Source organism: Phocoena phocoena, chromosome 1 (assembly GCF_963924675.1).
Source record: "Phocoena phocoena chromosome 1, mPhoPho1.1, whole genome shotgun sequence".
Lineage (NCBI taxonomy): Eukaryota > Metazoa > Chordata > Mammalia > Artiodactyla > Phocoenidae > Phocoena > Phocoena phocoena.
Window position 1 is genome coordinate 97,942,446 of NC_089219.1, and position 72,089 is coordinate 98,014,534.

Consider the following 72,089-nt stretch of genomic DNA (forward strand, 5'->3'; position numbering starts at 1 on the left):
CTACCGAATGTAAAATAGTTAGCTAGTGGGAAGCAGCAGCATATAACAGGGAGATCAACTTGGTGCTTTGCCATGACCTAGAGGGGTGAGATAGGGAGGATGGTAGGGAGGCTCAAGAGGGAGCGGATATGGTGACATAAGTACGCATATGGCTGATTCACTGGGACGAAGTGAGAGAGTTGCATGGACATACATACACTAGCAAATGTAAAGTAGATAGCTAATGGGAAGCAGCCACTTAGCACAGGGAGATCAGGTAGGTCCTCTGTGACCACCTAGAGGGGTGGGATATGGAAGGTGGTAGAGAGATGCAGAGGGAGGAGATATGGGGATATATGTATATGTAAATCTGATTCACTTTGTTATAAAGCAGAAACTAACACACCATTGTAAAGCAATTATACTCCAATAAAGCTGTTTAAAAAACAAAAAAAGAACAAAACAGAAAAAACCCACAATGATCTATCACCGCAAGTCTGTTAGGATGTCTATTATCAAGAGACAAAAATATTGATGAAGATGTAGAGAAAAGGGAAACTTTGTGCACTGTTGGTGAGAATGTAGACTGGTAGAGTCATGGTGGAAAACAGTATGGAGGTTCTTCAATAAATTAAAAATAGAGCTATCATATGACTCAGCAATATCTCTTCTGAGTCTATGTGCAAACGGAACAAAACCACTCTCTTGGAAAAGTATCTGTACTCTCATGTTCTTTGCAGCATTATTTACAATAGCAAAAGCATATAAATAACCTAGGTACTAAGTGTTCATTATGAATGAATAGATGAAGAAAATGTGATACACACACACACAGATTGGAATATTACTGGTCTCAAAAGAAGGGAATCCTGTCATTTACAACAAGATGGATTAACCTGGAAGGCATTATGTTAAGCGTAATAAGACAGAAAGAAAAAGATTAATACTGTATGATATCATTTATATGTGAAATCTTCTTTTTTAAATGTCAAACTCATTGAAACACAATATAAAAGTGGTTGCCAGGGTCTGGGAGGCTGGGGAATTAGGAGGAGGTTGGTAAAAGAACACCAACTTTCAGTTATAAGATCAATAAGTTCTGAGGATCTAATGTGTAACATGGTATCTATAGTTGATTAAACTGTATTGTATAATTGAAAACTGCTAAGAAAGTAGACCTTAAATGTTCTCACTAAAAGAGGAAAAAGTAAATATGTGAGGTACTGGATATGATACTTAACTTGATGAGGGTAATTCTTTCAGAATGTATATTAATATCATATCATCATTGTACACTTCAAATATCTTACAATTTTATTTGTCATTTATACCTCAATAAAGGTGAAAAAAGAAATTCTAAAGATGTATTTGCTTAAAGCAAGTACAAAATGGTGCTAGACAGAAGATCTGAGTTGCATAAGTTAATGAGAAAAGAAAGTGGACAAATGTAAGTGAACATATATGAAACAATAATATTAGTGTTTATTGGAATTTTAAAATTTTACTTAAAAGATATACCCAAATTGTCAGACAACAATAACATTTAAATTATGAGAGGTATATATATGAAGTTAAAGTGTTCTGAAATCTGGGAGATGAGTAAATATTTCAATTAAATTAAGACTTTGGTAAATTAAGTTTGCATGTTGTCATTGGTTGGGTTACCACTGAAAGTATGGAAATAACACAAATAGCTGCGAAACTAGTAGAGGTAAAAAATAAAATGTTTAAAAAAGAATACTTATTCAATCCAAAAATATCAAGAAAGGACCTTTCTACTAGTGGAACTAACAGAAAGCACCAAATAAAATGGCAAATATAAGCCCAACTATTTCAATAGAAAAACTAAATGTAAAATCATTAAAGGTCCAATTTTTTTAAAAAAAAATCATTAAATTGGACAAAAACAAAATTAACATAACAATAATAACAACAAAAACTGTCTTTACATCAGGCAGAAAATACTTTAAGGAAAACAACATTATTACAGGTAAATAATCACTTCATTTCACCAGAAAAAAAATTCAATATTTTTATGTACCTAATTACATAGTCCTAAAAGATATAAAAGCAAAAATTGACAGAACCATAGGGAGAAATAGGTAAGTAAATAAGTATAGTTGAAATTTCCTAGAAAACTTCTTTCAGTGGTAGATAAAACATTAAAAAAATCAGTAAAGATTTAGTAAACATGACAAATAAAATTGACCTAACAGACCCATATAGAATGCTATCCAACCAGTCTGAACAATACAGATTGTTTTCAAACACACATAATATTAGTTTACTCTTTCTATTTCACAAATTTAGTGGCTTAAAACAACATAAATTTATTCTCTTACAGTTCTGGATATCCGATGTCTAAAATGGATCTTAAGGGACTAAAGTCAAGATGCCATCAGGTCTGATTCCTTCTGGAGACTCTAGGAGAGAATATGTTCCTCTTTTAACTTCTAGAGCCTATGACATTCCTTTGCTCCTGGCCACATCGCTCCCAACTCTGCTTCCATTGTCACATTGCCTTATTCCCTCTACAGTCAAATCTGCCCCTCCCTCCTTCTTGTGATTACATTGGACCTACAGGGATAATCCAGGATAAATTCTCAACCTCAAGATTCTTATCACATCTGCCAAGTCCCTTTTATTGTTAAGGTAACTTATAGGTACTGGGCATTTAGACATCAACATTTAGGGGGGCATTATTTAGTCTATCACATAAATAAACATTTACCAAATTTGACTATATAAACGATCATAAATCAAGTCTCAAAAATATCAAGTGATTAAAATCATACAGGGTATTCTTTTACCATAATGCAATTTTGCTAGAAATCAATAACAAAAGATAACCAGAAAATCTCCATATATTTGGGAATTAAGAAGTAGACTCCTAAACTGCCATGCATTAGAGAAATAAACAATGACAATTAGAAAACTTTTAACTGAAAATAAAAAATACATACTCTTGATAGTGGTTGAGAATTTTTCAAAATAGATTAAATGTACAAGATGGAGTTAAAACAGTGTTACACTGAGATTTAATTTCTAAATTCATATATTAGAAGATAAAAAAGATTGAACATTTAAGATCTGGGTATTCACCTCGGGAAGTCAAAACAGAACGGAAAAATAACCTGAAAGTAAAGCAAAATAAATAATAAAAAATAAGCAAGAATTAGTTATGCCACAATATGTAGTAGGTAGGATCAATAGTACTAGAAATATTCTTTTTAAAAATCTGGTATAAATCGGGACTTCCCTGACAGTTCAGTATTTAAGACTCAGTGCTTCCACTGCAGGAGGTATGGGCTCATTCCTGGCCAGGAAACTAAGATCCCACATGCTGCATGGTGCAGGGCCCCTGCCCCCCAAAAGAAAAAATCTAGTATAAACGAAAAACTTCTGGTAAGACTGTACTGGGAAAAAAAAGAAAAAGGAATAAATGAAAAATATGAAGAATGAGAAGAGCTATCCCTAGAAATTCCAGAGAGATTAAGAGGAAGTAAAAGTATTGTGAATAACTTATGATGATACATTAAAAACACTAGTTGAACTGGGAAAAGTCTTAGACACTTTTTTTTTTTGCCACACTACTCGGTTCATTGGATCTTAGTTCCCCCACTAGGGATTGAACCCAGGCCCACAGCAGTGAAAGTGCCAAGTCCTAACCACTGGACCACCAGGGAATTCCCTGGGAAAAGTCTTAAGAAAATAATTTATCAAAACAATTTCAAGTAGAAAACATGAAGAGTCAATAACTGTTTATAAAATTGAATCAATAGTCAAAAATATTCTCATAAAGAAAATCTAGGCCAAGATGGCTTCACTGGTGAGTTTTACCAAATATTTAAGTAAGAAATTATTTTAATCTTCCAAAAAACAAAAACAAAAAACAAAAAAATACCAGAGTATAGAAAAAGATTGAATACTCCTCAAGGTAAACTTGATACCAAAACCTAAAAGAACAATATGAGAAAGGAAATTAATAAACATTCTTAGTCATAAATTTACATGCAAAAATCTTAAAATATTAACAGAATTAATTTTGGAATAAATTTCTGGATAAAACATCATTATCATGTTAGGTTTATTTTAGGAATGATACAATCAATGTAACTCACCATGCTGACCAAGTAAAGGAGAAAAACATTATCCCCTCAATAGATGTAGAAAAATCATTTCATAAAATTTAACTATATCACTAAGTATTAAAACAAAAATGAAATACCTTGTAGTAAACTAGTAATTAGAAGGGAATTTTTGTAACCTATTTTGATGGATGATGTTATGTGGCCTTTGGTAGGTCACAGCACCCAGGTATTTGGTAAAGCACTATTCTAGATGTTTCTGTGAAGGCGTTTTTGCATGAAATTAAGATTTAAATTAGCATATTTTGAGTAAAGCAGAATGCCCTAGGTAATGTGGATCGGCCTCACTCAATTAGTTGAAGGTCTTAAGAAAACTGACCTCCTTCAAAGAAGAGGGAATTCTGCCAGCCGACTGCCTTCAGACTTAAATGGAAAACCTCCCCTAGGTCTCTCACTTGCCAACTTACTCTGTGGATTTTCCAACCTCCTCAGTTGCATGAGCCAATTTCTTAAAAGAAATCTCTTTCTCTCTCTCTCTCTCTCTCTCTCTGTCCCTCTTTTTCCTTTCTGTCTCTTCAGTCCTCCCTTTGTATCTGCAGGGGATTGGTTCCAGGAGCCACTATGTACACAAAAATACCCAGACATTCAAGTCTCATAGTTGACCCTCAGTATCTGAAGGTTATGCATCTGCAGGTTCAAGAACTAGAGATGGAAATTTCAATCTGTGGTTGGTTGAATCTATGGATGTGAGACTGGTAAATATAGAGGGTGAATATATATTTATTGGATAAAATCCACTCATAAGTGGGCCCTTGCAGTTCAAACCCATGTCTTCAAGGGTCAGCTGTATATATATATATATATATATATATATATATATATATATATATATATATATAGACATATATGTATATGTACACATATACACACCCTATTGATTTCTCTTAAGACCCCTGACTGATATACCTACAAAAGAGTATTTACCAAAAAAAAACCAAAAAACAAACAAACAAAAACCAAAAACAAACATTATTCTGCATGGGGAAATTTTGAATTTCTTCTCTTTTATATGGAGAAAAAATAATTATTTCATATTAAACCAGAGATTCTGGAGCAAGAGAATAAGGCAAAGAAAATAAATGGATGAGAAAGAAAGAAATAAAACCACCATTATTTGCATATGATATGTGACTGTGTATGTAGCAAATCTAAAGCATCTACTTATAAACTATTAGAAATAATAAGATATACCATCAATATAAAAAATGTATCTTGATATACCAATAGTGTCTAGTAGAAAATGAAATTTTAATCAGATATAAAACTTTTTTTTAATTAAGTAAATCAAATGACAAATCTAATAATAGATGTGAAGAATTATATGGAGAAAATCACAAAACTTTATTGAGAGAAATTAAGGTAGGTTTAAATAAATGGATATCCCATCTCATGGATTGAAAAGACTGACAAAAATGTCATTTCCCCCAAAATTGATTTATAATTTAAATATTATCAAATATTATCAAAAATACAATCAAAAGCACAATAATGTATGAGTATGAGTAAGACAAAAGCTGACAATGATTCTAAAATTTAAATGGAAGTTGGTAGAACTGGAAATAGTCAAGATACTCTTGAAGAACTATTGATATAAGGTAGGAGACTTGATCTATGAAATATACACATTATTAAGCTAAGGTAATGAAGATAATATTGGCATAGGGATAGATAGTTCAACCAATGGAATAGAAGACAAAATATAGAAACACACTCATGCATATATGAAAACTTGATATATGACAGATGTGGCACTAGAGAGCACTGGAGAAGTGATGGATTTCTTAATATATGGTGCTGTGACATTTGTGTACGAATATGGAAATAAATAATTGTACTCCTACAAAACTCAGTTCCAGAATCAGTGCTGTTTAAATGACCATACCACTCAAGGCAATCTACAGATTCCAAGCAATATCAAATCACCAATGGCATTTTTCACAGAACTATAACAAAAACATCTTAAATTTGTATGAAACCACAAAAGACCCCACACAGCCAAAATAATCTTAAGAAAGAGGAATGGAGGTGCAGGAATTATACTCCCTGACTTCAGACTATACTACAAAGCTACAGTAATCAAAACAGTATAGTTCTGGCACAAAAACATACACATACATCAATGGAACAGGATAGAAAGCCCAGAAATAAACCCACGCACTTATGATCAGTTAATCTGTGACAAAGGAGACAAGAATATACAATGGAGAAAAGAAAGCCTCTTCAATAAGCAGTGCTGGGAAAACTGGACAGGTACATGTAAAAGAATGAAATTAGAACATTCTCTAAAACAATATACAAAAATAAACTCAAAATGTATTAAAGACCTAAATGTAAGACTGGATATTCTAAAACTCCTAGAGGAAAAGATAGGCAGAACACTCTTTGACATAAATTGCAGCAATAGTTTTTTGGATCTGTCTCCTAGAGTAATGGAAATAAAGATGAAAATAAACAAATGGGACCTAATTAAACTTAAAAGCTTTTGCACAGCAAGGGAAACCACAAACAAAACGAAAATACAACCTACAAACTGGGAGAAAATATTAGCAAAGAATGCTACCAACAAGGGATTAATTTCCAAAATATAAAAACAGCTCATACAGTTTAAAATCCAAAAAAACAAAAAACCCAATCAAAAAATGGGCAGAAGCCCTAAAGAGAAATTTCTCCAAAGAAGATATAGAGATGGCCAACAGGTACATGAAAAGATGCTCGATATTGAGCAAATATCGAGCAAATCAAACTACAATGAGGTATCACCTCACACCAAATCAAAACTACAATGAGGTATCACCTCACACCAAATCAAAACTACAATGAGGTATCACCTCACACCAGTCAGAATGGCCATCATGAAAATGTCTACAAATAATAAGTTCTGCAGAAGGTGTGGAGAAAAAGGAACCCTCCTACAATGTTGGCAGGAATGTAAATTGGTGCAGCCACTATGGAGAACAGTATGGAGGTTCCTTAAAAGATTGAAAATGGAGTTACCTTATGATCCTACAATTCCACTACTGGGCATATATACAGAGAAAACTCTAATTCAAAAAGCTACATGCACCCCGGTGTTCATTGCAGCACTATTGACAATAGTCAAGACATGGAAGCAAGCTAAATGTCCATTGACAGATTAATGGATAAAGAATATGTGGTGTATATATACAATGGAATTTAGTCATAAAAAAGAATGAAATAATGTCTTTTGCAGCAACATGCATGGACCTAGAAATTATAATATTATAATATCAGATAAAGATAAACATCATATGATATCACTTATATGTGGAATCTAAAAAATGATACAAATGAACATATTTACAAAAGAGAAATAGACACTTCGACATGGAAAACAAACTTATGGTTACCAAAGAGGATAGCAGGGGTGGTGGGGGGAGATAAATTAGGAATTTTGATTAACATATACACACTACTATATATAAAATAGATAAACAACAAGGACCTACCGTAGAGTACAGGGAACTATATTTAATATCTTGTAGTAACCTCTAAGGGGAAAGAATCTGAAGAAAAAATATATATATATATAACTGAATCACTTGGCTGTACTCTTGAAACCAATACAACATTGCAAATTACACGTCAATAAAAAATGGTTTAAAAATAAAAAGATAAATGAGCACACAATAATACATAAATAAACATTATACTAACTTTTTAAAATTATTTTTAAAAAATCAATTCCAGGTGAAATAAATACCTAACTATGAAATAAAAAGAAATATAAAGTTTTTAGAAGATAATATAGGAAAATTTCTTCTTGATCTTGGGGTAGATAAGGAATTTTCCAAAAACATGACAATAATCACAGAAAGAAAAGACTGATGAATTTGATTACTTTCCACATATCAAAAAACATCCCCAAATAATGAACACACAAACCACAGAGTAGGAGAAAATATCTACATCACAGATAATCAACAAAAGTGTTCTATTCAGAATGGATAAAGAATTCCTACAAATGGACAAGAAAAGTACAATATAGAGAAAATGGACAAAAGACTTGAAATGACACTTCACAAAAGAGGAAATTCAAATGACTGGTAAACATGATAAATTACTCAGACTCATTAGGAATCAGGGAAATAAGATAGCACTGCATACATATCATTTTGGCTAAGTAAATAAATAAATAATAGAGCTGACTAATTCCTGTGTTAGATAGGATATGGAATATTGGGAACTCATATGCTGCTGATGAGTACATAAATTAATACAACCCCTTGTACAACAGTGTGACACTTTCTGTGATGCAGTAATTCGACTGTTAGATAAGCATCCTACAGAAATGCGTAGTTACATGCACAGGGAAATAGTATAAATTTTTGTTTTATAGAAGCATTGTCTATAACAGTTAAACACTGGGAAAATTCCTAATGTCTATCAACAATAGAATGGATAAATTGTGACTATTCATGCAATGAAATAATACATGGCAATGAAAATAAATGAACTAAAGGATGATTCTTTAAAACGTAATATTGGATGAAAAAAACAGCACTCTGATAAATATATACAGTATATTTCTATTAAGCACCTATAGAGTTATATGTTATATTTTACACCAAAGTTTTTTAATTACCATTTCTAATATATCAAAAATATAAGTATCTAGAAATAAATTTCTAAAAAGTTATGCAAGAGCTTCTTGAAAAATATATTAAAACTCAATTGAAAGCCATTACAGAAGACTTAAATAAATGGAGAAATGTACCATGCTTAGAGATTGTATCTATTAACATTGTATACATGTTAATTATCTCCATTTTATTGATTTAATTCAACCTGAATACATGTCCAACAGATTACATTATGGAATTTGACAAGATATTTCTAAAATTTATATAAAAATGCAAAGGATCAAAAATGCCAAGATACTCTCGATGAAGAAGAGTAAGATAGGGTAATTACCAAGATTTATATTAAAGCTATTATAACTAAGACACAAGTACTCACTAGGACATAGATATCCCCTCACTTAAACTTAGTTACAGCTTATAGATATACTAAGATATGTACATAAGTATACTAAGAGAAAGACCAGAAGATAAACCCATACATATATGGACACTTGCTATATGATGAAGTTGGTATTACATGTTAGTCAAGAAAAAATGAACTTTTCAATTAAGAATCTTGAAACAATTGGTTAATCCCTTGGAAAGAAATGGAATTGAACTCCTTGTTCACACTATACATACACGAAAATCAATATGAAGTGAATTAAAGACCAGTCTTTGAAAGGAAAAATTCTAAAACTCTTAACAGAGATTATTAGAGAATTTTTAAAATAAATTCAGTGTAGTGTATAAGTCTGAGTTCAGTCAGAGAAGCAGAACCACTAGAATGTGGAATATGTGTGTGTGTGTTTGTGTATGTGTAAAAGGATTTGTTCCAGGAATCTAACTTTCTTGCCTCCTTGTGAGGAGCTATTGTCTCCCTATCTGATCCTGAATCTTCAAGTCCACAGGGCAGGAAATCAGGAAGAAAAGATGAATGTGGCATGAGGGAGAGGAATAACAATCTGGAACACCCAGGGCCAAGCTGAGGGACACAGGATAGATTGAAACCTGTGTCAGTTCTTGTTGTCTGTGACCTTGATGCTACACATGTCCTCTTTGTCACAGAGCTAAACACAATTACTTGGCCAACAAATAAGAGAAGCTGAAGAGAAATCCAGGGGAAGATGAAGTAGTTCCAGATCGGGCCACACCTCATGTCAATGAGATGCACCAGTAGATCAGAGACAATGTGTGTGAGCTACAAAGTGGTTGCTGCTTCTCTTTTGCCCTCCAAGTCTCCTACAGGAGTCTGTCTCTCTTGTAGTCGACCCTAACTAGAAATACTATATACAAAAGGGAATTCTGGGAAATGTAGTTTAGCCCAGCCAAGCTGACATAGTACAAAGCCACCAGAGGTGGAAATATTTTTCTTAAGACACAATGAGCAGGGAATTCCCTGGCGGTCCAGTGGTTAGGACCCTGTGCTTCCAATGCAGGGGGCCTGGGATCGACCCCCCTGGTCAGGAAACTAAGATCTTGCAAGCTGTGGGACCAAAAAAAAGACAAAATAAGCTGTAATAGCACATGTTAAAGTAGTTTTATTCAAGAAGAAAAGATGAGAAGTATATTTTCTGGGCTCCTGAATATTTGAGAATATCTTTTTCTTGATATCATATTTCATTCAGAACTTAGGTACGTAGAAAATTCTTCATTTACGATTTTTTCCCTCAGAACTGTAAAATTTGTGCTGTTTTTATTTTTCCCTTACTATTCCTGAAACAAAAGCAGAAATTTATGAAAGTTTTTGGCTACCTTTTAAGCAATATTTTTTGTCTGAATAGTTTATAGTATTCATTCTTTGTCTTTCTAACCTAAACCTTTTGTCAAAATGTGGTAGATACACAGTAATGTTTCTAGCCAAAAAAAAAAAAAAAAAAAAATTCCTAGCCTTCATTGCAGTTAGAGGTGGTCATGTAACATAGTTTGGCCAGTGATCCAATAACACATGAAGAGAGGTTTTGCTTTCCTAATATATCTCTTCTTTTTTGCCACTTTTTTCCTGCTCTTGAAACTGGAATAAGACATTGGAGATGAAGCAGCCTCCACATGACTATTCATTCTCTCTTCATGTTCACTGGCAATACATCAGTGAACAAAATAGTCAGACCTCTCCCTAACTTTAACTTAGGTGCAGCTTAAACTCTGCTGTATATCAATGTATAATAATATAATTAAATAAGTAAAATATGCAGAATATTGATGATGATAATAAGGGCTATGGGAAAAATAATATCAGAATATGGAACTCCAGGAGGCTGGTGGGTGCAAAATAAAATAGGGTGGTGAGGAAACTTTCACTGATAAGATGACATTTGAGTAAAGATGAAAAATGTGAAAGAGCAGGCCATGAAGTTAGCTAAATGAAGAACAACCAGTGGTATCTGGGAATAAACAAATGCAAAGACCTGAGCCAGGAATGTACCTGCTATACCTAAGGAACACCAAAAAGTTAGTTTGGCTAAAATTCAGTAGGAGATGAAATTAGAGAGGAAGCAGGGGAACAATTAGTGTAGGGCTTTTCCACCATTGTGCAGAATTTGGCACCTAATTTGAGTGAGATAGAAAGCCACTAGAGGATTTTGAACAGTGGAGGGAATGTTCTGATTTACAATTTTTAAATATTTTGTCTTGTTTATAAACTTTTTACTTTGATCTAATTTTAGACTTACAGAAAACTTGTAAAAATAGTACAAAGAGTTCCCTTATATCCCTTATCCCACTACCCCTATGTTAACATTTTACATCAAAAACGGTAAATTAATACTAGTGCAATATTATTAACTAAGCTACAGGTCTTATTCAAATTTCAAATTTTTTCCTTCGCTGTGTCCTTTTTCTGTTCCAGAATCCTGCTCTGGGTCCCATATTACATGCAGTTTTGTTTTGATTTTTCCTCCTTAGTCTCTTCCAGTCAGCAACTGTTTTTCACTCTTTCCCCTGTCTTTCATGACCCTGACACTTTGGAAGAATACTAATCAGTAATTTTGTAGAATGCCCCTCAAATTGGATTTGTCTCATATTTTCTCATCATTGGAAAGAGTATTAGCTCAGGCTGCCATAACGAAATACCACAGACTGGGTGGTTTCAATAACAGATATCTATTTCTCTCAGTTTTGGAGGTTCACAGTAAGAGCAAGGTTCCAGCCAATTCAGTTTCTAGTGTGAGCTCTCTTCCTGGTTTGCAGATGGCAGCATTCTCACTATGTCCTCATTTGATCTTCAGTGTGAGCATGCTGGCTCAATGCATTTTGCTGGCAGGGGTGGTTGGAGGGGACCATTCTGAAGTCTCATAAGGACACTAATCCTATTGGATCAAAGTCCCATCCTTATGACTTCAGTTAACCTTAATTACTTCCTTAGAGGCCCCATCTCCACACGGGGGCTTACGTCCTCAATGTATGAATTTTAGAAGGGACACAAACATTCAGTCTATAACAGGTTTTGTATTTTTGGAAAGACTACCACCTACAAAAATATCTTTATGCATCATATCAAGGGATTCATGATATTGATATGTCTTATTACTGGTGATATTTATCTTGATTATTTGGATAGGTTGGTGTCTGCTAGGCTTCTTCCCTATAAAGTTACTTTATTTCCCTTCATAGTTAATAAGTATCTTTGGGGAGATGCTTTGAGACTGCAAATCCTGTTTCTTCTCAAACTTTTGCTCCCTCATTTTAGCATCCATTGGTGAATCTTGTCTGCAACAGGTATTACTAGGGCACTTACAATGATGATTCTCTATTTCCCCTTTCCATCTACATTCGTTAATTGAAATTCAATTGTGAGGAAAAGCTGTCCCTTCTCCTTCATTTATGCATTTGATTTTTATATTTGCATAGATTCACTGGGTATATATTATTCTAGGGTTTAAACTCAAACACTGTTTTTGTTATTCACATTATTCCAGTTTTGGCCATAAGATGCTCCTTCAGATTAGCTCCTCTGTTTTTGATAAGCCTCCATCTTATCTTATCTTTCCTTATCTTCTGACCTCACAAAATGTTTTAGGTTCACCTTGTGTTTTCTTTGCTCCAGCCTGCCCTGAAATCAAATTATCTAAGAAACCCTGGTTCCTTATGTTAGAGAATCCTGTTTAGAAACCAAGATCTGGTGCTAAGTGTGCTCATTGTTCTGGAGTGTCACTGCCTCTAGGCCTTCTCACTGAATGAGTTAGTTAGGAAATATATGAATGTATACTAACCCCCCCCCCATATATATATATTTCTTTATCTGTCTGAATATATATCAAAAACCATGAATTTATACTGATGCCTCTTATTGTAATCCAATACCACAGGGTTTATTTTAGCCTTCTTCCTTTCCTTATGTCTTTCTCCAACTGTAAGAAGTCTGGCTTTCACTATCTACAATATATGTACTTACTTTTCAATTCTAGTATACACACAAATGTAGTTTCAGGATTGCTAACTCATATCCCTGTGAGAAAAACATTTACTAACTAGATTACAGTGCTTAAGTCTTTAGCCTTGTGCTCACTGAAGATACTGCTTCTAAGTTACTTGAGTTAGTTGTTTCTTTTCCATCCCCTTAAGTATGGTCATGTTATTCTTTCACAATATATTTACTTTCATTTGTTAGTATTTGCATTCCAGTTTGTGTTGTCATCATTTCCTGCTTGGTTTTAATCATTTGCTTATTTAGGGGTATGTGAAGAGTATGCAAGACATTACTGATTCTAAGAGCTCTACAAAAATATATAATCAGAGAAATGTTACTCTACTTCATCCTTGCTAACCTACTGCCATTCCCCTCTTCTTTCTATCCCTTTCCTTTAGGTATCAGTCTTGTTAGCTTTTGGTTTATCCTTCCTGTAGTTTTTTTTTGTACAAATGAACAGATGTTTGTGTATTTTCTTACAGCTCTTCTTTCTCATATGAAGGGTAGTATGCTATACTCTTTTGTGCTTTGCTATTTCTCATTTTATAGTATGTCTTAGAAATCACTTCATATCAGTTCATAAAGCTCTTCCTCATTCCACTGTGTATACATATCATGGTTTTTTCAACCACTTTCCTATGAATGGGTATTTAGGTTGCTTCCAATACTTTGTAATTAAAAACAATATTGTAATTAATATATTTCTGTATATATATTTTAATATTGTTGGAGGTATATCTTCAGGATAGATTCTTAGAAACAGAATTGCTGGCCCCATTGGTTGAAAGGTAAATTCTTTGTTAGACACCACGAAATTTCCCTCCAGAAATATCGTACCAATTTGTATTGCCATCAGCAACATATAAACAAGTATATTTCTTCACAGTCTTGCCAAAATGTTTCCATATTCATAAATATTTTCCATTCTGACTAATGAAAAATGCTGAGTGGTGTTAATTTGCATTTACCCAATTTCCAGTGAATTTGAATATTTTTCATATTTGAAGGTCATTATTATATCTTTTATCATAAATTGTTCATATAGTTTTCCCATTTTTCTATTCTGTTTTTTGTCCTTTCCCCCTCATTACTTATACATTTAACAAAATTACTTGGCTATCGTGATAAATAAAGGTTGTAGGAGGACACTGATGGAAGCAGGGAGACAATTGGTGGTTTCAATAATCCAAATGAGAGATAATGCAAGGTTGTCACAGTAAAGGTGGTAAATAATGACCAGATTCCAGGTAAATGGAGAAAATTTCCTAACAGACTAGGGCATGAGAAAAAGAAAAATCAAGGTTTACTCCAAGTGTGTACACTTGAACAAGTGAAAGCCTGAATTTGTCATTAACTGAGATAGAGAAGATCTTGGTTGAGGTAAATTGTGGGTGTGGATAATTAGAACCTAGGTTTGGCCTGTGTTAATTTTGAGATGCCCACTGGACTTCTAAATAGAAATGTCAAGAAGGTGGTTGGATACACGATTTTGAAGTTCATAGGAGAGTTCCTGAATATGGATGGTAATTTGATCCATGAGAACTAGGTGAGACTATCATGACTGAATATAGGTATAAAATAAAAGACATACAAGGACTGAGCTGTATGTAACTCCAATATTATGGATCATGGAGAAGGGAAGGAATCAACCAGGGACTAAGGAGCAACCAATAAGGTAGTAGGAAATCAAGAATATGGTGTCTTGGTAGCAGAGTGAAGAACAAATTTCAATGACAGACTTATAAAAAATGTCAAATGCTACTGACAGGTCAAATAAGATAAAGACTAAGAACTGACCATTAGATTTAGCAATATGTTGATTGTTGAACACCTTGAGAAAAACAGGTTTAGTGGAGTGGTAAAGACAAAACCCTAATTTGAGAGAATTTCAGAGTGAGAAGTAGGAGTTTGAGACCATCAGTATAAACAAATTTTGAGAATTTTGCTATAAAGAATTCAAGCCACATTTCCATACCATGGAATTTATTATCAGAAGAAATGTGGTGCTTGATGATTCCATGAGCAGCAAAGCCTTAATAGTAAAAGAAGCAGAAAACATCAAAAGGAGAAGGTAAGAAAATGAAATGAAATGAAAATGGATGCAACATGTCTATTAGGATGATTTTAGTTGAATTTATTTTATTTAACAAACATTGATACATTGCTATGTGTCAAGCACTATTCAAGGATTTATAAATACAATTCATTCAATAATCTTCCAATCCTCAAAATTCATTTGAGATTGCCCTTTTTCCAACCTTTAAATGTATTCTGACATGAGCCCACCATTTTAACTTCTCTGTTTATACTGTTTCCCTAAGTGAAGTTTTCCAGACCTATGACTTCAAATAATATCTATTTACTGATAGCCTTTAACTATGTATCTCCTAGCCCCCAAATTTAATGTTTTAGCTTGATGGGAAAGTGAATTTTTAATATTTTAGTTTGTATTTTCAATTTTCCCACAATGGACATGTACTGATTCTTTTATAAAATGTTTAAAATTTTTTCAAAGGAGGTAATAATTCATGAAATTATATTCCCACTGATAGATAAATTAAGACTGACAATTGACCACTGCATCTAGTAACATGGAAGTCACTGGTGTCCTTAACAAGATCCATTTTGGTGGAGTAGGGGGAGAAAAATCTGCCTGGAATAGTTTGGCAGTTCCTCAATGAGTTAGGGTATGACCAGCAATTACACTCCTAGGTATATACCCAAGAGACTTGAAAACATTATGTCCACACCAAAACATGTACCCAAACGTTAAGAGCAACACAGCAACATAACATCCTAGTAGCCAAATGTGTACACAACCCAAATGTCCATAGACAAATGAATGATAAAGTGTGTTATATCCATACAGTGGAATATTACTCAGCAATTAAAAAAGAATTACATACTAATACATGCCCCAACACAGATGAAACTTGAAAACATTAAGTGAAAGAAACCAGTCACAAAGGGACATATATTGAATGATTCATTCCATGCATATGAATATCCCAAACAGGCAAATTTATACAGGCAGAAAGTGTTGGTGGTTGCCAACGGCTGGGGGAAGGAGGGTCTGGGGAGTGACTGCTAATGGGTATGAGGTTTTTTGGAGGTAATGAAAATGTTCTAATTAGATCATGTTGATGGTTGCACAACTCTGTGAATATAACCACCACTGAGTTGTACACTTCAAAAGGGTGAACTTTATGATATACAAATTATCTTAATAAAGCTGTTACAAAAACCCAAAAAGGCAAGAGAATCTAGCTGATGCTCAGTTTGCATTTGTTCTACTCCTTCTCAGTATTTTCTGACTTATTGTTTTCTATTTTGTTGCCAATGTCCAGGTTTTATTTGACCAACACTACTTCCAGGAAATTGTTAAACATTTAAAAAATAATAACCATTTCCTCTCCCTTAATCCCCATCTCTACACCATTCTCCAACTCGCCAAATCAAAGATAACCAGATAGGAAAATGTCTGCCTCTATTATGAAAAACTACACTTTACCACTTTAAAAAGTATTAAATGTGGCCATGTTCATATTTACTTTTCACACAATCCAAGTCACATATGTACATATTCCCCCCCCCACAAAAAAAGGAAGCATTTGTCTAGGAATAATAACATATCACTTGAAGCAAACAATACACTATATAGCCTGAATTCTAAAACCCATTTTGTATTATATGAAACTACTTTGTAAAGGTTATAAAACAAATGTCCCTCACTTTTGAGAAATGTTTGAATTTTTAAATAATGCTGCTATAATACATTTTCTTTCATGAAATTAAAAAAAACTTACAACAATGGTGAGAATGTATCATTTATGGGTAAAGAGACATATAGATATACAAGCCCATTGGAAAAGCTAAGTTTAGAGCTGATTTCCTCTGTTGGATTGTATAATTTAAAAAGTACACAATAATTACCTATTGTTGGAATAACATCTGAGCAATTTATCTAAATGTACAAACAATAACAAATATTCAAACTTGGGGAATTCAAGTTAAAGTAATAGAAAAATAGAAAACTTTTCCTTCCAAAAAGAGGTATCTAGACAAAGATTCAGATACCCCATGAGATTATTCACAAAAGTCATATAATCAACCTTTTCTGTATTCCTTAAATAAAATTTTATAATCAACTGATGAAAAGACAAGTTTAATATTCAAAGACACTTTCAGAATGCATCTATAATTAACTTAATGCAAAAGTATATGAAAAAACACAGCTATTTCACTGGTCTTTACGTATAGCAACATTTCATTATTTTTGGTTCATCTTCTTACGCATTTCTTCAAGAGCTGCTTCTTTTTCTCTCAGCACCTGCTTAAGTCTTCTTATTTTTTCATCTCTAATGGTTTCTTCTAACTCTGGTGGTGTCATGGGGAAAATATCTTCAGTATAGTTTTTACTGAAGAAATGGCTTTGCTCAAAAGCTGTATTTGAACTCAGTGTGCCTTTCTCTTCATTCCCATGGGTAGAGTGTTCTACCTCAGATCTCTTTTCTTCCCTGGTTTTAGTGTGGCCTCTGAGAATGTTATGGTGTGATACATTTGAAGTTGGTAAAATACTGCTAACGAGTTGGGAACTGGTGACATTAGTTCCTCCATTTACAGTTGTGTTATAAACACTCTCAGTTCTTCTCTTCTTTGTGTGATCCATCTTCTTATTGGTTTTTGCTTTTCTTTTCTTATCAAAACCCTGTTGCAATGTTGAGTAAGATTCCAAAAGAAAAACAAAATATTATTGTCGAATAGTGTGCTCTCGAATTTAACAAAGTTTGCAGATACAAATATTTAGCCATTAAATTCAACTCAACAAAATATAATTCACATATTCCTGCTTAAGTCAAACATTAGAAGCTATATTGATCTACTATGAAAACCTAACAACCATTTGTGAAGAGCATAAGAAATAGAATTTATTTATTTATTTTCTCCTCTGCAGAGTAGGCACATAGGGAAGATTATCACTGGGAAAGGTTGACCGGTTTCAGATCTGAAGTTCAGGATATTATACAATAATGAAATATTTATAAGTAGAATGACAGTAAGCAAAGTTATAGGGATTTTATTTTCATCATCATTGTGTAGATTTCTTAAGATGTTTAAAGTAATACTTCAGTAAGTATCTGCATGCTTACATTTTCCCTGCATTTCTGTCATTTCTTTTCTTTTCTTTTCCTTTTTTATTTTTTTTTTGGCCATGCCATGTGGCTTGTGGGATCTTAGTTCCCTGACCAGGAATTGAACTGGGACCCTCAGCAGTGAGAGCTCGGAGTCCTAATCACTAGATTGGTAGGGAATTCCCTAAAGCAACATTTTTAATTAACTGGGGATGCATTTTTACCTGTGCATATATGGTTCTTCTTAACATTGTTTTAGTATAATACATATACATGCAAATTTGGTAACAACTATCATTCATATTAATGCACAAGACTAAAAAAAATCAAGAAAATACATTCATATATCTTTGGAGTACCTACAAAGGACACTTTAAAATCTATTACCTGTTTTCTCCCTTCCTCCTTCACTATAAACTCTGTCTCTTTGTAAGTATCACTTTTCACCAAACAGCTAAAGGAATCAAAACCTCCAGAGCCCAAATGGTGAGGAATCCGAGTAAGGCACACGCTCAAATCTTTAGTGAGACCAAATATCTTTCTAAGTTCAGCATCATTGTTCAGATATGATGCCTTATTGCTTCTTCCTTGGGAATTGTTCTTGTCATTTCTTTCTTGAGTAACTTTTTCTAATGTTGATGCCATCTCATTCTGGATCTGGAAATAGGAAAAGAAAACACACAAACAATACTGCCAATTACTTAAGCTATTTTATCAGACTAGCAACTAAGTGATTATCTCATCTTACTTAAAATGCTATGCTTTAAAGTCCTAAATGATTGGATTGTATTACTCTTGCCTTACCACCCACACTTGAAAAGCTGAACTTAACTGAGCAAAACCAAAATGTTCTCCTACAATTTTACTTTCTTGTACTAGGAAAGTAACAGGTAGTTAATTCTCAAACAAATGAAATGAGAATACAGACTAATGACAAGTTAAAAATAATCAATATAACATCATGTTGGAAATTGTCATCTTTTGGAAAACTCTTATAGCTTTAATCAATTTGTACTTAATCAGAATTTACCTCCTTACATCTCTGGAGTTCATTGAATTCTGTACTGAAGGGGAGAAATACTGAACATTATTAAGTAGACCTCTAAGAAGGAAAATGTGGGTACAAATATTTAGTGATTACACATACACATATCTTAAGTAGAACAGAAGGATAACTATGTGGATATGTTGAGTAATTGAATGATTCAAAAAGGAGGACTAAAAAGAGGAACAGGAGACTTGTATACTAAAAACACAAAAAACCACCAAACAACCCAATCAAGATGTTGATAAATTCTTTTTCCACAAATGACTGAAAGGTATTAATTAGCCATGTCCTGCCCCTTCTACCGTCTACCTAAAAAAGTTGCCAGATATCTCCCTACCACCACAAAACAAACAAACAAATCCCAGCACTGCTCTGTGCATAATATTAATCTCTTCATATACTAAAAGTAAGCTCTTAAGTATATATGTATGCATGTATATGTATTTATGTGTACAAAGATATGTGTGTGTATATATATATATACACACACACACACACACACACATAATTTTACTAAGCTTTGAATTCACATTATCCTTCTCCAACTCTTCTAAATCTTGTTGCTCTGTGATTTGTTTGTTTAATTTTGCTTTGAAGACTTGGCATGCCAAATGATTCTAGAGAAAAATACTGCTCAGCTCTATTACACTCCTCAAACATTTCCTTCAGATGAAAGCTTTGACTTAATTAAGCATTCATGTGCGTATGGTATGTGTGTGATGAAGAGGAGGATGGGAGAGGAGGGAAAGAGAGGTATCATAGATAACTAACTTTGAGAATTAAGAAAGAAAAATTTTCTATATACATAGATAAAAAGAACACCCTAACATGGGAAAATTACCTTTGGTTCTTGGTCTCTGAAAACACACTGTTGTGAAGTAACAGTTGTTGCATCAACAGAGGAACTTATTTTCTCTATGCTGTGGATGATATTTCCTTTTCTGGGGGAATTTTGTCCTGTACTAAATCCATCTGGAAAGTCTGGCTTTGAGAATAAAGTCTTACTGTGCTTTAAGTAGTTAATGGATTGGTTCATACTATGTGGGTTTGGGGTAGAAAGAGATGGTTTCTCCACTTTCTTATTCTTCTCTGCCCTTAGATTGGCCATGGAAGCAAGCTGGGTATTTGAAAGTGATTTTGTCTCCATCTGGGAAGATTTACTTTTAGCCAAAACAATACTTACAACCTCTCTGGATATTTCTGTGACTGGACTTGAACTTACTATCTGTGATGTATCTTTTCTTGGTGGAATATCAGGAGAAACAGAATTCTCTTGGTCAATTTGTGATGGCAAAACATCTGTCCCCTTTTTAGCCAATAGATAGACTTTCCCATTAAACATAACCAAAGCATTATCTTTAATAGGCATACTTTTGGATTGTGTCCCACTAGGACTGATGGTACTCAATGGTGGCAAATTTACAGTATTATCTCCCAAACTTTTCCTATCTACAAAAGTTTTTAAAATCTTTGAAGCCACATTATTTGAAGATTTAACAGGAACAAGAGATGGAGTGCAAGGCTGTAGATTCTCTTGAAAAATCCATTTCACTGGAGCAGCTTGAGAATGCTGACCACCTTTTAATTGTGTCTCTTTAGCAACATTCATTGGAATCTGTGTGGTGTTTAGTATCATTGGCTTTGCTATTTCTGTAACAGGTTTTGGGTAAATGTTTTGAAAGTTCTTGGTAACTACATTTTTCACTGTATTTACAGGAGATACATAAATAACAGTTGGTATTTGGGAGGCCTCAACTGTTCCTGAGGTACTTGTGGTTGCAGTTGCAAGTATCTTTTGCTGAACTGAAGGAGGCAATGAAGACGCTGGTACAGATTTCACTTCAGCATGGGCTGGAATCTGTAAATGATGCCCAGAAGGCAAAACCGGAGACTTCACAGTCATTGGAAGACTCTGGGTATTTACTAAAATATAAGATGAATCATTTTGTGTTGAGGAGGGAGAAACAGCAAACGTTTGCATGGTGAGTCCATCAATTTTCACACCATGCCTCTGAACTTTAGAAACTGATGAGGTAAAATTTTCAGTTCCCACAGAAGTAACTCTAACTTTTTCTGCTGTGTCTACTGTTCTTGTAAGAAAATAGTTTGAAGAACTGGCTGGCTGAAAAATGGGCAATTGAACTGATGCACTTGTGGAGGAGCTGGAAATCTGAGTCTGAAAAGTAACTTGAACTGGATTTCCTGTATTCCCTTTCAAAGCATCAGACATGACTGTAGATTGAACTAGTGGTATAAGATTTCCAGAGGAATTAGGAATTGGAAGTAATTGCAGAAGATTTTTTCCATCCGAGCCAATCGTCTGAACTACTTGGTACATGCAGCCTGAAACACTTAAAAGAACATCGAGTAAATAAATACAACATACTACATGGTATATACATTTTATTTAAAAACAAGTATTTGCAAATACTATGTTTTAAAAATAAAAATTTATAAAATATAATAACGTAAGTATGTAATTTGTCACTTTGAGTTTTCAAAGTGAAATACTGCAAAAGAAAGAGTTTGAAGAAGTAGAAGAGATAATCAAAGGTATGGTCAGCTTTGATATAGATCTCCTCACATGATTAGGCAATGGGTATAAGATATTAGCATTTATTCCTAAAAGTAGACTTTTCTAAGTTTTACCCTGTATAAAATTTCAGCTACTAGAATATGCTCCTCTTAAACTATTAGCATCCTTCCTTCTTTTTCTTAAATTCTTTCCTCTAGTCCTTCTCCTTTACTATTATTGACCAGGATTCTTATTTTACCTCCATTTATGCTTATTCTATTTCCCTCACTTTTTTCTCCCCATACCCAATCTGTTCTGTATTCTTCCCACTGATAATGACAAGTTCTACTGTCAGCCATTCTTTTGCTTAAGGCATCTCTTAAGATGATACCTTAGTTTGCCACATTTCTGGAGACTAAACTGAGTTACTCATGTAGGAACCAGTTTCTTCTTTGATTTATTGTTCCAGCATGTTTGATGTTTGGTGTTAAATAGCTCTTGGTATGGCAATTACTCATATTAGTTCCAATTGTCAGTCAACCCATATTTATAATAGCAACATCATTTCAGCTGAATGGTTTTCAGTGAATGTGGAATACACTGGAAGTCAATAATTTTTTTAACTTAGCCTATTTTGATTCTATTAAAAGTTATCAGCTATTACTTGGCACAGATTATCTGATTTTTTTAAAAAAAATCCAATACTAATCTGTATCTGTTTGTACAATCAATTATTTGTAGATTACTTAAATGCAGACACCTCAAGTTATACCTGAAACCATCCTTCAGTTCTTGGAAAATACTAAACCCTCATGGGACTCAGGGTAGTCACACATGCTACTTATTCTTCACCCACCCATATACTCAACTCTCAACATAAATGATACTTCCCAGAAGATACATTCTCTGGCCACCTTAACTACCCTTGCTCTTCCTTCACAGGTAATAATATTACATCTGTTAGTTTCCTTCATGGTACATATCATAAGTTGTCATCATATATTAATGGATTTTTTCCACTGGTCTACATATTGTCTCTCATACTAAATTCCAGCAATATGGGTACAGAGTCCATGTCCTATAGACCCAATATGGCCTTACATGGCTAAGATTAAATGAAAAAAATTTAAGAATGAAAGATAATAATTAGAATTCTCAGTAGTGTAAAGGTGTGTTTTTCTGCCTATAGGTGTTTTTAAAGCTTCAGGTATTAATACAAATCAAAGCCAAAAATTCTATGCATCTTAGGAAGCACTGGATTTAGTTTTACCTTTCTGCAACCCCAAATAACATAATTATATCCTTATAAATATTTAAAAATTTTCTGGCCCTTTGATAACACTTCAAAATGTTATATTTACATTCAATAAATTAAAAGTTAATCTCTAAAGTATGAACATAAAGAAAAGTACGAATTCTTGCTTTGACAGCTTGAAGAAGAAAACCCACCTTCACCTCCTCCCTATCCCCCAAAAAGCAAATATAAACTGGATCAGAACTTAATTTATTAAACCAAAATTTACTGAGTGTCTGTTATGGTTTAGGCACCAGACTCAATTATGTAGCTCAGTAAGCTACAGCCTGGGGCCAAGTCTGGCCCTCTCCCTGTTTTTGTATAGTACACAAGCTAAGAATGGTCTTTATATTTTAATTTTAAAAAATCACAAAAATAACATTTTGTGATATATGAAAATTATGAGTTTCAAAACTCTGTATCCATAAATAAAGTTTTATTAGTACACAGTCACACACATTTTTTATGTATTGTACATGGCTGCTTTCTGCTGCAACAACAGAGTTAAGTAGTTGCAGCAAAGATCACATGGCCTATAAAGCCAAAACATTTACTATCTGGTCCTTTACAGAAAATGTTTGCTAGCCTCTAAACTAGTTCAACCCACAATCCCTAAAAGAACTTAAAATGCTGGGTACATGGACATGTAAATAGGCAATTTTTATTGAGATAAATGATGTACTTGGAAGAGTACAAAAATGCTCACTCCTTTTCTTTAAACATTTTCTTTCCAAGGTTTCCTAGATATGACATACTTCTATCCCTGTAGTGACTCTTCAGTCTTCTCTGCCAACTCATTCTGCTTGAATCAACCTTAAAATGTTGGAATTCACCAAAGCTTAGAGTAAATTCTTCTATTCTTACTCTGTAAGCTTTCCCCCAGATGATTTATTTTATATGCATGATTTCAACTAAAATACCATTTATATATCAACAATTCAAATAGTTATATCTTAGCTCCTTTGAGATTCAGGCTTATATGTCCAACTTCCCTCTTGACATTTCCATTCAGAATCTCAAATGCACCTAAAACTCATCATGGTCTTTTCCAGTGTTTTTCCTTCAGTAAATGGCATCTGAACTATCTTAGATGCCTAAATCTGAACAAGTAATTCCAACTTTCTTACCATCTGTATTCAACCTATCACAAAATCCTGTTGATATTAACTCCTAAATTTCTCTTGACCTATTCAATCGTTTACAAATCAATTGTTCCCACTCTAGTCCATCTCTGGCTTGGTCTATTATGGTAGCTTCATAACTGGTCTTTTCTTCAGTCTACCATCTCCTCTTCAAATTACTTAGCACTCTAATGCCAGCCCTTCCCAGCTTAAAACATTTCATCAGCTTCCCACTTTCTTTGAGTTGTAGAAAGAAAATCAAGAGATTCTGATGCAATGGAAGCCAAAGGAAGAGAGAGTTTCAAAAAAATTGGGCAATTCTATTGAAAGTTTCTGAGAGGCCAAGTAGGATGCAGGTTAAAAATGTATACTGGAATTAAGGGCATGAGGATCATTGATGGCTTTAAAAGAGCAGCTTGGTGAGGAAAGAAGTTGGTAGGAGTGAATATGAAGACAACAAGGATAGACAACTCTTTTATGAACTTTGACTGTAAGAGGAACAGAAAAACTGGAAAGCAGCTGGAAATTAAATGGGGTCAAAGAAAAGTTCTTTTTTTCTTTTTTTTTTTTAATGTTAGGTGAACTAGAACATAAATGCTCATGTGAGTCAATGAAAGGAAGAGACTGGTAATAAAGGAGAAAGAGGGGTAATTAATAATGTAAAATTTGAAAAGGAGGTAGGAAATTGAGACCATAAGACAGTTGAAGGGACTGAACCTTAAAGAGAGCTGGAGAAGTATGTCTTTTCATCAGAACTGGAAGAGAGGTTAGGTGCATTTGCAGGTAAATTTAAAGCTTTGGTGTTAGAAGGTTGAGGTAATTCTGATCTAGTGGCTTTTACTTGCACTATGAAATAAGGATATGACATCATTTGCTAAGAAGAGCAAAAACGGAGAGATTTGAGGATAATCAAAAAGATTTGAAACAGTCTTTGTGAAAAAATAAGCTGACCTCAGAAAATATCAGTCATCAGGCAGGGTTGATGGCCCAGGGAGATAGGTAATGATCATGAATTCATAGTAATACCAAGCTGCACTCATGAGAGTCTCCTTGTTTCACCAGGTATAGGCAGAGAAAGTAAATCACTGAGTTCATCCAAGATTGGGGTGGCTTCAGAAGGGTATAACAAAAATCAAAGAGGAGCAAAAGATTTTAGGGTACTGAAAAAAATTACCAAATGATGAAATACAGAATCTGTACTAGATGGGAAGGAAATAAGAACATAAAAGGCTAATGTATAGGGAGAAAATAAAGGGAATGGACTGAGGGCCAGATAAAGAACAGTCAGAGTGGGAATACTTAAACAACTAAGCTAAAATATAGGAACTGGTGTTTGGAAAGCAGGATGCCTAAATCAAGAATTTTGTAGATGCAGCAATTTCATCTGATAACAAGAACTACAGAAGTGGATAGCTGGTGAAAGAATGGAGAAAACACTGAGGAAAAAGATCTTTGTACTGAAAGACCAGGTGACAAAGAGGTTATCCATACAGATGCTAAAGTTATGTAGGATTAGAGAGAAGATTGGGATGTGGGTGCCAAGTTCAGTGACAGAAAGTTGGTAGATGGTGTTAATGAACCATAGTTAGGACCATCTACCAACTTTCTGTCACTGATATGCCAAAAAGTTGTCTTGAAGCCCACTGTCTTCTGCAATCTATTTTCTTTCCCATTATTCTACGACACCTTATTCTCAAAGATTATGAAATATGTCCGCACAGTTAAATCTGGCTTTACTCTATACTCATTCCCTAGGTGCTCTCTGCTGAAATTAGCACTGGTAGCTAATTATCCCTCCATCTTGAACCTCTTTCTACTACGATTTCCATTGTGTACAATATTTCTTGTCTTTCTTAATGTTCCCTTTCTTATTCATTTTCTGCATTTTAAGTATCCAACTATGACTTCTCCCCAAAGTACAGTTCTTGACCCCTTTTTTTCTTTAACACATTCTTCCTTTGTAAATCAACCATACTTCAATAAAAAAAATAAAATTTAAAAAAGGCATTCTTCCTTAAAGAGTGCACCAAGTTAGTTCAAAGCTTCAACTATTACCTTCAACTATCTCTTCTGCAATGATGACTCTCACGTTATATCCTTTTATTCTATCCCTTAATATTGACCTCAATTCCGTATTTGTGATGTCTGACCAAACATTTTCACTTTTAATACCATTACTTTGAAGTTAAAGTTACTCTGTACTGAAAACTACTACTCTATCTTACCATCCAGTCATGTGTCAGCACTACTGTTTTCCAGGTCACTTAGGTCTTAAATCACCTCGTAATCTCTATCTTTACCACCCTCTTTATTCACCTTTAATTCACCCATAGTACTTTGTATAGATGCTTACAAAGGATAAACAAGCAATAAATGTATACTGAATGAATCACCAAGTCTATAAAGTTTTTTTTTTCTTTTTTACAGCTCTTACTCATATTCTCTTTCTTCACCTTTGCCACTTCTACTTGCTAGATCAGATCTGCATCACCTTGTATCTAGTCCTCATTATCTCATTCCTGTGTTTGGCTCTGACTTTTAAACTCATTTTTCTGACTGTGGCCATTATCATTATGTATCTCTGGCAGACTAAATCATTGTTTTCATCCTGTTACCTCCTTGCTCAAAGTTTCAGTAATTCATCATTGCCAATTCAGCCTGACATGAAAATCATCTACAATCTAGCCCCAACCAATCTCTACAATAGTACCACCTAGAACATCTCAGCATAAAATCTCTGGTCCTACCAGAAAGGTCTCTACTATTCTGGATTGTCTCATGTACATTATTTAATGTAAGTATTCTTTAAGGTTTTTTTTTCTTCTCTAACAATTTAAAACATAGTTATAAACTGAGGATCAATCCATCTTCTCCATGAAATATCTGCTAGTCACTCAAACTCACATTAATTTCTTCCAAGTTGGAATCCCTAAAGCACTCTCATTGGTGCCACTAATGCTAGGAGTTACATAATGCCTTCTACAAGGCCTTTGATCTATTAGTTAATTTTTAAAAATTAGTAAAGTATTTTTTTCCTCAGTGAGCTTGAAACCCCTTATGGTCAGAGACTATATCATTTATTTTGTAACTGTTCTTCCAATACCAAGCACAGTAGGCCCTCAAAAAATTATATAAAAAATAAGGCAGCTCTTTCAAATATTTCTAATATATTGAAATGTCTCAATACCTTTATTGTTTAGTCTCATTTAGTTTATGTACTTCATTTGTCAGTAACACCTGGCTAATACATTAGAAGCTTCAACAGAGCAGAACACACACTTTTATAATTAATTATTTGCATGGGGCAAACACATTTTAATTGGCATATTAGTTAAACAAATCACACAGAATTCTGATACTTCATTCACATACTTTATTATATGGCCCCTATATTTCCACTTTATAAAAACATTTATATTGCACAAACTCTTTTCAAATCTAATCATGGATTTTTCCTCTCTTCTTCATTTCCCCTCCAAAAAAGGGAAGGAAAATACAGTTTCTTCTATGTCAGTATACCAGTAGAGATTCATACAATCTACCAGAGACCATAAATTCCTTAAGGGTAGGTTATTCTATTCATATCTATATTCTCTACACCTAATAGAGCAAATGGCACACTGTAGACAATATTGGCTGAATTGAATCCTACAAGCTCTGATTTTAAAAAAGTCTGTGATTTCCTAGTAACAAATGGAATGAGTTCTAAAAATTAAACTGAAATGCAGAATGCTAAGGAAAGAAGTGATAAATCAGGGTGAAATTCATACTTCTTCAATCAATATATATATTTTTCAGCTATAGAAGAGATCTTCCACTTATACTAAAACCCTATAAAGATTCTGTTCTCTTAAAGATCATATTCTGTTAGCTAAGGTTAGAACTAAAACTAAAACTGGACTTTGCATCCCATGCTCTGGTTAGGTCACTTAAAAAGAAGAGTAATCAACATGCTAATTACTTTAAACCAACTAGGATGTGAACTAAGAAACTACACTGGAAAAATAATACAGTTTAAGGCTTTAAAAGAGAACACAGGAATACATTAGAAAGATTATGGGCTTCTAATCCTGGCTTTTCCAATTATTAGTTGATTGACTGGTAAATTTCCTTAACCTCTTTGAATCTTTCTTCATTTGTAAAGGTTTGCTATAATTAGTTGGGATTCTAATAAGCTCCCAACATATGCTAGATATCATCTTCCACAAAAATATATAATTGGTGTTCAAGAACAAGTAAATGAATCAGATAATCTTTTGAAAATGTGAGAAATTTAATAAAAGATATATTAAACATACTTATAATATATAATTTCTGACATTTTTGACTATTCTAATTTTGAGTGAAGCATTTACAGATTAGATATGGAATGATAAAAATTTTGCAGGTTACTGAACATTTCATAGATAATTTTGCAAAATTTTCAACTGCTAAGAGACTTTCTTCCATCTTACTCTCTCTGAGTCAACATTATGTACATACATGACATACACAAGTACATAATGTAATAATATATATGATAATATTTACCATATAATATTATATACATAGTAGATATGTTATTGTAAACAGTTGTCATTAACTCTAACCCTAATAAACAGTCCAACAAGGTAGGTATTGCCATTCCTATTTTATAGTTGAGAAAATGAAGATTTAGTAATATTAAATAACTTATTCAGAGACATGCTTTCTTGGGCAATCCCATGCATTTTCTTGTATTTACTTTAGCATAACCCTAATATAACAGGGTCCCAAAAATTCATGAATAAACTGAGAGATTAATGAGAAATAGATTTCAGTTAGCCTTATGGTATGTGTGTCTTTCTCTCTCTCTGCCTCTCGTACACATACACACACACACACACACACAAATCACAAAAGCTAAGACAATAACACTTACATTGTACAAAACTAAATGCACACTGAACTGACAATGAAACATTATCTGTCTAACCAAACCAAGCCCCCTGCTGAGGACACCCATTTTAGCTCCCTATTTAAGAACAAAGGGTCAAAGGCAGATAGAAGCCAACGGTCTATCACTCTCTATCTTCAGCTCTGACCCTGCCTGAGTTTCAGATTCAAATATCTCACTGATTGCTTTCTTGGTGTGTTCCTCACCTCAATTAATTTACCAATATCTACCCAGAAAATTGGCATCATAATTGATCCACTTTTCTTCATGCCAATTCACTGACAAGGTCTGCCTATTTTCCTTTCTATATTTCTTTGAATCCAACCCTTGCTCTACATTAGCTAGTGCAGGCTCTCTGAATATCTGAAAGGACAACTGAAATAGAATCCTTATATGCCTGACCCCTCACCCCCAAATCCACACTGCCATCAGTTACCTAAAACGACACCTGACCATGACAGTTCTTTTCTTAAAATCCTCTGAAGGCTCTCCAACAGATGAAGTCTAATCGTTTCAGCAAACCCTTAAGAGCTCTCTATTTATCCCACTTATTACTAGTAATAAGTCATACTGCTGGTTTTTTTTTAATCAATTCCCTCTTCCTGGCATAGCCTGCATTCATCTTTAATTGGATAGCTGATACTTACATTCCCCAACTCAGCCACTCCAGAAACCTTTCCTACAATTCCCTTTCTGTATGCCCTCACAGCATCATCCTGTATATAACACTATTAAAACGTGTATTACATCATATCCACCTCTAGACTTAAGGTTTTTCATGGGCATGGCCCATATCCTACTCTTTAGTCAGTCTCTCAATTTAGCACAGTCTGTCACATAGCAGGCACTCAGTGAACGTTTTTTAACCAAATGTTTGAACGATACCGATAATAAGTGGTGACGCAGAATATGAACCTAGGTCTCTGTAACTCTACCTTGTTTCAGAATCTTCCAGAAGATTTTGCTCACACAAGGTCTTTGTAACTCTACTGTACCATTCTGACCCCTGTTTTGCTCTTTGCATATGAAGTTCAAATCTAAATAAACTTAAAGTTTACTGTCACAAATATCTTCCAGATTTTTCCTTTGTACTATAAGGTTAAATTTGGGTTTTACATTTTATGCACTGATGAAGAGATACTTTTTAAACAATAAACATTCTGTATCACATTACTGAAAAACTTTACAGCAGGAAAGAAGTAACTCAAGAAAAATTCAAGTACCTACAGAAAATAATAAAATCATATAGTCATTTTAAACTTATGAAAAAATGATTTTGTACCATCAAAATATAAGAAAATATAAGAAATATAAGAAATATAAGAAAATGAAGCTTCCAATAAACTAAAGAGATGACATTAATCCAACTATTTGCAAAAGTATATTTGGACATCATGCAGATTGTTACTTATAAAAAAGAATAGAATCAAATATGCAATTAATAACCAAAGTAAATATCAAATTGTTTCAGAAAGGCATCTTGTAAATGTCTGAAGTATGTGATTTAAAATCTAGAGGATTTGAAGAAATAAATGCATTCAAAAATGATAAAAAATAATGCATAAACCAATGAGTTAATGAACTCCAGATAACTGATGAATGTAACTAAAACAGAATTCAACTTGTAATGTTTTAAAAATATAGATAGCCAAAAGAAGTAGAAACTGGATAATAGAGTTAAATTACACAATACACAAAAAGTAAGGTTCTTACTCTATCTAATTTCTTATATTGAAAAAGAATGCAATCCTGAAACAAATTGTGTTAAATTAGGGTAAATCAGATGTTATAAAATATCCAGGTACTAAAACAAGATAGAAGAAATGAACAATCATTAAACACTAATTCTATTTTTGAATATCTATACAGGGCACTACCTCTGCCTTCCCCTTCAACTTCCACCAAAAATAAGCCAACAAAAAACATACATGCACAAAAGCTGGCTCTTGTTAAGATCTGAAATACAATGGTTCTTTCTTGGCAGTTCTTCCATATGGTTTTAGCTCAACACTTTTGGTGACCATTTCTCTTTAGAATATTATGCATACTTTTTTAAAGTGTTTATTACAATTAGGTTTTATAGCTACTTGTAACTACCTACTTCCTGGGCTAAAATTTGTACAGAAGTAAAGTTGTATCCTTACGATAATAATAATAGCTAACATTTAAATAATGCTTTTCTATTTTTCCTACACTAAGTATTTTAGTATATTCATTCTTTTAATCCTTAAAATACCTCTAGGTGCTCTTATTTACAGACTGGAAACCAGGTCACTTGGCCTCACAAATAGTAACTAGCAAAGCTAGCATTAAACCTAGTGAGCCCGATTTTCTTCAATCATAAATGCTCTTCCATGATTTTTATATCTCCATTTCCATGCTTTCTTCTTCACATTTTCCTTCTGCAGGGACTCGTTAACTTTCTTCTCGCCGCTTATTATATACCCACAAACCATGGAGAGTACAACTTAAAATATTCTACCTTAGCAAACAATTTTGTTCCAGTTTTATTTCTTCTTGATTAATATGAGCTTAAAAAAACCACTGAGTTAGTGATAAACTATTGTCTAAATTTACAAATAAATGTCTAAGAAATACTAGAATCTCCCCCTGACAAATGTAGTTCCTCTACATAAACACCCAATTCGAGACGACATTCTCATTACACCTGCTTCGAATATGCTGTTCGAAGGGATTAACTTTACATGATAATTTCTCTATCTTCACTTTTCTTTATCTTCAAATAAAGCTATTATTCGAAATTTTAAAAAAATCGATTCCCTTATTCCAGAACAATTTTTCGGTTTCTATATTCATATACTCTTATCAATTACACAAAAATATGTCCTTTCCTTCTCACTAACTCTCTTAAATTACAGCTATTTTCCCTGAAGGTCCAGCGCCACCTGAGCTGCACTTGCTAATCCGCGCGGATTGCTGCGTGTTTTTCTGCGAGTGCGCGAGAATCTTCCAGAAGATTTTGCTCACACAGGCGCGCCGGCCATGTTGATTTTCCTCTCTCGTGGAGATCTACTCTGTCAGCCTATGAAACTTCAGACGCTGGAGTCCTGCGGAGCCAGGGCAGAGGCTGACTGAGTCAGGCTCTGAAGAGGTTTTACGTTTCCGACAGGGATGTGCTCTAAGGGCTCTAAGTGCCAAACTGCCGCGAACTTCCCCTGGAGTGCTCACCCAGCGGGATCAAAGGCATCTGAATTGCAGAACGTCAGGAAACGACGGCCGACTCGACATCCTGCTAAGAGACGGGCGAGGTGCGGCCATGTCGAGGGAGATTCGAAACCGGTACTTACCAGTGCGAGGCGTTGCCTGACTTTTCCTCTGTAGGTTTCAGGAAGACCCTCTGTAGGTTATTGGACATTTTAGAGGAGTGGAAGGGACCAGTACATCCAGGAAAGGGGGCAGTGTCGGGGCCGAGGTCCTCCAAGTGGCGAGAACCAGAGCGAGAGAATGTAGGGATGGAGTTGCCCCGTAGCAGCTCAGAGAGGTTAGAAGCTGAAAGGAGAGCGACGGCGGGCTCTCGAGAGGGCGTATCCTCAGGCTTCGGATGGAGGCGGCGCAGCCACCAGAAACCGGAAGAATCGAAGAGGCTGACGGTCCGGGTCCGTCCCTAACCTCTGAGAAAACAGCCCTGAGTCTCCGCCTCCTCAGCGCCTAGGAGATCGCTCCAGAGTCACCGGGAATCAGCGCGGGAGGCGTGGCCTTAATGGCGCCGCCCCTATCGGTGCCGGGTCAGTGGTGAAGACCAAGCCAGAGGGGCTCGGCCGACCCCGCCCACCAAGGCCGCCAGCGAGAGCAAAGCTCAGCCTAGCAGCTTCCGGTATCGCCACATCCGGTCGCCAAGGTGAATGGCTCGCTAACGCCCCGCCCTTATGCTGCGATCCAATCGCAGGTGATGTTTGCTGTCTCTTCTTCCGGATCAAGTAACGAATCGCCAAAGAAAATTCTCCAGATACCTACGCAAAATAAAATGTTTCCGGGGTCAATCGCAAAGTTTCTGCCTTTGTATTCGCCGCTAGTGTAAGTTTCCTCTCCCGCCAGTGCTTTAAAAGACATCGGAGCGCTCTTTTGAAGCCATATGCACTCCTGGCGTGAGAAAATTTTAGACGCCTGCCTGTGGCAAGCGCCTGTATTATTGCTACTTCCTGAGGGTTTCTTGGTTTTTTTCCTTTCTTGAAGCTTTGCCTCGAGATTTAACCTAATCTCTCTCTCCACCCCACCCTTAATTCTCGCTCGAAATTACTTATTGTCATATAGTTAACTACTTGATTCTCTAAAAGTTTAATTCCCCGTATAGACTTACTTTTTGGCATCTTTATTTGGATCTCCAGAGAAAAACTTTGCAGAAGTCTTTTGATTCCCGCTGTTAAAATCTCTTATCTGAGGAACAGGTTAAGTCTCTGGCTTCAGCTGAGACTAGAAGGAAGTTGTGGGAGGAGTGGTTTAGGAGATCCAGTTTTATCAGCTAGAGGCAGTAAAAATGTAAACTGGCTCAAATTTAGGAGATTGATGTATGGTAGCCAAGTTAAAAGGTTTATTTTGGTTTTTTAAAAATGCTGGGTACTCATTCTCCTAACTCCTTAATCAGCTAGTACTGATGAAAGATCTTGATGTTCTGATACAGAACGTAATACTTTTTAACTACTGTTCATTCTTTGTTAAAGGTTAATTTTAGCGATGTCGAATCCTGTGTGTAACTGGCATTTATCTTTCAGACAAATATTTCCCATACTAAAGAGGGGGCAGAGTGGTGAGCCCTTAATACTGTCTTTGTTCTGATCATCATCCTATCTGTGAAAGCAAAACTACTTGAACGAGTTGCCTATTCTTGGCTTGTTACATTTTCTCACCATTCATTTCTTAACTTTGCAGTTTGGCTTCTCCTCATATCCAACAGCAGTTCTAATAAATGAAACTCATTGTCACAGATTGGGTTCCCTGGGAAGCAGACTCTTGAGATGGACTTTGGTGTGCCTGAAGTTTATTAGGGATCAGTATCTGTAGAAGGGAAGAAAAGGGAGCAAAACTCGGCAGAGGGAGACGTTGGGTTGTGACGCCCAGTCTCAACAAAGGCCTTAGACTATCCCACATAGAGCTCTAAAATTCAGATGATCTTTTTTTTTTTTTAAGATGAACTTCTGAAGTTTTCCCCAGTGGGATGCAGGCTTTGCCAAGGAAGGATGCATGACCTTAGGCAAGGATGATCTCCTTAGCCAAAGTAATTCCTCAAGGTGGCTGATAGCTGAGGCATGTCTGCTGGCAGCACTCCAGTAACTGGCAGAATAAGACCTTCATTTCGCAAGGGAGGTCTGGGAGATGCATCAGAGTGTCCACTGTACTCATTAAACCACTCATTTAGCTGTTTCAATTGATACTATTTATCACAAATAGTATAAAGATTTGTTCAAATCTTTATTCTGCAGCGCTGTTAATTAATTCTTCTTGATGCCATTGGTAATATACTTTCTTGGATTTCCTCCTACATTTTTATGTACTCTTTTTCAGTTTCTTTTGAAGGTTTATCCCTCACTTGGCCATTAAACAGAAGAATTCCTTAAATCTTGATGATTGATCCTCTTATTTTCTCAAACTATCCTGTCTCCTCAAGTGATTTCAACCATGCCTGTGGTTTCAATGACCACCTCTAGCCATTTTTACACTAGCCAAACACATAATACTACATGCCAAGTACTATTCTAAGTGCTTTACAAATATTAACTTGTTTACTCTTAACAAGTAGTAAAAAATATTACATTCAGATGAAGAAACTGATGCACAGAGAATAGCATAACAGCAGAGATAAAGGGACGAGAGACCAAAAAGATATTAGAACATATTAAAATATAGTTCTTGTTAGCTAAAAGAGTGACAAATTTAAGCAACAACTGACAGAAACGAATAGATTAATGAGTCAACAAATGTAGAGAATTATTTTACACATGTACATCTCTGAGAAATTAATAGTTGAAGCAGAGAAAAGATAGGCATAGATATCAAAATTTTAAACAATACAGTAAACCAGGTTGAGACATCAGATGGTAAATAATCCACTTATTGGATAGTTCACATTATTTTTGAGCACATATAAAATATGTATAAAAATAATGTGATAGGCTACAAAGGAAGCTCTACTAGTGCTGAAAGATTAATTATATACATATTATGTTTTCCAACCATAAATTGATTAAAATTAGCTATCCAGATAATTAAGAATAGCTTTAAGACATATTTAGAAACTGAATAACCTATTACTAAATTACCCTTGGGTTAAAGATGAAATCATAATGGAAATTAAGTGATTTAAACACATTTGTCATAAAATAAGAATGTTTAAACACACATGAGTTAAGCATCCAATTTGGAAGTATTTTAAAAAGCAAGAGAGAATACCAAAGGAAACAAGAATAAGTAAGTGAAGTATATAACAACAAAAATAATGCAGTAAATTAACAAAGCCATAAGCTGATTCTTTGATAAAATCAATAATAGAGATAGATCTTTAGTGAGATTAATCAAGCAAAAAAAGAGGAAAGATGCAAGTAAGCAAAATACAGGATGAAAAGGTTAAATAACTATAAATACAGCAGACATTTTTCTTTGCAAGTATTATACATAACAATTATAATACAACATTTGCTGAATCCTGCTACGATGATGAACTACTATGGGCTGCTGGTTCCTTTCTCTAAATTATAAAAGGGAAACATATATTCTAAGAACTAAGAGAAATTTTAAAAACTCCTGAGGGAGCTGAAGCCTGTCTTAAAATGAATGTGTAGGGAAGAAAGTAGCTGCAGTCCAAGCACAGAAAACAGGGAAAGAATAGGTCGGGAAAAGACAGGTTTAAGTTATTTCTGTTGTCTCTCTCCCACATTGCCCTGGGATTATCAATGTCTGTCCACTCAGAAGAAAGTTAAGGAATAGTCCAGATTTGTTATTTTTCTTTTTAATCTCCAATTATTTTCACTTTTTAAAAATCTCTTTTGTTCTCTTCCTCACACATACAGCATGCTGGGAGTGGGAGGTGGGCAGGCTGGCAGGAAGAGCATGCCCTTCCACAAGTAAATTTCAGGTTTTTCACAAGGCAAAGTGCCATGTTTACTATAGTATTTATGTATTTATTAGTCATTTAACATGTTAAAAACTGTACTTACATTTTTATTTAGTCCTTGTCTTTTGTTTAGTATGTCAGAATTTTTTGGTGTGCTCATAACCTCATTTTCCCTTGAGTAAAATGGGATTTTATTGCATAATTTTGCATAGTGTGGTGATTTTTAGGAATGTATATGTCATGTTATATCAGAACTGACTACAAGAATAGTCAAAAACTTTTTAAAGTCACTTCTGGACAAGACAGAGTAACAGGGACTGGATTTACCCTCCTACCTGAAGCAATGACAATAACAACAACTAGACAAGAATGCATGAAACAACACTTTTCAACACAATCAAATAATGAACAATGTCTTAGCTTGGGCTGCCATAACAAAGTACCATAAAATGAGTGGCTTATAAAAAACAGAAATTTATTTCTCACAGTTCTGGAGGCTGGAAGTCTAAGATCAGGGTGCCAGTGTGGTCAGATTCTGCCGAGGGCCCTCTTCTGAGTTGCAGACTATCAACTTCTCATTGTATCCTCACATAAAAGAGAACAGAGAAAGGAAACAAGCTCTCTCTTGACTCTTATAAGGGCACTAATCGTTCATGAGGACTCCACTCTCATGCCTTCTCCTAATTACTTCCCAAAACCCCATCTCCAAATATCATCACATGGGGGGGTGGGTAGGGTTTCAGCATACAAATTTAGGGGGATGCAAAAATTCCCATCAGACAGTGATCCCTGAAAGATGGGAAACAAATGAGGTAAATCTTACAAATGCCTCAGATTACTGCTTTGAGAGAGTTTCCATACTACAGCTCAGGGAGGGAAAACTGAGGAAGAACATGTCAGCCTAGCTGAGTTGTGAAGATGGAGTTGATGGTCCAGGATACAAGGCAGCTACAGATAGACTATTAGAGGAAATAATTGCATCGAAGAAGAATCCAGAGATCTGTACAGTCCCTCTTGAGTATTCAGCAGAGTACTAATAAGCACATAACTGTAAGGAAACAATCCAAAACTGGGGAAAGAACCATCCAAAAGGAATAGAGGGAAACAGTATCTAACACACACACAGGGCTGGAATCAGTACCCGTTCTCACATCTGGACTGAAAAAATTCATACTTCATGGGTGCTGTATATAGTATCTCTACACTCCAGATCCACCTAATGCACCACACAAACAAGACCTGAAAGTATCAAACTGTTTCCAAGTAAAATAACTGTATCCCAGAGCAAAACTCAAGAAAATGTTTAGCAATACAAAAATATCCAACACTCAATAAGGTAATAGTGACAATGTTAGAATCCAATTCAAGATTATCAGGCATACAAAGATGTACTAAAATATGATCCATAATGAAAATAATCAACCAAGCAAAACTAGATGTAAGATGTTAGCTCCTAGGTATGGTTTTCTTTGTATTTATCTTATTTAGGATTTATACGCCTTCTTTAATCTGTATTTTGATAATTTAATTTTCAGAAATTGCTCACCAGTATTTCTTCAAATATTGCTTATCAATCCCCCCTCCCCTCTCTCTCCCACACACCTTACTGTATCCAGTTACGCATATGTTAGACCATTTATCAATATCTCATATGTCTCTTATGCTCTATTCAATGTTTCCTATCTTTTTTTCTGTGTGCTTGATTCTGGATATTACCCTGAACTCTTTCTCAAGTATATTGCCTACCTCAACTTCATTTAGTTCTTTTTTTGGGTTTTATCTTGTTCCTTCATTTTGAACATGTTCCTTTGTAGCCTCATTTTGCCTAACTTGCTGTTTTTATTTCTATTTATCTGGAAGGTTGGTTAAGTTTCCCAACTTTAGAGAAGTGGCCTTTTGTAGGAGAGTCCTATGTGTCCCAGCAGCACACCCCCCTCTTGTCACCAGTGCTCTATACTCTAGGGATACCCCTCATGTGGGTTGCATGTTTCCTTCTGTTGTTGCAGGATGATTTCTATGAGTGGTCTGGTAGGCTTGGTTGGTTGTCTTGTGGCGAGGCTGCTGGCCACTGGTTGGTGGGGCCAGGTCAAGAGGTGGCTGGCTGTGGAATCCCGGTGGGCCCCTGGGCTAGTCCTCACTCAATGGTGAGTGGAGTCAGGGTCCAGGAGACTCTGGGGCGCTGCCCAACAACAGGTGGGTGAAGCCAGGTCCTGAGGCTAGTGCTGGCTAGGAATAAACCTACCTAAGGCAGTAGAAGACCTGTACTCAGAAAACTATAAGACACTGGTAAACGAAATTAAGGTGACACAAACAGATGGAAAGATATGCCATATTCCTGATTTAGAAGAATACATAATGTTAAAATGACCATATTACCCAAGGCAATATATAAATTTAATGTGATACCAATTAAAATGCCAATGACATTTTTTACAGATCTAGACCAAAAATTCTAAAATTTGTATGGAAACACAAAAGACCCTGAATAGCTAAAACAATATTGAGAAAGAAGAACAGAGCTGGAGGTATCACACTTCCTGACTTCAGACTATACTACAAAGCTACAGGAATCAAAACAGTATGTATTGGCACAAAAACAGACACATATATCAATGGAACAGAATACAGAGCCAGAAACAAAACACACATGGTCAATTAATAGAAAAAGGAGGCAAGAATATACAGTGGGGAAAAGGCAATCTTTGCAACAAGTGGTGCCAGGAAAACTGGAGTGCTACATGTAAAAAACATGAAATTAAAAATAAAAATTTTCTGGGCTTCCATGGTGGCACAGTGGTTGAGAGTCTGCCTGCCGATGCAGGGGACACGGGTTCATGCCCTTGTCCAGGAAGATCACACATGCTGTGGAGCGGCTAGGCCGTGAGCCATGGCCACTGAGCCTGCACGTCCGGAGCCTGTGCTCTGCAACAGGAGAGGTCATGACAGTGAGAGGCCAGCGTACACCAAAAAAAAAAAAAAAAAAAAAAAAAAATTTTCTGAGACTTGCCTGGTCATCCAGTGGTTAAGACTCCACACTCCCAATGCAGGGGGCCTGGGTTTGATCCATGGTTGGGGAACTATATCCCACATGCCACAACTAAAATGATCTCACATGCTGCAACTAAAAAGATCCCAAATACTACAACTAAAACCTGGTGCAGCCAGATAAATCAATCAATCAATTTTTTTATAAAAGAAATTTTCTCACAGAATATACAAAGATAAGCTCAAAATGGATTAAAGACCTAAATGGAAGACTGGAAACCATTAAACTAATAGAAGAAAACATAAGTAGTAATCTCTTTGACATCAGTCTTAGTAACTTTTTTTGCTATGTCTCCTCAGGAAAACAGGGAAAACAAAAGCAAAAATAAACAAATGGGACTACATCAAACTAAAAAGCTTGTGCACAGTGAAGGAAACAGTCAACAAAATGAAAAGTCTACCTACTGAACAAGAGAAGATATTTGCAAACCATATATCTGATAAGGGCTTAATATTAAAAAATATATAGGAAGAACTCATGCAGCTTAATATCAAAAAACAAACAAACCAATTATAAAATGGGCAGAAGATCTGAATAGGCATTTTTCCAAAGAAGACATACAGAGGGCCCACAGGCACCTGAACAGATGCTGCACATCACTAATCACCAGGGAAACACAAATCAAAACCACAATGAGATTTCACCTCACCATCATTAGAATGGCTATTACCAAAAAAACTACAAATAACAAGGATTGGAGAGGTTGTGGAGAAACAGTAACCCTCATATACTGTTGGATGGAATATAAAATGGTACAGCCACTTTGAAAAACAGTATGGAGATTCCTCGGAAAACTAAAAATAGAAGTACCATATGACACAGCAATTCCACTCCTGGGTATTTATCCAAAGAATGTGAAAACAATAACTTGGGTAATTCCCTGATGTTCCAGTAGTTAGCACTTGGCACTTTCACTCCCATGGCCAAGGTTCAGTCCCAGGTTGGGGAACTAAGATCCTGCAAGCTGAGTGGTGCAGTAAAAAAAAAAAAAAAAAAAAGAAAACAAGAAAAAAGCCCACTAATTTGAAAAGATACATGCACCCATATGTTCATTGCAGTATTATTTACAACAGCCAAGATCTGGAAGCAACCTAAGTGTCCATCAACATATGAATGGATAGAGAGACGAGGGGAAGATGGTGGAAGAGTAAGATGAGGAGATCACCTTCCTCCCCACAGATACACCAGAAATACATCTACATGTGGAACAACTCCTACAGAACACCGACTGAACGCTGGCAGAAGACCTCAGACCTCCCAAAAGGCAAGAAACTCCCCACGTACCTGGGTAGGGCAAAAGAAAAAAAGAATAATCAGAGACAAAAGGATAGGGACGGGACCTGCACCAGTGGGAGGGAGCTGTGAAGGAGGAAAGGTTTCCACACAATAGGAAGCCCCTTCACAGGCGGAGGCTTCGGGTGGCGGAGGGGGAAAGCTTCAGAGCCGCGAAGGAGAGTGCAGCCACAGGGGTGCAGAGGGCAAACCGGGGAGATTCCCGCACAGAGGATCGGTGCCAACTGGCACTCACCAGCCAGGGCGGGCGGCACTGGGAGCTGAGGATTGGGCTTCGGTCTGAGCGCAGGGAGAGGACTGGGGTTGGCGGCGTGAACACAGCCTGCAGGGGGTTAGTGCACCACGGCTAGCCGGGAGGGAGTCCGGGGAAAAGTCTGGACCTGCCGAAGAGGCAAGAGACTTTTCCTTTCCTCTTTGTTTCCTGGTGCAAGAGGAGAGGGGATTAAGAGCGCCGCTTAAAGGAGCTCCAGAGACAGGCGTGAGCCGCGGCTAACAGTGGGGACCCCAGAGACGGGCATGAGATGCTAAGGCTGCTGCTACCGCCACCAAGAAGCCTATGTGCAACCACAGGTCACTATCCACACCCCACTTCTGGGAAGCCTGTGCAGTCAGCCACTGCCAGGGTGCGGGGATCCAGGGACAACTTTCCTGGGAGAACGCACGGCACACCTCAGGCTGGTGCAACGTCACGCTGGCCTCTGCCACTGCAGGCCCGCCCCACACTCCATGTCCCTCCCTCCCCCACGGCCTGAGTGAGCCAGAGCCCCCGAATCAGCAGCTCCTTTAACCTAGTCCTGTCTGAGCAAGAACAGAGGTCCTCTGGCGACCTACACGCAGAAGCGGGGCCAAATCCAAAGCTGAGCCCCTGGGAGCTGTGAGAACAAAGAAGAGAAAGGGAAATCTCTCCCAGCAGCACCAGAAGCAGCGGATTAAAGCTCCACAATCAACTTGATGTACCCTGCATCTGTGGAATACCTGAATAGACAACGAATCATCCCAAATTGAGGAGGTGGACTTTGAGAGCAAGATTTATGATTTTTTCCCCTTTTACTCTTTTTGTCGGTGTGAATGTGTATGCTTCTGTGTGAGATTTTGTCTGCATAGCTTTGCTTCCACCATTTCTCCTAGGGTTCTATCCGTCTTTTTTTTTCTTAATAATTATTTTTTATTTTAATAACATTATTATCTTTTATCTTACTTTATTTTACTTTACTTTATCCTCTTTCTTTCTTTCTTTTTTCCTTCCTTCCCTCTTTCCTTCCATCCTTCCTCCCTCCCTCCATCCCTCCCTCCCTCCTTTCTTTCATTCCATCTTTCTTTCTTTCTTTCTTTCTTTCTTTCTTTCTTTCTTTCTTTCTATTTCTACTAATTCTTTCTACTTTTTCTCCCTTTATTCTGAGCCACGTGGATGAAAGGCTCATGATACTGCAGCCAGGAGTCAGTGCTGTGCCTCTGAGGGGGGAGAGCCAACTTCAGGACACTGGTCCACAAGAGACCTCCCAACTCTACATAATAGCAAATGGCTAAAATCTCCCAGAGATCTCCATCTCAACACCAGCACCCAACTTCTCTCAATGACCAGCAAGCTACAGTGCTGGACACCCTATGTCAAACAACTAGCAAGACAGGAACACAGTCCCACCCATTAGCACAGAGGCTGCCTAAAATCATAAGTCCACAGACACCCCAAAACACACCAACAGATGTGGACCTGCCCACCAGAAAGACAAGATCCAACCTCATCCACCAGAACACAGGCACTAGTCCCCTCCACCAGGAAGCCTACACAACCCACTGAACCAAATTTAGCCACTGGGGACAGACACCAAAAAAAACAGGAGCTATGAACCTGCAGCCTGCAAAAAGGAGACCCCAAACACAGTAAGTTAAGTAAAATGAGAATACAGAAAAACACACAGAAGATGAAGGAGCAAGATAAAAACCCACCAGACCTAACAAATGAAGAGGAAATAGGCAGTCTACCTGAAAAAGAATTCAGAATAATGATAGTAAAGATGATCCAAAATCCTGGAAATAGAATAGACAAAATGCAAGAAACATTTAACAAGGACCTAGAAGAAGTAAAGATGAAACAAGCAACTATGAACAACACAATAAATGAAATAAAAAATACTCTAGATGGGATCAATAGCAGAATAACTGAGACAGAAGAACGGATAAGTGACATGGAAGATAAAATAGTGGAAATAACTACTGCAGAGCAGAATAAAGAAAAAAGAATGAAAAGAACCGAGGACAGTCTCAGAGACCTCTAGGAAAACATTAAACGCACCAACATTCGAATTATAGGGGTTCCAAAAGAAGAAGAGAAAAAGAAAGGGACTGAGAAAATATTTGAAAAGATTATAGTTGAAAACTTCACTAATATGAGAAAGAAAATAGTTAATCAAGCCCAGGAAGCACAGAGAGTCCCATACAGGATAAATCTAAGGAGAAACACGCCAAGACACATATTAATCAAACTGTCAAAAATTAAATACACAGAAATCATATTAAAAGCAGCAAGGGAAAAACAACAAATAACACACAAGGGAATCCCCATAAGGTTAACAGCTGATTTTTCAGCAGAAGGTCTGCAAGCCAGAAGAGACTGGCAGGACATATTTAAAGAGATGAAGGAGAAAAACCTGCAACCAAGATTACTCTACCCAGCAAGGATCTCATTCAGATTTGATGGAGAAATTAAAACCTTTACAGACAAGCAAAAGCTGAGAGAGTTCAGCACCACCAAAACAGCTTTACAACAAATGCTAAAGGAACTTCTCTAGGCAAGAAACACAAGAGAAGGAAAAGACCTACAATAACAAACACAAAACGACTAAGAAAATGGGAATAGGAACATACATATCAATAATTACCTTAAATGTAAATGGACTAAATGTTCCCAGCAAAAGACACAGATTGGCTGAATGGATACATAAACAAGACCCATATATATGCTGTCTACAAGAGACCCACTTCAGACCTAGAGACACATACAGACTGAGAGTAAGGGGATGGAAAAAGATATTCCATGCAAATGGAAACCAAAAGAAAGCTGGAGTAGCAATTCTCATATCAGACAAAATAGACTTTAAAATAAAGACTATTACAAGAGACAAAGAAGGACACTACATAATTATCAAGGGATCGATCCAAGAAGAAGACATAACAATTGTAAATATTTATGCACCCAACATAGGAGCATCTCAATACATAAGGCAAATACTAACAGCCATAAAAGGGGAAATCGACAGTAACACATTCATAGTAGGGGACTTAAACACCCCACTTTCACCAATGGACAGATCATCCAAAATGAAAATAAATAAGGACACACAAGCTTTAAATGATACATTAAACAAGATGGACTTAATTGATATTTATAGGACACTGCATCCAAGAACAACAGAATACACATTTCTCTCAAGTGCTCATGGAATATTCTCCAGGATAGATCATACCTTGGGTCACAAATCAAGCCTAGGTAAATTTAAGAAAATTGAAATTGTATCAAGTATCTTTTCCAACCACAATGCTATGAGACTAGATATCAATTACAGGAAAAGATCTATAAAAAATACAAACACATGGAGGATAAACAATACACTACTTAATAACGAAGTGATCACTGAAGAAATCAAAGAGGACATAAAAAAAATACCTAGAAACAAATAACATGGGAGACATGATGACCCAAAACCTATGGGAAGCAGCAAAAGCAGTTCTAAGAGGGAATTTTATAGCAATACAATCCTACCTTAAGAAACAGGAAACATCTCGAATAAACAACCCAACCTTGCCCCTAAAGCAATTAGAGCCAGAAGAACAAAGAAAAAAAACCCAAATTTAGCAGAAGGAAAGAAATCATAAAGATCAGATCAGAAATACATGAAAAAGAAATGAAGGAAACGATAGCAAAGATCAATAAAACTAAAAGCTGGTTCTTTGAGAAGATAAACAAAATAGATAAACCATTAGCCAGACTCATCAAGAGAAAAAGGGAGAAGACTCAAATCAACAGAGTTAGAAATGAAAAAGGTGAAGTAACAAGTGACACAAGAAATACAAAGGATCATGAGAGATTACTACAAGTAACTCTATACCAATAAAAGGGACAAACTGGAAGATATGGACAAATTCTTAGAAATGCACAACCTGCCAAGACTCAATCAGGAAGAAATAGAAAATATGAACAGACCAATCACAAGCACTGAAATTGAAACTGTGATTAAAAATCTTCCAACAAACAAAAGCCCATGACCAGATGGCTTCACAGGCGAATTCTATCAAACATTTAGAGGAGAATTAACACCTATCCTTCTCAAACTCTTCCAAAATATAGCAGAGGGAGGAACACTCCCAAACTCATTCTATGAGGCCACCATCACCTTTATTCCAAAACCAGACAAGGGTGTCACAAAGAAAGAAAACTACAGGCCAATATCACTGATGAATATAGATGCAAAAATCCTCAAAAAATACTAGCAAAAAGAATCCAACAGCACATTAAAAGGATCATACACCATGATCAAGTGGATTACAGGAATGCAAGGACTCTTCAATATACACAAATCAGTCAATGTGATAAACCATATTAAAAAATTGAAGGAGAAAAACCATATGATCATCTCAATAGATGCAGAGAAAGCTTTTGACAAAATTCAACACCCATTTATGATAAAAACCCTGCATAAAGTAGGCATAGAGGGAACTTTCCTCAGCCTAATAAAGGCCATATATGACAAACCCACAGGAAACATTGTCTTCAATGGTGAAAAACTGAAAGCATTTCCACTAAGATCAGAAACAAGACAAGGTTGCCCACTCTCACCACTCTTATTCAACATTGTTTTGTAAGTTTTAGCCACAGCAATCAGAGAAGCAAAGGAAATAAAAGGAAGCCAAATCGAAAAAGAAGAAGTAAAGTTGTCACTGTTTGCAGATGACATGATACTATACATAGAGAATCCTAAAGATGCTACCTACCAGCAATCTACTAGAGCTAATCAATGAATTTGGTAAAGTAGCAGGACACGAAATTAATGCACAGAAATCTCTTGCATTCCTATACACTAGCAACGAAAAATCTGAAAGAGAAATTAAGGAAACACTCCCATTTACCATTGCAACGAAAAGAATAAAATATCTAGGAATAAACTTACCTAAGGAGACAAAAGACCTGTATGCAGAAAATTATAAGACACTGATGAAAGAAATTAAAGATGATACAAATAGATGGAGAGATACACCATGTTCTTGGATTGGAAGAATCAATATTGTGAAAATGACTCTACTACCCAAAGCAATGTACAGATTCAATGCAATCCCTATCAAACTACCACTGGCATTTTTCACAGAACTAGAACAAAAAATTTCACCATTTGTATGGAAACACAAAAGACCCCAAATAGCAAAAGCAATCTTGAGAATGAAAAATGGAGCCTTAGGAATCAGGCTTCCTAACTTCAGACTGTACCACAAAGCTACAGTAATCAAGACAATATGGTACTGGCACAAAAACAGAAAGATAGATCAATGGAACAGGATAGAAAGCCCAGAGATAAACCCACGCACATATGGTCACCTTATCTTTGATAAAGGAAGCTGGAATGTACAGTGGAGAAGGACAACCTCTTCAATAAGTGGTGCTGGGAAAACTGGACAGGTACATGTAAAAGTATGAGATTAGATCACTCCCTAACACCATACACAAAAATAAGCTCAAAATGGATTAAAGACCTAAATGTAAGGCCAGAAACTATCAAACTCTTAGAGGAAAACATAGGCAGAACACTCTATGACATAAATCACAGCAAGATCCTTTTTGACCCACCTCCTAGAGAAATGGAAATAAAAACAAAAATAAGCAAATGGGACCTAATGAAACTTCAAACTTTTGCACAGCAAAGGAAACCATAAGCACGAACAAAAGACAACCCTCAGAATGGGAGAAAATATTTGCAAATGAAGCAACTGACAAAGGATTAATCTCCAAAATTTATAAGCAGCACATGCAGCTCAATAACAGAGAAACAAACAATACAATCCCTAAATGGGCAGATGACCTAAATAGACATTTCTCCAAAGAAGATATACAGACTGCCAACAAACACATGAAAGAATGCTCAACATCATTAATCATTAGTGAAATGCAAATCAAAACTACACTGAGATATCATCTCACACCACTCAGAATGGCCATCATCAAAAAACCTAGAAACAATAAATGCTGGAGAGGGTGTGGAGAAAAAGGAACCATCTTGCACTGTTGGTGGGAATGTACATTGTTACAGCCACTATGGAGAACAGTATGGAGGTTCCTTTAAAAACTACAAATAGAACTACCATATGACCCAGCAACCCCACACTGGGCATATACCCTGAGAAAACCATAATTCAAAAAGTGTCATGTACCAAAATGTTCATTGTAGCTCTATTTATTATAGCCCAGAGATGGAAACAACCTAAGTGTCCATCATCAGATGAATGGATAAAGAAGATGTGGCACATATCTACAATGGAATATTACTCAGCCATAAAAAGAAATGAAATTGAGCTATTTGTAATGAAGTGGATAGACCTAGAGTCTGTCATACAGAGTGAAGTAAGTCAGAAAGAGAAAGACAAATACCATATGCTAACACATGTAATATGGAATTTAAGAAAAAAAATATCATGAAGAACCTAGGGGTAAGACAGGAATAAAGACACAGACCTACTGGAGAATGGACTTGAGGATATGGGGAGGGGGAAGTGTGAGCTTTGACAAAGGGAGAGAGAGTCATGGACATATATACACTACCAAACGTAAGGTAGATAGCTAGTGGGAAGCAGCCGCATAGCACAGGGAGATCAGCTCCGTGCTTTGTGACTGCCTGGAGGGGTGGGATAGGGAGTGTGGGAGGGAGGGAGATGCAAGAGGGAAGAGATATGGGAACATATGTATATGTGTAACTGATTCACTTTGTTATAAAGTAGAAACTAACACACCATTGTAAAGCAATTATACTCTAATAAAGATGTAATAAAAAACCAAACCATATGAATGGATAAAATTATGATACACACACACACACATACACACACACACACACTGGAATATTACTCAACCATAAAAAGTAATGAAATCTTGCCATTTGCAACAACATCAATGGCCCTACATGGTATTATGCTAAGAGAAATAAGTCAAACAAAGAAATACAAATACTGTATGATTTCACTTATATGTGGAATCTAAAAAACAAAGCAAATGAACTAACATAACAAAACAGAAACAGAGATATAGATTCAGAGAACAAACAGGTGATTTCCAGAGAGGGGAGAGTGGGGGCAGAAAGAAATAGGTGAAAGAGAGTAAGGGGTACAAACTTTCATTACAAAATAAGTCACAGGGTGTGAAATGAACAGTATGGGGAATATAGTCAATAAGTGTAGTATCTTTGTATGGTGACATATTGTTTCCAGGTTTATTGTGGTGATAAATTTGAAATGCATAGAAATAGCAAATCACTATGTTGTGTAACAGTATCTAACATAGTGTTGTAGGTCAATTATACCTCAAAAGTAAACAAACTCATAGATAAAGAGATCAGAATTGTGGTTACCAGAGGTGGCGGTTCGGGGGAGGGGGAATTGGATGAAGGTATTCGAAAGGTACAAACTTTCAGTTACAAGATAAATAAGTATTAGGGATGTAAGTTACACATGATAAATATAATGAACACTGCTGTATGTTACATACAAAAGTTGTTAAGGGGGTAAATCCTAAGAGTTGTCACACAAGAAAACATTTTTTTTCCTATTTCTTTAATTTTGTATCTGTATGAGATGATGGATGTTCACTAAATGAATTGTGATAATCATTTCATGATGTATGCAAGTCAAATCATTATGCTGTACATCTTGAATTTATACAGTGTTGTATGTCAATTATACATCGATAAAACTGGAAGATGAAAAATTGGTGAACTTTGAATAAAACCGATTGTCCTTCACAATGTGGCTGGGCCTCATCCAATCAACTGAAGACTCCTCATGGCAAGAATGAATGCTCCAGCCTGTTGGCCTTTGGACTTGAATTACAACATTGGCTCTCTCCTGGATATCTTGTTTGTTGGTCCACCCTGCAGATTTTGGACTTGCCAGTCTCCATATCGTGTGAGTCAATTACTTAAAATAATTCACTTTTGTGTGTATATATACATACAAGTTCTCTTAGTTCTCTGGAGAATCCTGACCAATACAAGGAGCAAACTGAAGTCATTGATTTCAGACTTTTTTTTTCTAATATAGACATTTACTGCTATAAATTTCCTTTTAAGTAAAACTTTAGAGGTGTCCCATTAAATTGTTTTATGTTAATAGACTTTATTTTTTGAACAATTTTAGGTTTATAGGAAAAACTGATTGAAAAAAAGAGTGGGTTGCCATATAACCCTTTACTCTCCCCACAATTTCCCCTTTTAGTAACATCTTACATTACTGTGGTACATTTGTTATAATATATGTACCAATGATGCATTATTATTAACTGAAGTCCGTAGTTTAGGTTACACAAGATTTTGTTTTATTTTATATTTTTTTGGCAGTGCCACATGGCTTGCAGGATATAAGTTCCCCTACCAGGAATCGAACCTGTGCCCCCTGCAGTGGGATCGCATATTCCTAACTGCTGGACCACCAGGGAATTCCATAGTTTACATTACAACATCTTTGTGTTGTATATTCCATGGATTTTGACAAATGTATATTGACATGTATCCATCATCACAGCATCACACAGAATAATTATTTTACTATGCTCAAAATCTCCTGTGTTCTACTCATTCATTCCTCCTTCTTTACCTACCCTCCTTCCTCCACCAAAACCCCTGGCAACCACTGAACTTTTTACTATCTCCATAGTTTTGCCTTCCCCAGAATATCATATAATTGGAATCATACAATATGTAACCCTTTCAGATTGGCGTCTTTTACTTGGTAATATGTACTTAAGGTTCCTCCATGTCTTTTCATGGTTTAATATCTCATTTCTTTTTTATCAATGAACATTATTCCATTACACGGATATACCACAATTTTTTTCCATTCACCTATCAAAGGACATGCTTCTTGTTTACAAGTTTTAGCAATTATGAATAAACTTGCTATAAACATTTATGTGCAGGGTATTTTTGCACACAAATTTTTGCACATAAATTTTTTTGCACATAAAATTTCAACTCATTTGGTAAAACACCCAGAAGTGTGATTGCTGAAACATGTGGTAAGAGCATGTTTAACTTTGTAAGAAACCTCCAAACTGTCTTTCAAAGTGGCTGTACCATTTTGTATTCCAACCAGAAATGAATGAGAGCTCCCACTGCTCCAAATCCTCACCAGCATTTGGTATTTTCAGTTGTTTAGATTTTAGGCATTGTAACAGGTGTGTAATGCTATCTCACTGTTGTTTTAATTGCAACTCCCTAATGACATATGATCCTGAGCATTTTTTATATGCTTATTTGCCATCTGTATATCTTCTTAGGGGAGATGTCTTTTGAGATCTTTTTCCTATTTTTAAATTGGGTTGTTCATTTTTTTGTTGTTGAATTTTAAGGGTTCTTTGTATACTTTGGATCCTTGTCCTTCATCTGATGTGTATTTTGCAAAGATTATCTCCCAGTCTGTGGCTTGTCTTTTCATTCTATTAACAATGTCTTTTGTAGAGCAGATGTTTTTAATTTTAATGAAGTCCAACATATCATTTTTTTTTCTGAATCATGCTTTTAGTGTTGTATCTAAGAAGTCATCAACAAACCCAAGGTCACTTAGATTTTCTCCTACAATATATTCTAAGAGTATCATATTAATTTTGACATGCTGTGCTTTTTTACCCACTTGGTTAAAAATACTTTCTAAAAGAAAGCCAGAGTAACAATACTTATATCAGATAAAAATAGAGTTTAAAATAAAAACTATTATAAGACACAAAGAAGGACACTACATGATGATCAAGGCATCAGTCAAAGAAGAAGATATAACAATTGTAAATACATATGCACCCAACATAGGAGCACCTCAATGCATAAGGCAAATGCTAACAGGCACAAAAGAAGAAATTGACATTAACACAATAATAGTGGGGGACTTTAACACCCCACTTACATCAATGGACAGATGATCCAGATAGAAAATCAGTAAGGAAAAACAAGTCTTAAATGACACATTAGACCACATGGACTTAATTGATATTTATAGAGAATTCTGTCCAAAAGCAGCAGAATAAACATTCTTTTCAAGTGCAAATGGACATTCTCCAGGATAGATCACATGTGGGGCCACAAAGCAAGGCTTGGTAAACATAAGACAACTGAACTCATATCAAGCATCTTTTCCAACCACAAGGCTATGAGATTAGAATTCAAATATAAGAAAAACAAACTGCAAACACATGGAGGCTAAACAATATGCTACTAAACAACCAATGGGTCACTGAACAAGTCAAAGAGGAAGTAAAAAAAAATACCTAGAGACAAATGAAAACAAAAACACATAATTCACAACCTATGGGACATAGCAAAAGCAGTTCTAAGAGGAAGGTTTATAGTGATACAAACTTACATCAGGAAACAAGAAAAATCTCAAATAAACAACCTAACTTTACACCTAAAACAACTAGAGAAAGAAGAACAAACAAAACCCAAACTTAGTAGAAGGAAAGAAATCATAAATATCAGAGAAAAAAGAAATGAAATAGAGGCTAAAAAATTTGTTTTTAATTTAAAAGATAAACGAAACTCATAGCTGGTCCTTTGAAAAGTTTTTTTCTTTAATTTATAACCTCTAGTCAGACACATCAAGAAAAAAAGGGAGAGGTCACAAATCAATAAAATTAGAAATTAAAAAGGAGAGGTTACAACCAACACCACAGAAATACAAAGGATCATAAGAGACTACTATGAGCAACAATATGCCAATAAAATGGACAACCTAGAAAATATGGACACATTCGTAGAAATGTACAGTCTCCCAAGACTGAACCAGGAAGAAATAGAGAATATGAACAAACCAATTACAAATACTGAAATTGAATCAGTAATTTAAAAACTCCCACCAAACAAAAATCCAGGACAAGATGGCTTCACAGGTGAGTTCTACCAAACATTTAGAGAAGAGTTAACACCTATCCTTCTGAAACTATTCCAAAAAATTGCAGAGTAAGGAACACTTCTGAAATCATTCTATAAGACCACCATCACCCTGACACCAACACAAGACAAAGATACCACAAAAAAAGAATAACTGGCCAATATCACTGATGAACATAAATACAAAAATCCTCAACAAAATAACTAGCAAACCAACTTCAAAAATACAGTAAAAGGATGATACACTATGATCAAGTGGGATTTATCCCTCGGATGCAAGGATTTTTCAATAGTCACAAATCAAACAATATGATACACCACATTAACAAACTAAAGAATAAAAACCATATGATCACCTCAACAGATGCAGGAAAAGCTTTTGATAAAATTCCATATCCATGTATGATAAAAACTTTCCAGAAAGTTAGCATAGAGGGGACATACTTCAATATAATAAAGGCCATATATGACAAACACACAGCTAACATCATACTTAACAGTGAAAAGCTGAAAGCATTCCCTCTAAGATAAGGAGCAAGAAAAGGTGCCCACTCCCACCACTTTTATTCAACATAGTCTTGGAAGTCCTAGCCACAGCAAACAGAGAAGAAAAATAAATAAAAGGAATCCATATTGGAAAAGAAGAAGTAAAACTGTCACCGTTTGCAGATGACATGATGTTATACATAGAAAATCCTAAAGATGCTACCAGAAAGCTACTAGAACTCATCAATGAATTCAGTAAATTTGTTGGATACAAAATTAGTATACAGAAATCTGTTGCATTTCTATACACTAACAATGAACTATCAGAAAGAGAAATTAAAGAAACAATTCAATTTACCGTTGCATCAAAAAGAATAAAATACCTAGGAATAAACCTACCTAAGGAGGCAAAAGAACTGTACTCAGAAAACTGTAAGACACTGATGAAAGAAATTGAAGATGATGCAAACAGATAGAGAAGTATACCATGTTCTTTGATTGGAAGAATCAATATTCTTAAAATTACCATACTACCCAAACAATCTACAGTTTCAATGCAATCCCTATCAAAGTTCTAATGGCATATTGCACAGAACTAGAACAAAACATTTAAAAATTTGTATGGAAACACAAAAGACTCTGAATAGCTAAAAGAATCTTGAGAAAGAAGAACAGAGCTAGAGGAATCAGGCTCCCTGACTTCAGAATATACTACAAACCTACAGTAAAAAAAAAACAGTGTTGAAAAAAGAGTGGATACATGTATATGTACAACTGATTCACTTTGCTGTACAGCAGAAACTAACACAACATTGTAAATCAACTATACTCCAATAAAAATTAATTTTAAAAAATTAAAAAATGAACACAGTAAGGTACTGGCACAAAACAGACATGTAGATCAATGCAACAGGATAGAAAGCCCAGAAATAAACCCACACACTTATGATTAATTAATCTATGACAAAGGAGACAAGAATATGCAAGGAAGAAACGACTGTCTCTCCAATAAGTGGCGCTGGGAAAACTGGACTGCTACATGTAAAAGAAAGAAATTAGAATATTCTCTAACACCACATACAAAAATAAACTAAAATAAATTAAAGACCTAAATGAAAGACTGGATACTCTTAAAACTCCTAGAGGAAAATATAGGCAGAACGCTCTTTGACATAAATCACAGCAGTACTTTTTTTGGGTCTATCTCCTTGAGTAATAGAAATAAAGACAAAAATAAACAAGTGGGACCTAATTAAACTTAAAAGCTTTGCACAGAAAAAAAAACATAAGCAAAACAAAACTTATGAACTTGTAGAAGATATTTGCAAATGATGCTACCAACAAGGGATTAATTTCCAAAGTGTACAAACAGCTTATACAACTTAATATCCAAAATACCAAACAATCCAATCAAAAAATGGGCAGAAGACCTAAATAGACATTTCTCCTAAAAGATAGACAGATGGCCAACAAGCATGTGAAAAGATGCTCAATATGACTAATTATTAGGAAAACGCTAATCAGAATTACAATGACATATTACCTCACACCAGTCAGAATGGCCATCATAAAAATGTCTACAAACAATAAATGCCAGAAAGGGTGTGGAGAAAAGGGAACCCTCTTATATTGTTGATGGGAATGTGAATTGATACAACCACTATGTAAATCAGTATGGAAGCTCCTTAAAAATAGATTTGCCATATGATCCAGCAATCCCACTCCTGGGCACATAAACAGAGAAAACTCTAATTTGAAAAGATACGTGCACCCCAATGTTCATTGCAGCATTATTTACAATAGCCAAGACATGAAAACTACCTAAATGTCCATCAACAGATGAATGGATAAAGTAGATGTGGTATGTATACAATGGAATACTACTCTGCCATAAAAAAGTATGAAATAATGCCACTTGCAGTAACATGGATGGACCTAGAGATTATCATATTAAATGAATTAAGAAAGAGAAAGAAAAATATCATACGATGTCACTTATATGTGGAATCTAAAATATGATACAAATGTACTTGTTTACAAAACAGAGACAGACACACCGACATAGAAAACAAACCTATGATTACCAAAGGGGAAGGGGGGTGGGATAAATTAAGAGTTTGGGATTAGCAGATACAAACTACTAGATATAAAATAGATAAACAAGGTCCTACTGTATAGTACAGTGAACTATATTCAATACCTTGTAATAAACCATAATGGAAAAGAGTATGAGAAAGAATACATATATCTATATCTGTCTATCGAGAGAACGTTACTCAGCCATAAAAAAGAATGAAATAATGCCATTTACAGCAACATGGATGGGCCTAGAGATGATCATACTAAATGAAGTCAGTCAGAAAGAGAAACGAATACCATATGATATTACTCATATGTGGAATTGAAAAAAATGATACAGGGCTTCCCTGGTTGTACAATGGTTGAGAGTCCACCTGCCGATGCGGGTGGCACGGGTTCATGCCCCAGTCCGGAAGAATCCCACATGCCGCGGGGTGGCTGGGCCCATGAGCTGTGGCCTCTGAGCCTGCACGTCTGGAGCCTGTGCTCCGCAACGGGAGAGGTCACAGCAGTGAAAGGCCCGCATATCGCAAAAAAAAAAAAAAAGAAGAAAAAAGAAGAAAATGATACACGTGAACTAATTTACAGAACAGAAATAGACTCACAGACACAGAAAACAAACTTATGGTTACCAAGGAGGAAAGGGGGGTGAGGGATAAATTAGGAGTTTGGGATCAACAGATACACACTTCTATATATAAAATAGATAGACTCCAAGGACCTACTGTATAGCACAGGAAACTATATTCAATATCTTGTATTAACCTATAATGGAAAAAAATTTGGAAAAGAATATATATAACACAGAACTGAGTCACTTTACTGTACACCTGAAACTAACGCAACATTGTAAATCAACTATACTTCAATTAAAATTTTTTTTGAATACCTTCCAATTTCCTTTTGATTTCTTCTTTCACCAATGGGTAATTTAGAATTGTACTATTTAGTTTTCAATTATTTGGAGATTTTTCCAGGTATCTTTCTATTATTGATTTCTTAATTCTATTTTGGTCACAGGATATGCCTTGTGTGAATTGAATTTTAGATTTGTTTTACAAATTTCATTTTAAAACTTTGGTTTTAAGTCAGAATTTCACTGAATCTATAGTTTGTGTAGTATTTTCATTGTTATGGTGTCATGTATTTCTACTCATGAAAACTGTTATATATCTTTATTTACTCATATTGTCTTTGATATGTTGTTATAAAATTTTACAGTTCTCTTCTTAAAGATCCTGCACATCTTTGTTAGATGTATTTCTAGTAATATTATTTTTTGGCTATTTTTTTAATTGAGATGAAATTTATGTAACATAAATTAACCATTTAAAGTGTACATTAGTGTCATTTAGTACATTCACAATGTTGTGCAACATTACCTCTATCTAGTTCCAAAATATTTTTATGATCCCAAAAGAAACCCATGCTCATTAGCAGTCACCTTTCGTTCCCCCTCACTTGAGCTCCTGACAGTCACTAATCCATGCCTCTATGGATTTACCTATTTTGGATATTTCATATGAATGCAATCATAATATATTACCTTTTGTGTCTGGCTTCTTTTACATAGTATAATGTTTTCTAAGTTCATATCCATTGTAGCATGTATCAATACTTCATTTCTTTTTATGGCTGAATAATGTTCTATTGAATGGATATACCACATTTTGTTTATGCACTCTTCTGTTGATGGACACCTGGGTTGTTTTCACTTTTTGGCTATTGTAAGTAATGCTGCTATGTACATTTACGTACAAGCTTTTATTTGAACACCTTTTTTCAATTCTCTGGTAATTTTAAATTTAACTTTTTGAGGAATATCTAACTTGTTTTTAACAGCAGATACACAATTTTACACTATCACCAGAAATGTATGTGGGTTACAATTACTGCACATCCTGGCCAACACTTGTTACATTCCAATTTTTTAAAATTATAGTCACCTTCACATGTGTTAAATGGTATCTCATTGTGGTTATTATTTTTATTTCCCTAATGATTAATGATGCTGAACATCTTTTCATATGTTTATCAATCATTTGTATAACTTCTTTGGGCAAATGTCTATTCAAGTCCTTTGCCCATTTTTGAATTGGGTTTTTAAAAATTGAGTTCTAGGAGTTTTTTATATATTCTGGATATCAGTCCCTGATAGATGACTTACCAATATTTTCTTCCATTGAGTAAGTTGCCTTTTTAATTTTTGTTCTGTATCATTTTATTTTTAAGTGTTATTATTGTGGCTATATACACATGTCATAAAACTTACCATTTTAACCATTTTTATTATATAACTTTCAGGTGTATAGCATGATAGTTTAACATCTGTGTACATAATAGTGATCATCACCACAAGTCTAGTTACCATCCATCACCATACTGTTGACTCCCTTCACCCATTTTGCCCAAGTGCTCTTCCTCTCTGATAAACACAAATTTGTGCTCTGTATCTGTGAATTTTAGTTTATTATTTTAGTTTATTTCATTTTTATGTTTTGTTTTACAGATTCCAAGTGTGAGTGATCATATGGTATCTGCCTTTCTCCCTCTGACTTATTTTACTTAGCATAACACCCTTAAGGTCCATTCATGTTACCACAAATGGTGGGATTTCACTCTTTTGGATGGCTGAGTAGTATTCCATTGTATATATACACCCCATCTTCTTTATCCATTCATTCATTGATGAACACTTAGGTGGTTTCCATGTCTTGGCTATTGTAAATAATACTATGATAAACGTAAGGGTGCATATATCTTTCTAAATTAATGTTTTCATATTCTTTGGATAAATACCCAGAAGTGGAACTGCTGGATCATATGGTAGTTCTATTTTTCATTTTTTGAGGAGTCTCCACACCATTTTCCAAAGTGGCTGTACCATTTTATATTCCCACCAACAGCATATGAGAGTTACCTTTTCTCCACAACCTCTCCAACACTTGTTATTTGTAGTCTTTTTGATAATATCCATTCTAATGAGTGTGAGGTGAAATCTCATTGTGGTTTTGATTTGTGTTTCCCTGATGATTAGTGATGTTGAGCATCTTTTCAGGTGCCTGTTGGCCATCTGTATGTCTTCTTTGGAAAAATGCCTATTCAGGTCCTCTGGCCATTTTATAATTGGGTTGTTTGTTTGTTTTGATGTTGAGCTGTATGAGTTCTTTTTATATTTTGAATATTAACCTCTTATCAGATATATTGTTTGCAAATATGTTCTCCCATTAAGTAGGTGACCTTTTTGTATTGTTGATGGTTTCCTTCACTTTGTAAAAGTTTTTCAATTTGATGTAATCCCATTTGTTTATTTCTGTTTTTGTTTCCCTTGCCTTTGGGGTCAGGTCCAAAAAAACATTGCTAAGACTGATGCCAGTGAGATTACCACCTATATTTTCTTCTTGGAATTATATGGTTTCTGCTCTTACATTCAAGTCGTTAATCCACTTCAAGTTAATTGTTGTGTATGATGTAAGCTAGTGGTCTAATTCCATTCTCTTGTATACAGATGTGGAGTTTTCCCAACACCATTTATTGAAGAAATTGTCCTTTTCCTATTGTATGTTCTTTGCATCTTTGTCATAGATTAATTGTCTATATATGTGTGGGTTTATTTCTGTTCTGTTGATCTATGTGTCTGTTTTTGTGTCAGTACCATACTCTTTTGATTACTATAGATTTGTATTATACTTTGAAATCAGGCAGTGTGGTACCATCAGCTGTGGGTTTATTGGGGGGTTTTGCCTCAAGATTGTTTTGGCTATTCAGAGTCTTTTGTGTTTTCATATGAATTTTAGAATAATTTATTCTAGTTCTATGAAATATGCCATTGGAATTTAGATAGGGATTTCGTTATATCTGTAGATTTCTTTGGGTAGTATAGATATTTTCACAGTATTAATTCTTCCAATCCATGGGCACAGAATATCTTCCCATTTTTCATGTCTTCGTCAGTTTCTTTCAGTGGTATCTTATAGTTTTCAGTCTATGGGTCTTCACTTCCTTGGTTAAATTTATTTCTAGGTATTTCATTCCTTTTTGGTGCAATTGTACATGGGATTGTTTTATTAATTTCTCTTTCTAATAGTTTGTTGATAATGTATAGAAACATCACAGATTTATGTATATAGATTTTGTAACCTGCAAATTTACTGAATTTATTAGCTTTAACCATGTTTTTGTGGAATCTTTAGGGTTTTCTATATATAGTATCATGTCTACAAATAGAGACAGTTTTACTTGTTTCTTTCTGATTTAGATGTCTTTTATTTCTTTTCCTTGACTAATTGCTGTGATTAAGACTTCTAATACTATGTTGAATAAAAATGGCCAGTGCAAGCATCCTTGTTTTGTTGCTGATCTTAGAGGAAATGCTGTCAGCTTTTTACCATTGAGTATGATGTTAGCTGTGGATTTGTCATATATAGCTTTATTATGTTGAGGTATATGCACTTAGTTGAGATTTTTTATCATAAATGATGTTGAATTTTATAGAATGATTTTCTGCATCTATTGAGATGATCATTTGATTTTTATTCTCCATTTTGTTAATATGGTGTATTATGTTGACTTATTTGTGGATGTTAAAGCATCTTTGTGTCCTTGGAATAAATCCCACTTGATCATGAATTATGGTCCTTTTAATGTATTGTTTAATTCAGTTTCCTAATATTTTGTGGAGGATTTCTGCATGTATGTTTATCAAGGATATTGACCTGTAAGTTTCTTTTTATATAGCATCCGTGTTTGGTTTTGGTATCAGGTTAATACTGGCCTCATAATATATGTTTGGAATTTATCCCTTCTCATCAATATTTTGGAAGAGTTTCAGAAGGATGTTTTGAATATTTGGAAGAATTCACCAGTGAAGCCATATGGTCCTGGATTTTTGTTTTGGGGGGTATTTTTAGTTACTGATTTGATCTCCTTACCAGTAATCAGTCTATCAGGTTCTCTATTTCTTTATGATTCAGTCTTGGAAGATTTTGTTTCTAGGAACTTGTCCATTTATTCAGGTTGTCCAATTCCTTGGTGTATAATTGTTTGTTGTAATCTCTTATGATACTTTTAATTCCTGTGGTATCAGTTGTAATTTCTCCTTTCATTTCTGATTTTATTTATTTGAGCCTTCTCTTTTTTTCTTGCTTTGTCTAGCCAAAGGTATGTTATTTTGTTTATATTTTCAAAGAACCAGCTCTTAGTTTCTTTAATGTTTTCCATTGTCTTTTTAGTCTCTATTTCATCTATTTCTGCTCTCATCTTTATTATTTCCTCTCTTCTACAACCTCTTTCATTGTGGTATGTAGTAATTCTGTTTTCATTTGTCTTAAGGTATTTTAAATTTTCTTCTTTGATTTTTTTTGATATGGGTTGTTCAGCAGTATGTCATTTAATCTCCATATTTTTTGTGGTTTTTCCATATTTCTCATTGTAACTGACTTCTATTTTTATACCATTGTGGTCAGAGAAGATACTTAGTATGATTTCAGTTTTCTTGAATTTATGGAGACTTGTTTTGTGTCCCAACATACGATCTATTCTGAAGAATGTTCTGTGTGTTCTTGAGAAGAATATGTATTCTGATGGTATTGGATAGAATTATGTATATGTCTATTAACTTCATTTGGTCTAATGTGTCACTTAAGGCTGATAGTTCCTTATGGTTTTTTTTGTCTGGATGATCTATCCATTATTGTTAGTGGGGTGTTTAAATTCCCCTACTACTATTTTATTGCTTTTTGGTCCATTAATATTTACTTTATATCTTTTGGTGATCCTATATTGGGTACATATATATTTATAAATATTATATATATTTTTTGGTTTATTGGCCTCTTTACCATTAATTAGTGCCCTTTTTTTCTTTTATTATGGTCTTTGTTTTAAATCTTATTTTGTCTGATGTAACTTTTCCAGGTTTCTTTTCATTTCCATTTGCATGGAATATCTTTTTCCTGCCTTTCACAGTCTGTTTGTGCTCTTACTTCTGTGGTGAGTCTCTTGTAGGCAGAATATAGATGGGTCTTATTTTTTTTAATCCATTCAGCCACTTTATGTCTTTTGATTAGCAAATTTAGTTCATTTACTTTTAAAGTAATTATTAGAGTCCGGGGAAAAGTCTGGAGCTGCCGAAGAGGTAAGAGACGTTTTCTTCCCTCTTTGTTTCCTGGTGCATGAGGAGAGGGGATTAAGAGCACTGCTTAAAGGATCTCCAGACACGGGCACAAGCCACGGCTAAAACCGTGGACCCCAGAGACAGGCAGGAGATGCTAAGGCGGCTCATGCCACTGCCAAGAAGCCTGCGTGCGAGCACAGGTCACTACCCACACCTCCTTTCTGGGGAGCCTGTGCAGCCCACCACTGCCGGGTTCCCGGGATCCAGGGGCAACTTCTCTGGGAGAACGCATGGTGAGCCTCAGGCTAGTGCAACGTCACGCTGCCCTCTGCCACCGCAGGCTCGCCCCGCACTCCATGCCCCTCCCTCCCCCTGGCCTGAGTGAGCCAGAGCCCCCGAATCAGTGGCTCCTTTAACCCTGTCCAGTCTGAGCAATGAACAGACGCCCTCCGGCGACCTACACGCAGAGGCGGGGCCAAATCCAAAGCTCAGCTCCTGGGAGCTGTGAGAACAAAGAGAAAGGGAAATCTCTCCCAGCAGCCTCAGAAGCAGTGGATTAAAGCTCCACAATCAACTTGATGTACTCTGCATCTGTGGAATACATGAATAGACAACGAATCATCCCAAATTGAGGAGGTGGACTTTGAGAGCAAGATTTATGATTTTTTCCCCTTTTCCTCTTTTTGTGAGTATGTATGTGTATGCTTCTGTGTGAGATTTTGTCTGTATAGCTTTGCTTCCACCATTTGTCCTAGGTTCTATCTGTCCGTTTTTTTAAAAAATTTTTTTTTCTTTCTTAATAATTAATTTTAATAACTATATTTTATTTTTCTTTATCTTCTTTCTTTCTTTCTTCCTTTCTTTCTTTCTTTCCTTCCTTCTTTCCTTCCCTCATTTAGACAACAAATCATCCCAAATTGAGGAAGTGGACTTTGAGAGCAAGATTTATGATTTTTTCTCCTTTTCCTCTTTTTGTGAGTGTGTATGTGTATGCTTCTGTGTGAGACTTTGTAGAGCTTTGCTTCCACCATTTGACCTAAGGTCCTATCCATCCGTTTTATTTTTTTTAATTTTTTCTTAATACTTATTTTTAATTTAATAACCCTATTAGATTTTACTCTATTTTATGTTACTTTATCTTATTTCTTTGTTTCTTTTTTCGTTCCTTCCCTCCTTCCCTTCCTCTCTCCTTCCTTTCTTTCTTTCTTTCTTTCTTTCCTTTTTTCTTTCTTTCTTCCTACTTCTACTAATTCTTTCTCTGTATTTTTTCTCCCTTTTATTCTGAGACGTGTGGATGAAAGGCTTTTGATGCTGCAGCCAGGAGTCAGTGCTGTACCTCTGAGGTGGGAGAGCCAACTTCAGGACAATGGTCAACAAGAGACCTCCCAGCTCCACATAATATCACATGGCTAAAATCTCCCAGAGATCTCCATCTCAACACCAGCACCCAACTTCTCTCAACGACAAGCAAGCTACAGTGCTGGACACCCTATGCCAAACAACGAGCAAAACAGGAACACAACCCCACCCATTAGCAGAGAGGTTGTCTAAAATCATAATTATTCCACAGACACCCCAAAACACACCAACAGATGTGGACCTGCCCACCAGAGAGAAAAGATCCAGCCTCATCCAACAGAACACAGGCACTACTCCCCTCCACCAGGAACCTACACAACCCATTGAACCAACCTCAGCCACTGGGGACAGACACCAAAAACAACGGGAACTATGAACCTGCAGCCTACAAAAAGGAGACCGCAAACACAGTAAGATAAGCAAAATGAGATGACAGAAAAACACACCGCAGATGAAGGAGCAAGATAAAAACCCACCAGACCTAACAAATGAAGAGGAAATAGGCAGTCTACCTGAAAAAGAATTCAGAATAATGATAATAAAGCTGATCCAAAATCTTGGAAATAGAATAGACAAAATGCAAGAAACATTTAACAAGGACCTAGAAGAACTAAAGATGAAGGAAACAACGATGAACAACACAATAAATGAAATAAAAAATACTCCAGATGGGATCAATAGCAGAATAACTGAGGCAGAAGAACGGATAAGTGACCTGGAAGATAAAATAGTGGAAATAAATACTGCAGAGCAGAATAAAGAAAAAAGAATGAAAAGAACCGAGGACAGTATCAGAGACTTCTGGGACAACATTAAATGCAGCAACATTCGAATTATAGGGGTTCCAGAAGAATAGAAAAAGAAAGGGACTGAGAAAATATTTGAAGAGATTATAGTTGAAAACTTCCCTGATATGGGAAAGGAAATAGTTAATCAAGTCCAGGAAGCACAGAGGGTCCCATATAGGATAAATCTAAGGAGAAATACACCAAGACACATACTAATCAAACTGTCAAAAATTAAATACAAAGAAAGCATATTAAAAGCAGCAAGGGAAAAATAACACACAAGGGAATCCCCATAAGGTTAACAGCTGAACTTTCAGCAGAAACTCTGCAAGCCAGAAGGGAGTGGCAGGACATATTAAAAGTGATAAAGGAGAAAACCCTGCAACCAAGATTACTCTGCCCAGCAAGGATCGCGTTCAGATTTCATGGAGAAATTAAAACCTTTACAGACAAGCAAAATTTGAGAGAGTTCAGCACCACCAAACCAGCTTTACAACAAATGCTAAAGGAACTTCTCTAGGCAAGAAACACAAGAGACGGAAAAAACCTACAATAACGAACCCAGAACAATTTAGAAAATGGGAATAGGAACATATATATCGATAATTACCTTAAATGTAAATGGACAAAAGGCTCCCACCAAAAGACACAGATTGCTGAATGGATACGAAAACAAGACCCATATATATGCTGTCCACAAGAGACCCACTTCAGACCTAGAGACACATACAGACTGAAAGTAAGGGGATGGAAAAAGATATTCCATGCAAATAGAAACCAAAAGAAAGCTGGAGTAGCAATTCTCATATCTGACAAAATAAACTTTAAAATAAAGACTATTACAAGAGACAAAGAAGGACACTACATAATTATCAAGGAATTGATCCAAGAAGAAGATATAACAATTGTAAATATTTATGCACCCAACATAGAAGCACCTCAAAACATAAGGCAAATACTAACAGCCATAAAAGGGGAAATCGACAGTAACATATTCATAGTAGGGGACTTTACCACCCCACATTCACCAATGGACAGATCATCCAAAATGAAAATAAATAAGGAAACACAAGCTTTAAATGATACATTAAACAAGATGGATTTAATTGATATGTATAGGACACTCCATCCAAAAACAACACAATACACATTCTTCTCAAGTGCTCATGGAACATTCTCCAGGATATATCATATCCTGGGTCACAAATCAAGTCTTCGTAAATTTAAGAAAATTGAAATTGTATCAAGTATCTTTTCCGACAACAGCGCTATGAGACTAGATATCAATTACAGGAAAAGATCTATAAAAAATACAAACATTTGGAGGCTAATCAACACACTACTTTATAACGAAGTGATCACTGAAGAAATCAAAGAGGAAATAAAAAATACCTAGAAACAAATGACAATGGAGACAGGAAGACCCGAAACCTATGGGATACAACAAAAGCAGTTCTAAGAGGGAAGTTTATAGCAATACAATCCTACCTTAAGAAACAGGAAACATCTCGAATAAACAACCTAACCTTGCACCTAAAGCAATTAGAGAAAGAAGAACAAAAAATCCCCAAAGTTAGCAGAAATCATAAAAAACAGATCAGTAATAAATGAAAAAGAAATGAAGGAAATGATACCAAGGATCAATAAAATTAAAAGCTGGTTCTTTGAGAAGTTAAACAAAATAGATAAACCATTAGCCAGACTCATCAAGAAAAGAAGGGAGAAGACTCAAATCAATAGAATTAGAAATGAAAAAGGAGAAGTAACAACTGACACTGCAGAAATACAAAAGATCATGAGGGATTACTACAAGCAACTCTATGCAAATAAAATGGACAACCTGGAAGAAATGGACAAATTCATAGAAATGCACAACCTGCCAAGACTCAATCAGGAAGAAATAGAAAATATGAACAGACCAATCACAAGCAATGAAATTGACACTGTGATTAAAAATATTCCAACAAACAAGAGCCCAGGACCAGATGGCTTCAGAGTCGAATTCTAACAAACATTTAGAGAAGAGCTAACACCTATCCTTCTCAAACTCTTCCAAAATACAGCAGAGGGAGGAACACTCCCAAATTCATTCTACAAAGCCACCATCACCTTGATACCAAAACCAGACAAGGATGTCACAAAGAAAGAAAACTACAGGCCAATATCACTGATGAACATAGATACAAAAATCCTCAACAAAATACTAGCAAACAGAATCCAACAGCACGTTAAAAGGATCATACACCATGATCCAGTGGGGTTTATTCCAGGAATGCAAGCATTCTTCAATATATGCAAATCAATCAATGTGATAAACCATATTAACAAATTGAAGGAGAAAAGTCATATGATCATTTCAATAGATGCAGGGAAAGCTTTTGACAAAATTCAACACCCATTTATGATAAAACCCACAGAAAGTAGGCATAGAGGGAACTTGCCTCAACATACTAAAGGCCATATATGACAAACCCACAGCCAACATCATCCTCAATTGTGAAAAACTGAAAGCATTTCCAACAAGATCAGGAACAAGACAAGATGGCCAACTCTCACTGCTCCTATTCAACATAATTTTGGAAGTTTCAGCCACAGCAATCAGAGAAGCAAAGGAAATAAAAGGAATCCAAATCGGAAAAGAAGAAGTAAAGCTGTCACAGTTTGCAGATGACATGATAGTATACATAGAGAATACTACAGATGCTACCAGAAAACTACTAGAGCTAATCAATGAATTTGGTAAAGTTGCAGGATACAATATTAATGTACAGAATTATCTGGCATTCCTATACACTAATGATGAAAAATCTGAAAGTAAAATCAAGAAAACATTCCCATTTACCATTGCAACAAAAAGAATAAAATATCTAGGAATAAATCTACTTAAGGAGACGAAAGACCTGTATGCAGAAAATTATAAGACACTGATGAAAGAAATTAAAGATGATACAAATACATAGACAGATACACCATGTTCTTGGATTGGAAGAATGAACATTGTGGAAATGACTCTACTACCCAAAGCAATCTACAGATTCAATGAAATCCCTATCAAACTACCACTGGCATTTTTCACAGAAATAGAACAAAAAATTTCACAATTTGTATGGAAACACGAAAGACCCCGAATAGCCAAAACAATCTTGAGAACGAAAAACAGAGCTGGAGGAATCAGGCTCCCTGACTTCAGACTATACTACAAAGCTACAGTAATCAAGACAATACGGTACTGGCACAAAAACAGAAAGATAGAAAAATGGAACAGGATAGAAAGCCCAGAGATAAACCCACGCACATATGGTCACCTTATCTTTGATAAAGGAGGCAAAAATGTACAGTGGAGAAAGGACAGCCTCTTAAATAAGTCGTGCTGGGAAAACTGGACAGGAACACGTAGAAGTATGAGAGTAGATCACTCCCTAACATCATACACAAAAATTAGCTCAAAATGGATTAAAGACCTAAATGTAAGGCCAGAAACTATCAAACTCTTAGAGGAAAACATAGGCAGAACACTCTATGACATAAATCACAGCAAGATCCTTTTTGACCCACCTCCTAGAGAAATGGAAATAAAAACAAAAATAAACAAATGGGACCTAATGAAACTTCAAACTTTTGCACAGCAAAGGAAACCATAAACAAGACCAAAAGACAACCCTCAGAATGGGAGAAAATATTTTCAAATGAAGCAACTGACAAAGGATTACTTTCCAAAATTTACAAGCAGCTCATGCAGCTCAATAGCAAAGAAACAAACAATACAATCCCTAAATGGGCAGAAGAGCTAAATTGACATTTCTCCAAAGAAGATATACAGACTGCCAACAAACACATGAAAGAATGCTCAACATCATTAATCATTAGAGAATTGCAAATCAAAACTACACTGCGATATCATCTCACACCAGTCAGAATGGCCATCATCAAAAAACCTAGAAACAATAAATGCTGGAGAGGGTGTGGAGAAAAGGGAACCCTCTTGCACTGTTGGCGGGAATGTAAATTGATACAGCCACTGTGGAGAACAGTATGGAGGTTCCTTAGAAAACCAGAAATAGAACTGCCATATGACCCAGCAATCCCACTACTGGGCATATACCCTGAGAAAACCATAATTCAAAAAGAGTCATGTACCAAAATGTTCATTGCAACTCTACAATAGCCCAGAGATGGAAACAACCTAAGTGTCCATCATCGGATGAATGGATAAAGAATATTTGGCACATATATACAATGGAATATTAGCCATAAAAAGAAATGAAATTGAGCTATTTGTAATGAGGTGGATAGACCTAGAGTCTGTCATACAGACTGAAGTAAGTCAGAAAGAGAAAGACAAATATCATATGCTAACACATATATGGAATTTAAGAAAAAAATGTCATGAAGAACATAGGGGTAAGACAGGAATAAAGACACAGACCTACTAGAGAACAGACTTGAGGATATGGGGAGGGGGAAGTGTGAGCTGTGACAAAGGGAGAGAGAGTCATGGACATATATACACTACCAAATGTAAGGTAGATAGCTAGTGGGAAGCAGCCGCATAGCACAGGGAGATCAGCTCCGTGCTTTGTGACTGCCTGGAGGGATGGGATAGGGAGTGTTGGAGGGAGGGAGATGCAAGAGGGAAGAGATATGGGAACATATGTATATGTATAACTGATTCACTTTGTTATAAAGCAGAAATTAACACACCATTGGAAAGCAATTATACCCCAATAAAGATGTTAAAATAATAATAATAATAAAGTTATTATTGATAGCATGTACTTATTGCCATTCTGTTCATTATTTTCCAGCTGTTTTTGTAGTTCCTCTCTGTTCCTTTTTTCTCTTTTTCTCTTCCCTTGTGGTGTGATCACTTTCTTTGGTGTTATATTTATATTCCTTTCTCATATTCTTTTGTGTATTTACTGTAAGTTTTTTCTTTGTGGTTACCAAGTGTTTCACAAATAACATCCTATGCATACAATATTTTTTTAAAATTTGATAGCATTTTATATTTGAACACATTCCAAAAGCTTTACATTTTTACTCTTCCACCCAGATTTTATATTTTGATGACATATTTTACATATTTTATGCATCCCTTAAACTAATTATTACAATTTTAATTTTACTACTTTTATCTTTTGACCTTCATACTTGCTTTATAAGTGATTGATCCACTACCTTTACTTTTTATTGACTTTTTCCAGTGAGAGTATTACTTTTGTATGTTTTCTTATTGTTAATTAGTGTATCTTCGTTTCAACTTAGAGAAGTCTTTTTAACATTTCTTGTAAGGCTCGTTGAGTGGTGATAAACTCTTTTAGCTTTTGTCTGTCTGGAAAACTCTTAATCTCTCCTTCAATTCTGAATGTTAACCTTACTGGGTAGAGAATTCTGGGCTGGATTTTTTTTTTTCTTTCAGCACTTTGAATATATCCAGAGAGGAATGCAGCACTCCTCTCTGGCCTGCAGAATTTCTACAGAAAAATCTGCTGATAGCCTCATAGGGTTTCCCTTGTATGTAATACATTGTTTTTTTCTCTAGCTGCTTTTAAAATTCTGTCTTTATCGTTAACTTTTACCATCTTAATTATAATGTGCCTTGGTGTGGTTCTCTTTGGTTCATCTTATTTGGAACTCTCTGGGCTTCTTGAATATGGATGTCTCTCTCTTTTCCCAGATTAGGGAACTTTTCATCCATAATTTCTTCAAATAATTTTTCTGCCTCTTTCTCTCTCTCTCTTTCTTATCCTCCTGGAACCCCTATGATACAAATGTTATTCCATTTGATGTTGTCCCAGGGATCCCCTAAGTTGTCCTCACTTTAAAAAATTATTTAATATTGCTGCTCTGTCTGGGTGAGATCTATTGCTTTGTCATCCAGTTAACTGATTTGTGCTCCTACTTCATGCATTCTGCTGTCGAAACCCCCAGTGGATTTTTCAATTGTTATAAGCTTTGTTTGGTACTTTCTTATTGTTTTAATTTCTTTGCTTATGTTCTCACTTTTTTCATCTCTTTTTCTCCTGAGATCAGTGAGCATCTTTATGACCATTACTTTGAACTCTTTATCAGATAGGCTGCTTATCTCTTTTTTAAAATTTTAGTTTTTATTTTTTAAAAAAATTATTGGAGTATAGTTGATTTATAATGTGTTACTTTCTGCTGTACAGCAAAGTGAATCAGTTATAGATATACATATATCCACTCTTTTTTTAGATTATTTTCCCATATAGGTCATTACAGAATACTGAGTAGGGTTCACAGTAGGTCCTTATTAGTTACCTATTTTATATATAGCAGTGTGTATTATCAATCTCAATCTCCCAATTTATCCCCCCCACCTACCTTCTTTTATTAAGGTCACCCCCCCCACACCTACCTTCTTTTATTAAGGTCCTTTGCTGGGGATCTGTCTTGTTCTTTGGTTTGGAACATACTCTTTTGTCTTCTTATTTTTCCTGACTCTCTGTGTTTGTCTATATATATTAGGCAAAACAGCTACTTCTCCCAGCCTTGAAGGAGTGGTTTTGTGTAGCAGATGATCCATGGAGCCCAGAAGCACAATCTCCTCTGGCCTCCAGAGCCAGGTGCTCAAGAAGCATTTCTTGTGCAGGCTGTGTTCCCCTGCCAGCTATGGCAGGGCTGCAGCTACTGCACAGGGAGGGTGGGGTGTGATGTGTTCACCTGGTACAGCTGTGGCACAGATACAGCATAGGGTGAACAGGGCTCAAGGCATTCCCTCGGGCCAGCTGTGGCATGGCTGGTGCATGGGAAGGGCAGGGCTTGGGGCCTTCGCCTGGCTGTGGTGTAGATTCTGTGTAGGGTGGTGGGGCTCAGAACACTTGCCCAGCCTAGTTGCATGCAGCTGCTGCTCAGATATGGTAGGGCACCATGTGCTTGCCTGTCCTGCTTGAGGGGTAGCTGTTGTGTGGGGTGGGTGGGGTGCGGAGCATGTCCACAGGTGGTAGTAGGCTACAGAGAAGGCACAGAAATGGCTTGCAGTTGTGCTTCTGTGTCACCGCAAGTTCCTGTCTCTCTGGCAGCTGCTTTAGGATTAGCGAGTAGGTCTCCCTCACTTATGATATAGGTGCTTTTTAGACTGTTGTTTTTGCACTAGATCTCAGGGTGAGTGGGTCTGCACATGACGATTTCAAAGCAAGTTCTTCATTCCCTGTAGTTCCTAGACTTAATTAAATCTTGTTAATTTTCAAATACAGATATTTTGGGGGTTTGTCTTTCTGGTGCCGGATCCAAGAGTTGGGGTTCATGTCTATGGTAGGGTACAGGCCCTTCACTTCTCTCCAGAATATTTTGTATTTTGGGAATTCTTCCCAAATCGTAATACTATGCCAGGGGTTGGGTCCTGGGCAAGACCAAGTCTCTGCCTCTCCTACCCATTTTGATGCATCTCTTTTATCTTTTGTTGTGGATATGCTGTTCATCTAGTTCTCAGGTCCTTGTCAGAGGACAATTATTCCACATGTAACTCTAAATTTGTTATGTCTGTGGGGATAGGTGAATTCAAGGCTTCCTCTACCAAAATCTTAAACCAGTTTCCTGTTCCGTATTCTTTAGGTGATGGTGAGTCAGGTGCAGCAACAAGAGGGAACACAGGAGAGACTCAGGGAAACAAAGTTTGCTATACTCATAGGTCCTAAAGAGGCAGAGGCACAAAATGCTAAGAGGTCACAGGGAGAAGTTCTGAGGGAGAGAACTCAACAAGAAGATAGGGAGGGAAAGAGAGAGAGAGAGAGAGAACCTGTGAGCAAGTGCTTTTATTGGGGGTTAGGGTGGAGTACACAAGCAAAAAGTGCCAGGGGATTTCATTGGTGTGTTTCAATGTCAGTAGGTGACAGACAGAAGAAGGAGAACTTGTGGCAAGGGCCAACCCTATCATACTTGCTCACCTGGGCAGGGTGCTCAGAGCCTATTGGTGGGGATGCTGAGGCAGCAGGAAAAAATGAAGTTTTAAAATTTACAATACAGTTGGGGTTTCCCTTGTGGTACAGTGGTTAAGAATCCGCCTGCCAATGCAGGGGACACTGGTTCAAGCCCTGGTCCAGGAAGATCCCACATGCCACGGAGCAACTAAGCCCGTGTGCCACAACTACTGAGCCTGTGCTCTAGACCCCGCAAGCCACAACTACTGAAGCCCGCATGCCTAGAACTCATGCTCCACAACAAGAGAAACCACCACAATGAGAAGCCCGTACACTGCAGCCAAAAGTAGCCCCTGCAACTAGAGAAAGTCTGAGTACAGCAATGAAGACCCAATGCAGCCAAAAATAAATAAATAGTTAATTAATTAAAAAAATAAAATTTACAATACACTTGACCCTGTGGGGCTCAACATCACTGACAATTCTAATTGGGAATCAGAATGGATAATGCTTGCCCCCTGGCTTCTGGAGATGTTAAAGGTGAATGGAACAGCTTGACTTAGCCACTGAAGGCAAATTTTGATAAAGGTGACAACTAGGAAGAGTTCTATTAGGCATATTATTTATGAAGGTTTGGTACCCAGTTCACAACCAGGCACCATACTTTGTGGGAGAAATCCAGGCATCTCTGGATTAAGGAAATCTGTTGGAAGAGGTTGGTTATATTACAAAAGATTTTTACCTCTTGGCCATTCCTCATAGCTTGGTCTGTACCTGTCCAGACTTATTCATACACATACAACAGGAGGTATCCTGAATGGCACAAACCCCTCCTTCCCTGGCTAGTAAAAAGACAAGAGCCAGTCTGTTATCCATTACCACCTGGGCTAGAGACTAATGGACTAGTTGTAAAAGGGACAGTGTTTTGACCAGCCTTTTAATATTACTGAAAAGTCAACTGAAAGGTGCTAGTTTGTAGTTATAATTTGATTTTTTTGACAAAAACTGCTGTTCTGGTGCCAATTCTGGCAGATCCTATAGCTATGGCAAGTGCTATTAAGATAGGGATAAGGGCTTCCCTGGTGGCGCAGTGGTTGAGAGTCCGCCTGCCAATGCAGGGGACACAGGTTCATGCCCCGGTCCAGGAGGATCCCACATGCCGCGGAGCGGCTGGCTTCGTGAGCCATGGCCGCTGAGCCTGCAGGTCCGGAACCTGTGCTCCGCAACGGGAGAGACCACAGCAGTGAGACGCCCGCGTACCACAAAAAACAAAAAAAAGATAGGGATAAATATAGCCCAGTTTACCTGGTGTCCTTGGGTTGATAGAAACAAGGAGGTACCCAGTGGACAAGGAAATAGGGGAATCCCCTATGTAATCATTGCACACTGGGGTATGGTTTCATTAGGGAAAACCTGTGGGGAAGTTGGCAAAGAAAAAATACATAAGGTGCTATGCCTGTGAGTTTGGACCACAATATAACTGGAAAGTGCCATTATTTAGAGCACAATGTATCCTTGAGGATGTTATCATAAGAAAGGTAAAAGCCTCAGCATGGGGAAGTGGCCAAGTGCAGTTGACTCAGTAAAATTGGCAAGACTTTGGGGATGACTTGACTATCATGTGCAGCTGTCCCAGGTGAGTAGCGTTAGGAATGAAGGCAGGTGTGTTTAAGTGAATATGGGCTTTCCTTGGAAGTCATGATAG

At 36.0% G+C, this 72,089-nt stretch overlaps 1 protein-coding gene and 1 long non-coding RNA gene across 2 annotated transcripts; both read right to left on the reverse strand.

Annotated features, from left to right (window-relative positions):
- Positions 1–17,385: 17,385 nt before the first annotated feature.
- LRIF1 (ligand dependent nuclear receptor interacting factor 1) lies at positions 17,386–21,633 on the reverse strand. Its single transcript, XM_065894422.1, has 3 exons — positions 20,137–21,633; positions 18,635–18,904; positions 17,386–17,823 (listed from the first exon to the last, which is right to left on the reverse strand). The coding sequence occupies exons 1-3, from the start codon at positions 21,631–21,633 to the stop codon at positions 17,386–17,388; spliced, it is 2,205 nt and encodes a 734-aa protein (XP_065750494.1).
- Positions 21,634–27,363: 5,730 nt separating this feature from the next.
- Positions 27,364–32,740, reverse strand: LOC136139024 (uncharacterized). The gene is made up of 3 exons (XR_010656791.1): positions 31,209–32,740; positions 29,185–29,192; positions 27,364–27,374 (listed from the first exon to the last, which is right to left on the reverse strand). It is a non-coding gene; the product is annotated as an uncharacterized lncRNA (long non-coding RNA).
- Positions 32,741–72,089: the final 39,349 nt, after the last annotated feature.

Coding starts and splice junctions, on each gene's coding strand:
- LRIF1 (XM_065894422.1), bottom strand. CDS start 21,633: ATGTACCAAGTAGTTCAGACGATTGGCTCGGATGGAAAAAATCTTCTG. Junction 18,905..20,136: donor TCAGAGACCAAGAACCAAAG/GTAATTTTCCCA, acceptor TCCTATTTCCAG/ATCCAGAATGAGATGGCATC. Junction 17,824..18,634: donor AGGAGGAAGGGAGAAAACAG/GTAATAGATTTT, acceptor ACATTGCAACAG/GGTTTTGATAAGAAAAGAAA.